At 40.3% G+C, this 72,089-nt stretch overlaps 1 pseudogene; it reads right to left on the reverse strand.

Moving 5' to 3' along the window:
- Window positions 1-20,769: 20,769 nt before the first annotated feature.
- On the reverse strand, window positions 20,770-50,472 carry LOC120365025 (CDGSH iron-sulfur domain-containing protein 1 pseudogene; annotated as a pseudogene).
- Between the last annotated feature and the right edge of the window lie 21,617 nt (window positions 50,473-72,089).

Here is a 72,089-nt window from a genome sequence, read left to right on the forward strand (position 1 = left end):
CAGGTCCTCATCAAGCTGGGAAATGGAAGGTTTTCTTCTTCTTTTCTTTCACAGTCATAGACTCATTCCTTGAGGGGAAATTTGTGGTGCATGCAAGAGGTGGGAGGCCAGAGCCAAGAAATGCAAGTAGCAAAGAGCATGATACAGCTACAATCAGGAGAGAAACAAGGTTCTAAAAGGCAGAATCAAAGTTGAACGTTTCGCGTATGGGGAATGGGCACCCAACAGTAAGATCTTGGTCCTCTAAGGCAGATAAAATGCTGAGTCTTGGGCCCCTCCCTAGGGATCAAGGCATGCTCTGGGTAGGACTTGGTAGGATTTATTTTTGAAAGCCTGATTAGGGTGTTTTAAAATTTGCATATTGGCATCTTTCTGCATACCAGGAAAACTAAGAGGATCTTGAAAGTGTTTTGATAATCACCACCCCCTTTTCCCCCTTTTGACATGGATAATTCATATCCCATTATGATGTGACTAATTCAAATATGATTATTATCCAAACAGAAATATTCTTTTACTTCCATTACTGGAAAATAACTTTCTGCTTGTCAGAGCCAAGTTAAGGAAAAGTCAGCATTGTCTGTTTCTCATAAAGCACATTCTTTCTCTGTCTCATGCCAAAATTCTGTCTCAGTTGGAAATAAAGTGGACAAATCTTCACTGTGGCTGATCTATAGCTTTATAAGAGAAGGAATGTATTATGATTCTAACTCTATCCTTGGAACTTTCTGTTTTGATTTCAGGTTACATGAGTAGAATAGTTAAAAATCAAGGAGAGTACATCTTCAGAATATGGGCATAAAATTGCAATGTTAGATAATTTTTTATGTTTGACATTAAAATGTTTTTCATAAATTAACATAAAGCAAATAAAAATCACAGAATGGCTTTTACTTTTACTTAGGAAGAGCAAGGCAAAGAAATGTTATTCACACATTATATCAGGCAAAAATGCAAATTTTCTCCCCAGCTAACACCATTAAAAATATTGCCTCTCACAAGTTTCTCTTGGCAAAAGTTAGCTTCAAATCTGCAATTTAAATATTAGGAGCCAGCCTAGGCACTACGGCTCACACCTGTAATTCCAGCACTTTGGGAGACTGAGGTGGTGGATCACTTGAGGTCAGGAGTTCAAGACCAGCCCAACATGGTGAAACCCTGTCTCTACTAAAAATACAAAAAATTAGCTGGGGGTGGTGGTGCACACCTGTAATCCCAGCTACCTGGGAGACTGAGGCAGGAGAATCACTTGAATCTGGAAGTCAGAGTTTGCAGTGAGCCAAGATCATGCCACTGCACTCCAGCCTGGGCAACAGGGCAAAACTCTGTCTCAATAAAATAAAACAAAATCCTAAAATAAATAAATATTATGAGCCAGGTATGGTAGTGCATGCCTGTAGCCCCAGCTACTTGGGAGACTGAGGTGGAAGCCTGAGGCTGAGCCCAGGACTTTGAGTTCAGCCTGGGCAATATAGCAAGACCCCATCTCTAAAACAATAATAAATAAGTATTGTGTACACAGGGCTGAAATACAGATGTTTCTATCACTAATATAGGCTGCTGTGTCTTACGTTCTGTGTTAGTAGATGCATTTGAATAGACCGTATTTGTTTTTATCTTCTTTCCCAACCTGAAATGAGCAAATGTTTCTTGGATGTTTCCTTCTCCGTTTGGTTTCCCCTTGTTACACATTTTATCAGATGGCTGAGTTTCATTTGGAAAAGAATTTTCCATAATAATAGGTCATTTGGTACTCATGACTGATGATTCCACTCCCCGCTGCCATCTACAGGAACCATGGGATGGAGTAAAAAGGCAAATGAGTCAGGCTTTGCCTGGCAGAGCCTGGAGGAGGGGGAAAGACACAGCAAACAGGGGAGGCTTGGCCTTGTAGAAGACCTGAACGAGAGCCCTAGGATAGTAAGAACTGAATGGTGTGTGTGTGTGTGTGTGTGTGTGTGTGTGTGTGTGTGTGTGTAGAGAGAGAGAGAACCTACATACACCCTCAGGAGATACTGTGTGTGTAAGTATTTTATTTTGGAGGTAGCTGCAGGTCATCCTGGCAGATGTAGAACTGTGCGGCACAACTGTGTATGGCAAAGAGGAGGACTGGGGGAAGAGAGGAGCATCACTGTGCTGAAAAATGAGATGAGGCTGAGATGCTGGGTGTGTAAGCAAAGGCCTGGTGAAGAAAACAGTGTAAAGAAGTGTCAGGGTGAAACTTCCCCTTTGTCCGCAGAAAGTTCAAATCACTCCACAAAAGGCAGATTAATTGGAGAAAGAGCATGCCAATGTATCACTAACGTTTGCGCTGTAGATGGGAACACTTCAGAATAAAGACCCAACTCTCCACTGGGGTGCAGAAGCTTATATGCCACTCAAGATGACAGAAAGAATGGGGTTTTGGTGCATGGCCAAAAACAACTTATGTTGGTAAATCGGGTTTTTGAGGCAAGACAGGTTATGGGAGGGAGAGAAGAGGAGACTTGGCTAGCAAAGGCGGTCTTGTTATGTAAAGGGTAGAAGCCCTCAGTAATATTAAGTGGTATTTTTTTTTCCAGTCCTTTAAAGATGTCAGACTCTCAGTTAATGTTTGCTGGATCTGGACCAGGGAAGATCTTTAATTTGTCACGAGGATTTCAAAGACTAGCCATGACACTATTATGTGTCTTTCTTTTGTTTTTCCCATCAATTATTTAGAATAAGAGATCTCTATTTTTTTCTTTTTAAATTTAGTAAGCTAACTTAAAGAATCCATCTTTTGGCCATTGACAATTAGAATTTCCAATGGAGTTGCTATTACTCCAATAGCAACTCAATCCAAATGCCTACTTATGGAAAGCCCAGGATGTAATTTCCGAAGTTTAGAAAAAAAGGTGCTTCCTAGAGAGGGCATAGAAGAAGCAATCCCAAAGACAATCCCCTAAAAATCTACTCCCAGTGTTACCAGAAAGGGGTATGGATCCAAACCCCAAGAAGAGGTTATTGGATCTTGCCTAAGAAAGAATTCAGGTCAAGTCTGTAAAGTGAAAGGAAGTTTATTAGAAAAGTAAAGGAATAAAAGAATGGCTATTCCATAGATAGGGCAGCCTCGAGGGCTGCTGGTTGCCCATTTTTGCGGTTATTTCTTGATTATATGCTAAACAAGGGGTGGATTATTCATGCCTCCTATTTTTAGAGCATATAGGGTAACTTTCTGACATTGCCATGGCATTTGTAAACGGTCATGGCTCTGGTTGGAGTGTAGCAGTGAGGACAACCAGAGGATATTCGTTGCCATCTTGGGTTTTGTGGGCTGGCTTCTTTACTGCAACCTGTTTTATGACCTTGTGTATTTGGTGCCAACCTCTTGTCTTATCCTGTGACTTAGAAAGCCTAGCCATCTGGGAATGCAGCCCAGCAAATCTTTGCTTTATCTTAGCTAGCCCTTATTAAAGATGGAGTTGATCTGGTTCAAATGCCTCTGACACCAGGATTAGGCTAAGACAGCAAAAGGCTCTTGTTGTGACCGGTGTTTAAAGACAGTGTTTGCCTCCAGTAACCCATAAATTTGTAGGATGATGCCAGTCACGGACCTGTGAGTCTGTGACACCCCATACGTCCTCCAGTATTTAAAGAACACTGACTGCCGATTAAAGGAAAAGTTAGTGACTTTTCTGCCACTAACCAGGCAACAAGACTTGAGATGACAAAAGCCCTGTAGGGTTGGAACATCTCAAGACAAACTATCCCAAGAGCATGATATCTTCAGAATGAAAATCTTGAGTTCCAGGTCATTTTCAGGCTGACCACCTAAGGTGATTTGAAAATCCTGTGCCCTGGATGGCAGAGACCAAGAGAGAGTGTTTCTGTTTGCTCACAGGTCAAGTTCTAGAGGACATGGACCAAGAACAGAGGGAGCCTCAACCGGTGCCCCTCTTTGTGACAGACAAAGTAAAAGGAAAGGACTATTTCTGGGAGGAAAGAGATCAGACAATATGAATATTCATACCACAAAGTACCAAATAGTACACTGGAGTCCCTGCACCAAGACTAGTCACATAAATCTTTTTCTGCCATTAATCAGAATTTTGCAGAGGAATCAGTGATTTTCACCATCCACTTGACTGGATTGCACAGAAAGAGATGCTGGGAGCCTGCCTGTAAGAAATTCTTACTCTTTTGCCCACAGATGAGGTCCTGAATTCTCTTAACTGTAGCTTCTAGAAGAGTGGAACTTTGACCCTACCAACTATGCCAAACTCTAGGAGCGAAGGGATAGGTTTGCCGAAAAAAATCAACTCACAAAAGGCAGGCTAATTGGAGAAAGGCATATTAATTTATTAATGCTAATGCTGCAGATGAGGAGACCTCAGAATGAAGACCCAACCCCCTAGTAGGGTAGAGAAGCTTGTCCACCATCTTGAGGTTACAGAGAGAATGGGGGCTTGGCGCATGGCCAAAACCAGCATATGGTAGTAAGTCAGGTTTTAGAAAGACAGGTTATAGGAGGAAGAGAAGAGACGTTGCTAGCAAAGTTGGTCTTGTTATGTCAATGACACCTCACTGGTAGCAGCCCTCAGATAGATTAAGTGGTAACTGTTTTCTTAGACCTTTCAAGATGTTGGACACTCAGTTAATCTTTGCTGGTTGTGGACAAGGGAAACCTGGCTGCATCAATGTGGCTTATCTATATTGCAAAATTTGAAACCGCCTTTGCAAAATTACAGCTGAGGAAATTACGATAGTGAAAGAAATCAGACCTAACAAACTCCATCTTGCTTCTAACCTTTAAGCTGTCCTTATTCATTACTGGGCATAGGCTGAACTAACTTTGGGAAGGAATTCAGTTCATGGTTTGACTCTAAAACAAAATTGATAACAGCCCTTTCCCAAAAAGACCCCCTTCTTGCCTGGGGTCCAGTCTGCCTTTGCAGGACTAACACATTAGCTACAGGATTAGAAATTACAGTTGAGATGTTGCACGGGATGGATTAGCTGATACCACCCATACTGGAAATCTGGCTCAACCTGTTCTGCCATCCCACCTAGGAACAGAAGACAGCAAGAAAAACTCACTTCGACCCCCTGTGATTCCATCTTCAACCTGACCAATCAGCACTTCCCACTTCCCAAGCCCCAACCCACCAAATTATCTTTAAAAACTTTGATCCCTGAATGCTCCGGGAGACATATTTGAGTAATAAGAAATTTCTGGTCTTCTGCACAGCCGGCTCTGTGTGAATTACTCTTTATCCATTGCAATTCCTGTCTTGATAACATCAGCTCTGTCTAGGCAGCGGGCAAGGTAATTGTGTTTTACTTTATTCTTTTGGTGGACCACTCTCACAGAAAGATGAATAATTGATTTCATTACCCACAGTTATCTGATAAATAATCAATCGAGTTAGTGATTTTATTTTGTAATTTATATTTAAATAAACAGGAATGGAGGGCATTCTTTCAAGAAGTTTAAAAAAAATTAGCCTTACTGGGGGGATGCTGGGAAGATGGCCGCCTAAGAACAGCTCAGGACTTCAGCTCCCAGTAAAGGTGCAGAGGGTGAGTGGACGCCGCATTTCCAGACGAACTCTTAGTGCCCACAGACCAGGAGATACCCAGGCAGAGGGGTCGCCAGCGTCGCAGTCCCAGCCGGTGCGGCTGTTTTGGCCCCTGTGGGGCTGATTCCGCCCGCGCGGCTGCTGTGACCACTCCCTGTTGCTGCGGTTCTCCATACAAAAGCCACTGGTCTGGGAGCCCTCTTAGCTGGCGAGCAGAGCCCTGAGACGGCAGAATAGCCCATTCATCTGAAATAGCGAACCAGGCCAGGAGATTCCTAGGCAAAAAATCCGCCAGGAGCCGGCGCCACAGTTCGAGCCAACTCCGTGAGTCGCAGCACGGGAGATCCCGGCGCCTTTTCAGCAGGCGACCCGAACGCGGAGTCGTTCAACTTAAAAGGAAAGACTCTGAGTCAGGGAGCCAGGTGATCAGGCTCGGTTGGTCCCACCCCTCCACCCCCAACAACAACGAAAACAAAAACAGTAATTGGAAACCCTCTGGGTTGAGCCCTCCAAACCAAGCACAGCTGAACCGGGACGGTACGGCTCGGTGGGGGAGGGGCTTCCGCCATTACTGAGACTCTCCACCACTACGGAGGCAGGCTGCCGTTGCCGAGGCAACCCGCCGTTGCCGAGGCAACCTGCCACAACAGAGAATCCACCATAACAGAGGCGGGGCCACCGTTGCCCAGACAGTTCTAACTACGCCCATATAAAAAGGACTACAGGGAAGAGCTCAGGGCAGCTGGGCGGAGCCCACAGCAGCTCAGCAAAGCCCCTGTGGGCAGGCAGTGGCTAGGCTTGCTGCTAGCTGGGCGGGTCAGACCTGAAAGAAAAATCAAAAAAGGCAGTATTGCAACGGAAACTCATAAAGCTCCAACTCCCTAGGACAGATAAACCCACAAAAATGGGAAGAAACCAGCGCAAAAAGGATGAAAACTCCCAAAACCAGAACACCTCTCCTCCTAAAAGGGATCACAACTCCTCACCAGCAAGGGAACCAGACCGGATGGAGAAGGAGGGTGATGAAATGACAGAATCAGACTTCAGAAGGTGGGTAGTAAGAAACTACAATGAGCTAAAAGAACATGTTCTAACCCAACGCAAAGAAAATAGGAACCTTGAAAAAAGACTGGACAAACTGCTGACGAGAATGGACAGCATAGAGAGGAGTATAAGTGAATTGATGGAGCTGAAAAACGCAACACGAGAACTTCGTGAAGCATGCACAAACTTCAACAGCCGAATTGACCAAGCAGAAGAAAGGATATCAGAGGTCGAAGATCAACTCAATGAAATAAAAAGAGAAGGCAAGAACAGAGAAAAAAGCACAAAAAGGAATGAACAAAATCTTCAAGAAATGTGGGACTATGTGAAAAGACCTAATCTACGTCTGATAGGTGTACCTGAATGTGATGAAGAGAATGAATCCAAGCTGGAAAATACTCTTCAGGATATTATCCAGGAAAACTTCCCCAACCTAGCAAGGCAGACCAATATTCAAATCCAGGAAATACAGAGAACACCACAAAGATACTCCTCAAGAAGAGCAACCCCAAGGCACATAATCGTCAGATTCACCAGGGTTGAAATGAAAGAGAAAATGCTAAGGGCAGCCAGAGAGAAAGGTCGGGTTACCCACAAAGGGAATCCCATAAGACTCACAGCAGATCTCTCAGCAGAAATCCTACAAGCCAGAAGAGATTGGGGGCCAATATTCAACATCCTTAAAGAAAAGAACTTTCAACCCAGAATCTCCTATCCAGCCAAACTAAGCTTCATAAGTGAAGGAAAAATAAAATCCTTTGTGAACAAGCAAGCACTCAGAGATTTCATCACCACCAAACCTGCCCTACAAGAACTCCTGAAAGAGGCTCTACACATATAAAGGAACAACCAGTACCAGCCACTCCAAAAACACACCAAATGGTAAAAGAGCATGAACACAATCAAGAATCTGCATCAACTAACCAACAAAACAGCCAGGTAGCATCAAAATGACAGTATCAAATTCACACATAACAATACTATCCCTAAATGTCAATGGACTAAATGCCCCAATCAAAAGACACAGACTGGCAAATTGGATAAAAAGCCAAAACCCATCAGTGTGCTGTATCCAGGAAACCCATCTTACATGCAAGGATACACAAAGGCTCAAAATAAAGGGATGGAGGAAGATCTACCAAGCAAATGGAGAGCAAAAAAAGGCAGGAGTTGCAATTCTCATCTCTGATAAAATAGACTTTAAAGCAACAAAGATCAAAAGAGACAAAGAAGGACATTACATAATGGTAAAAGGATCACTGCAACAAGAAGAGCTAACGATCCTAAATATATACGCACCCAATACAGGAGCACCCAGATACATAAGGCAAGTTCTTAATGACTTACAAAGAGACTTAGACTCCCACACAATAATAGTGGGAGACTTTAACACCCCATTGTCAATATTAGACAGATCATCCAGACATCAAATCAACAAGGATATCCAGGACCTGAATACAGACCTGGAACAAGCAAACCTAATAGACATTTACAGAACTCTTCACCCCAAATCCACAGAATATACATTCTTCTCAGCACCACATCACACCTACTCTAAAATTGACCACATAATTGGCAATAAATCACTCCTCAGCAAATGCAAAAGAACAGAAATCATAACAAACAGTCTCTCAGACCACAGTGCAATCGAGTTAGAACTCAGAATGCAGAAACTAACTCAGAACCGCACAGCTTCATGGAAACTGAACAACTTGCTCTTGAATGTTGACTGGATAAACAATGAAATGAAAGCAGAAATAAAGATGTTCTTCGAAACCAATGAGAACGAAGACACAACATACCAGAATCTCTGGGACACATTTAAAGCAGTCTCTAGAGGAAAATCTATAGCAATGAGTGCCCACATGAGAAGAAAGGAGAGATCGAAAATTGACACCCTATCATCAAAATTGAAAGAGCTAGAGGAGCAAGATCAAAAAAACTCAAAACCTAGCAGAAGACAGGAAATAACTAAGATCAGAGCAGAACTGAAGGAAATAGAGACACAAAAAACTCTTCAAAAAATCAATAAATCCAGGAGCTGGTTTTTTGAAAAGATCAACAAAATAGACAGACCACTAGCCAGATTAATAAAAAAGAAAAGAGAGAATAAACAAATTGATGCAATAAAAAACGATAAAGGGGATATCACCACAGATTCCACAGAAATCCAAACCATCACCAGAGATTATTACAAACAACTCTATGCACATAAACTAGTAAACCTGGAAGAAATGGATAAATTCCTGGACACCTGCATCCTTGCAAGCCTAAACCTGGAAGAGGCCGAAACCCTGAATAGACCAATAACATGGTCTGAAGTCGAGGCAGCAATAAAGAGCCTACCACCCAAAAAAAGCCCAGTTCCAGATGGGTTCACAGCTGAATTCTACCAGACATACAAAGAGGAGTTGATACCATTCCTTCTGAAACTATTCCAGACAATCCAAAAAGAGGAATCCTTCCCAAATCATTTTACGAGACCAACATCATCCTGATACCAAAACCCGGCAGAGACTCAACAAGAAAAGAAAATTTCAGGCCAATATCCATGATGAACATAGATGCAAAAATCTTCAATAAAATACTGGCAAACCGATTGCAACAGCATATCAAAAAGCTCATCCACCATGATCAAGTAGGATTCATCCCGGGGATGCAAGGCTGGTTCAACATACGCAAGTCCATAAACGTAATCCACCACATAAACAGAACCAAAGACAAAAACCACATGATTATCTCGATTGATGCAGAGAAGGCTTTTGACAAAATTCAACAACCCTTTATGCTAAAAACCCTCAATAAACTAGGTATTGATGGAACGTATCTCAAAACAATAAAAGCTATTTACGACAAACAAACAGCCAATATCATACTGAATGGGCAAAAACTGGAAGCATTCCCTTTGAAATCTGGCACTAGACAAGGATGCCCTCTCTCACCACTCCTATTCAATATAGTACTGGAAGTTCTAGCCAGAGCAATCAGGCAAGAAAAAGAAATAAAGGGTGTCAAAATTGGAAAGGAGGAAATCAAATTGTCTCTATTTGCAGATGACATGATTGTATATCTGGAAGACCCCATCATCTCAGCCCAAAATCTCCTGAAACTGATAAACAACTTCAGCAAAGTCTCAGGATACAAAATCAACGTGCAAAAATCACAAGCATTCCTATACACCAGTAATAGACTTCAAGAGAGCCAAATCAAGAACGAACTGCCATTCACAATTGCTACAAAGAGAATAAAGTACCTAGGAATACAACTAACAAGGAACGTAAAGGACCTCTTCAAGGAGAACTACAAGCCATTGCTCAACGAAATAAGAGAGGATACAAACAGATGGAGAAACATTCCATGTTCATGGTTAGGAAGAATCAACATCGTGAAAATGGCCATACTGCCCAAAGTAATTTACAGATTCAACGCTATTCCCATCAAGCTACCAATGACCTTCTTCACAGAACTGGAAAAAAACACCTTAAACTTCATATGGAACCAAAAGAGAGCCCGCATAGCCAAGTCAATTCTAAGCAAAAAGAACAAAGCAGGAGGCATCACACTATCGGACTTCAAACTATACTACAAGGCTACAGTAATCAAAACAGCATGGTACTGGTACCAAAACAGAGATATAGACCAATGGAACAGAACAGAGGCCTCAGAGGAAATACAACATACCCACAACCATCTGATCTTCGACAAACCTGACAAAAACAAGCAATGGGGAAAGGACTCCCTGTTTAATAAATGGTGTTGGGAAAACTGGCTAGCCATGTGCAGAAAGCAGAAACAGGACCCCTTCCTGACACCTTACACCAAAATTAACTCCAGATGGATTAAAGACTTAAACATCAGACCTATTACCATAAAAACCTTAGAAGAAAATCTAGGCAAAACCATTCAGGACATAGGTGTAGGCAAGGACTTCATGACCAAAACGCCAAAAGCAATGGCAACAAAAGCCAAAATAGACAAATGGGACCTAATCAAACTCCACAGCTTCTGCACAGCAAAAGAAACAGTCAGTAGAGTGAATCGGCAACCAACAGAATGGGAAAAAATTTTTGCAGCCTACCCATCTGACAAGGGGCTGATATCCAGAATTTACAAAGAACTAAAGCAGATCTACAAGAAAAAAACAAACAAGCCTATTCAAAAATGGGCGAAGGATATGAACAGATACTTTACAAAAGAAGACATACAGGAGGCCAACAAACATATGAAAAAATGCTCATCATCACTGGGCATCAGAGAAATGCAAATCAACACCACATTGAGATACCATCTCACACCAATTAGAATGGCGATCATTAAAAAATCGGGAAACAACAGATGCTGGAGAGGATGTGGAGAAATAGGAACACTTTTACACTGTTGGTGGGAATGTAAATTAATTCAACCATTGTGGAAGACAGTGTGGCGATTCCTCAAGGACCTAAAAATAGAAATCCCATTTGACCCAGCAATCCCATTACTGGGTATATATCCAAAGGATTAGAAATCATTCTACTACAAGGACACGTGCACACGAATGTTCATTGCAGCACTGTTTACAATAGCAAAGACCTGGAACCAACCCAAATGCCCAACGATGATAGACTGGATAGGGAAAATGTGGTACATATACACCATGGAATATTACGCAGCCATCAAAAACGATGAGTTCACGTCCTTTGTAGGGACATGGATGAACCTGGAAACCATCATTCTCAGCAAACTGACACAAGAGCAGAAAATCAAACACCGTATATTCTCACTCATAGGTGGGTGTTGAACAATGAGAACACATGGACACAGGGAGGGGAGCACTACACACTGGGGTCCGTTGGGGGTAATGGGGGAGGGGCGGGGGGTGGGGAGGTGGGAAGGGATAGCATGGGGAGAAATGACAGATACAGGTGAGGGGTCGGAAGGCAGCAAACCACACTGCCAAGTGTGTACCTATGCAACAATCTTGCATGTTCGTCACATGTACCCCAAAACCTAAAATGCAATAAAAAAAAATTAGCCTTACTTAAATGATGTTTAATGTAAAACAAAAACACTAAAACAATTCCAAAGTTACATCATCTACTCCACTTTTCCTCATGAGTTTGCAGCAACTGGGAACAAGGGTAAGTGATGACATGAAAAATGATGCGGAAAAACAAAGGCACAAGAATTCAGTGTAACAGATTATTTCTGTATTTGGATTTAGCCAGTTCATCTGCCCAATATTCTGACCTAAGGGTTTAAATAAAGATTTTCTCAGAGACAACTTGAGTATAGGGAAAGGGGCTTTCACACTGTAAACAGAAATAGTTTTTCCCAAAAGTCTCAATTTGGCCGTTATTTATCTGTGTGATCAAGTCATAACCTCACTGTTCCTGTTTCTCCTGTAGAATAAGGAGTTAGTAATTTAAACTGAACAATGTTGTGGTGAGGATTCAATAAAGTAATGCCTGTGAAAATGCTATGTGAAGTACAAACTATGTGTGGGAGGATGTTAAATTTTAAATGAGGGCCCCGTAGAGCTGGGAGAAGCCTAGATCATAGCATCTAGTGCCTCAATGCCCTGCAGCCTAGTCTGGGTAGACTGAGCCTCTCAGAAAAGTAGAGGATTCTGTTAGCTGCAAGGCTGATGAACAGCAACGCTGAGCAGGGGGCCAAGGGCAGTGTTCCAGGGTTGTCTCGATAAACCCAAAATGTATCTGGTATTTACTATATACCATTGTATATTCATTGTATCATTCATTCCAAAACTGAACTTATTTTTTTTCTCTAGAAATTCTGCCCATTTCGGCTTATGCATTAAGGGAATTTGGGTAGTCGTTTCAAGAAAGTTAAGGAGAAAGGAAACATTTCAATTTCCATAGTGTTGATAAAGAATTGTAGCACAAGGTGTATCATTTAGAGCTTCTTTTTTTTTGAGATAGAGTCTCCCTCTGTGGTATCCAGGCTGGAGCGCAGTGGTGTGCGATCTCAGCTCACTGAAACCTGTCTCCCAGGTTCAAGCTATCCTTGTGTCTCAGTCTCCCAATTAGCTGGGATTACAGGTTCCCATAACAATGCCAGGCTATTTTTTTTTGTATTTTTAGTAGAGACTGGATTTCACCATAATGGCCAGGCTGGTCTTGAACTCCCAATCTCAGTTGATCTGCCCACCACAGCCTCCCAAAGTGCTGTAATTACAGGCACGAGCCACCGTGCCCAGCCTAGAGCTTCATTTTAATTTGCATCGCTGTCACATGGCAATAAATGCTAGGCCTTTTCCTAGCTCCTTGCTCTAGAGGACATCTCTATGTAGTCTTTTTTAGGATCCTGTTGCACTGCTTTTGAAAGGAAATACAACTTTATGTTCTTTTTACACTCAGAAGTCTAAACGGTACTTTTTTTTTTTTTTTTTTTTTTGAGATGGAGTCTCGCTCTGTGGCCCAGGCCGAAGTGCAGAGTGCTGCACAGGGCAGAATTAACTTTATTACCACCTTGAAGTGTCAACAATGAGAGAAACAGAGGAAGACACAAATTCTGAGATGAGAGAAGCTTTTTAGATAAATACGAGGTGTTTTAAAAAGTACCCTGTCTCTTTGGTAAGTGGAGTTTCTCAACTCCTGTTCAATGATCTGTCAGAGTTAGAATGCACACGAAAGATGCATTGAGACAACTGGACTTGTCTGAGAGGAAAACAAAAATTTGTTTTTTTGGTGAATCCTTCCAAAATGGGTAAAATTGAAGCTGCTTTAAGGCACCATGTGAGGAAATTTGATTTTAGCCTTTTTTCCCTCTCAGTTGTTATTCTAGGAGACAAAGAACAAATTATATTAAAAGAGGCTGAGATTTTTAGGAGCTGCTTTTCAAAACATAGAAACCAACATTCTTTGTACTAGCTGACTTAGTTTGAATGTGTGTTTGCCTGGGGTTAGGAGACATAGGCATGGCTCTACCATCACCAGGCAGCTCTTCCTAAGGAATGATCAACCTATCAGATGTATTTTCTTCTCTTTAGTAACAAACCAACATTCCCCTTTCCGTGCACCCATTTGCTGCATTTCCATCCTACTTTGTTAAGATTGTAACTGTCTCTTGGATTCCGGGCCTTCTCACAGACCTGCCTTTCCACTGCCCAGGAGTAGCTTTGAATTCCAAAATCTAATCATAGAGCTAATGCATTCCCCAAATGTTTCTTTTCACGACTGTTTATGGAAGGACAGTGTGTTACTGGCTCTGTGCTAGCTGCTGGAATACAGCTGTGGACCAGGTGGAGAAAAATTCCTGCCCTATAGGAGCTTACACTCTGGGGAAAGGGGAATTAGCTTCCTTGATAAAATGTAAGTTGGTCTATTTATAATATATAAATATGTACATTATCTATACATAAATATAAGTCTTCTCTAGATTTCTCATCCCAACATGTGTATCTGTGCAGTTCAAACAGCTCCTACAGAGACTGGGACAGAATTCTTATTCAGAGAAGATTGCATTTACTGTGCTAGAGTGTTTTTTACTCGGAGCCAAAGAGCTCCTTCTGCTGTAGATACCTTAATCTTGTTATCAATATTATGTGAGAAGAGAGACTAAAACAAAACTTCTCACTGCCATTTCCATTTCTCTGCCTCAAGGCCTTTGTTTTAAATTCCAGAAGGTGAAAACAATTTAGAAACAAAAATGATTAATGACATGAAGGACTGATTTATGGGAAAGGATCTTAGGAGAGAAATATTTATGGGTTGACTTCAGGAGGCTCTCAGAAAGTCCTGGTGATATAGTTGGTGAAGAAGGATTAGCATGATATTAAAGCTAAAACAAAGTAGGGTAGAAGAGGACAATTAAGGACGTTTGGGAATACCTAATTATTATTATTATTATTATTATTTTTGAGGCAGAGTCTTGCTCTGTCACCCAGGCTGGAGTGCAGTAGTTTGATCTCGGCTCACTGCAACCCCTCTCTCCCAGGTCAAGCAATTTTCCTGCCTCAGCCTCCTGAGTAGCTGGGACTGCAGGTGTGCACCATCATGTCCAGCTAATTTTTGTCTTTTTAGTAGAGATGGGATTTTGCCATGTTGGCCAGGCTGGTCTTTAACTCCTGACCTCAGGTGATTGGCCCTTCACGGCCTTCCAAAGTGCTAGAATTACAGGCGTGAGCCACCACGCCCAGCCTGGGATACCTAATTCTTAACATTCGTATGATGCTTTACAGGTGAATAACAATGTTGGATATCATCGATTAAGGGCTTAGCTTGTGACAAGCACTTACACAAAAAATTATTTAACAAATATTTATTAAGTGCCTAGTATGTGCAAGAGGCTGTTCTAGTTTCTGGAGATCCAGCCTTAAACAGAAAAGACAAAAGTCCTTCCTTTATGGAGCTTGCATTTAGTTGGGGAAGGTAGAATACACAAAAAATAAATAAGTAATATATGTTATCGGGTCAAGTGGTGTTAAGTGCATGACATGAGGGTACGATTATCTGCACAGCTTGCAAAGTAATTTCACAAACATCATTAACTCATTTAACAAATATTTATTGAGCATACAACATGTACCAGCCATTGTGTTCACAACAACCGTATAGTTATTAGCATTTTAAGACCAAAATATTGAGATCTAGACTGGTTAAAAGATCTTTCCCAGTTAGTAGAACTGAAGGCACGGCATGATGGGCTACACCTGCAGTCCCAGCACTTTGGGAAGTTGAGGTGGGAGGATGGCTTGAGGCCAGGAGTTTGAGATCAGCCAGGTCAACACAGGGAGACCCTGTGACTACAATTAAAAAAAAAAAATTACAGCTGGTAAATTTCAGAGCCAGGACTCAAACCCGTATTTTCAGTTTCTAAGTATGGTCCTCTTTCTAAGGCAATAGCTGTAACTCTAAAATCTGAGCCTTGAAGATTCCTTGTTTTTTCTTTCATTCCGTCCATTGCTATAAGAATGAAATAAATATGTTTCTAGGAAAGTGTATTTCTACCTTCAGGGGCTCCTGGGCATGTGTGTGTTGCTTGGGCAATATTTTGTCTTCGATTAAATGAGTTGGATAGCTTAAAAATTCATGGTGACTTGCAAAAGATATTTAAAAAAATTTTACTTTCATAAACTTTTCTTTAAATGACTTTAAAGAAAGACATCTACTGTAATGTTCCCCTCTCTGTTTCATATTCTCTACTTACTTTTATGCCTTCAATTTCCTCTGGTCATATGAATTTTAAAATTAGGCCCTTTGACTCTTCTATAAACTGAATTTGGAGGCTCTGTCAAATCTCACTGAGACTTTGCTGGATTCTTAAAAGCTCATGGCTTTCTGAATTAATCCTTTACGTGAGAAAGCAGGGGAGATTCTTGGAAGTAATCTGAATTGACATCTATTTCTGTTGTTTTACAGCAGTTTCCCAAAGTTTGCAGTTTTAAGTAAATTTAGGACAATTGTAAAAAAGCACACAAACTTGAAAATGGTCGAACTGTAGGCCAAGGAATTCAGCCTTCTTATCCTGAATGTTTACGTACGGATTTTTCTTTAGATGTATTTTTAACAGTGTCCCCTTCACTTTTATTTTTGCCACAAGGTAAACCCATCTCCAGTAAATAGTTTTGAACTGATTTTAAACCAGGATGAATGCAGTACGAAAGCCAACAAATTACAGTTGACAGAGCATAGTTAAAAAAGACAGTTGGGTGGCTTGGGTATTTAATAATCTTTTAAAAGACACAAAAGCAATAATCTTTAAAAATACAAAAGCGACTTTTGTTCAATGTAGACATTATCCCTGTTAATATTTTGGTATGGCCTATCTTTTCAGACATGTATTCCCTCTGTAAAAAAATGGGATCATATTTTATGGGTTTCATTTCTTTTTTCTCTGCCTACTTCATTTTTATGGCTCTTTAGTAGACTGACATATTATGATTTATAAAACTATTTGTTTACTGATCATTTAAATTATTTCCCATTTTAACTCATTAATAATTTACAGTGCACATCCTTAAAGTAAAATATTTGAACACATCTGTGATTATTTTTATACCTCTGTAAACTAGTTTACAGAAATTAAATTATTGGGTGAAGTGTATATGGAGTTCTAAGGCTTTTGTTAGTTTTGTCAAATTGTCCTCAAAATTCTGTATTCCCATGAGTAATATATGGTAAATTAAAACACTGGATAAGAAACTGTTAAATGCAAACCAGGTACAGTGGCATGGTGCCTGTATTTCTAGCTACTTGAGAGGCTGAAGCAGGAGGACCACCTGAGCCCAGGAATTGGTGACCATAGTACTCTATGACCACACCTATGAATAGCCACTGCACTCTTGACTGGACAACATAGCGAGACCTAGTCTCTAAACAATAAAGTGAAACCCAGAACCACTAAATGCACAATACATAATACATAATATAAAAAAGCACAATACATAATCTCAAAAAAGAGAGTTGAGATCACATCAACCACTAAAAATATTCTGTTCCTTCATTTTGGGGAGTTTTCTATTTGAAAACCATCCCAAAGAAAGAAAGATGGAACACCATTACAATCGAGGGCTATATAGTGTACTGAATTGGAAATCTGAAAATCTGGTCCCTAGCCCTGGCTGTGCTGCTCATTTGATGTGTGTGGCTCCTCCAGCCAGTTATTCCGCCTGGGCCTGCTGTTCTTTATTTGTAGTGTGACCATACATTGTGCTCTATGTTTGTGGCACAAGAATAATAATTAGCAGCATCTTCTTTTACTCTCAAAGTGGACAATGCAGTCCATGCTTGTCCTACTTACCTCTGTGTGAGGTGTTTCCACTATTAGAATGGGCATATGCTGTTTTGCCTGCCCAGCCTCTTTCCCCTGTTGTTTTCTGTTGTGGCACCACTCTCTTCCATCATTAGTCTAAGTGTGTGCAGCTTAAGTCTCTCCCAGACACATGGCCAGTGTGGGCCAGTCAGAGCACCCCATCCTCTTGGACTCAGAGATGAATCTAAAAATAGCCATGTGACCCAAATCACGCTCCTGTGAGCTGTCCTCCTGGATTTCTGATGGGGCTAGTAGTACGCTGGCTCATATTGGTCCACAAGAGCCGATTATTAAATTTCTAGGAATTTTGCCAATCAGTTGTTAAACACAGCCATTATTAACAATTAGATTATATAATCTTACAATTAAAGTATATTAAAACAAAGGTAGTGAATACTTCAAACTTACAGCTTCCTAATTATTTTACTGTATTATATTATTACGTATGATGTTGAGTTATTTATGTGTTTTGACTCTATAAGGTGGAAATACTACAGAATAGACTACATCTCTTCCCAACTCCATGTATAGTGATGCCAAGTTGGTAGGCTGAAATAGTCCATGGTGGGAATATTTACACCATGGAAATTGGCAAATGCTATAAGCCAGACTTTTTTTTTTTTCTGGAAAGCCAATCATTAAACACTTATCTTCACATCACTGACTAAAACTAATGGGAAAGGGGCATTTGCTTTTCACTTTGTTGCTATGCTGGTAAAATATAGTCCTGGAGTAGCAGGAGGGCCATTTTGGTCATCTGGGGAGAGCTTGCCCAAGAACTGTGCTAGTGGAAGGGAAAGTAGAGCTGAGGGCTGTGAAATTACAAGATTCTTATTTTTCCTTTGGTTTTATTGAGGTATAATTGACAAATAAAAATAGAGACAAGCTTGGTGTGTTGGTTTATTCCTGTAATGTCAACATTTTGGGAGGCAGAGGCAGGAAGATTGCTTTAGCCCAGGAGTTTGAGACCAGCATGGGCAAAATAGCAAGATCCTGTTTCTACAAAAAATTAAAAATTTAGGCAAGGTGCGGTGGCTCACACCTGTAATCCCAGCACTCTGGGAGGTTGAGGCAGACAGATCATCTGAGGTCAGCAGTTCAAGATCAGCCTGTCGAACATGGTGAAACCCTGTTTCTACTAAAAATGCAAACAAACAAACAAACAAAAAACTAGCTGGGTGTGGTGGTGCACGCCTATGATCCCAGTACTCATGAGGCTGAGGCAGGAGAATTGCTTGAACCCAGGAGGCAGAGGTTGCAGTGAGCCAAGATTATGTCACTGTACTCCAGTCTAGATGACAGAGCAAGATTCCATCTCAAAAAAAAAAAAAATAAATAAATAATAAAAATTTAGTCAGAAGTGTTGGCATGCACCTGAAGTCCTAGCTACTCAGGAGGCTGAGGTGGGAGGATCACTTGAGGCTGGAAGTGGAGGCAGCAGTGAGCCAAGACTGTGCCACTGCACTTCAGCCTGAGTGACACAGCAAGACAGACCATGTCTCAAAAAACAACACACAAGACTCTTAATATGAGCATTTGGTATCTTAGTTGGATGAGAAACTGGCTTAATCTACATTAGGTTTCTATAGTTTATAAATAAAAGTCTTTTGATAATACAGACTCTGTGATCTATAAGACTCCCTTGTAGGTTCTTAATAATATCTGATTTCAAAATTAAATAAAAGGGGGAACTTCTTAGATCATATTTAAGTGTCCATAGTTACTGTCTTTGACAAGACAATAAAAAATAAAAAATATTCTATAATGAACTCACACAATTTGTCTCATTCAATCCTGCATAATGTTAGCATTAAATGTCTTATAATAAAAATTTAAGCCATAAGACAGATGAAATAAACTTATGTCGATAATTTTACTCATTTTATAAGATTTCCCCTTTTTTGAAAATAAAATATTGTGTGTAAGTTGATCCATTTTAAAACAATTTTTTAAAACCAACTTTTAATTATCCTCAGATAATGATTATTGCCTATATTCAACCACAGCACTGTGTCCAGAAAGCCCTGTTAGGATAAAGTTACTCTCCATTTTAAGGACACTGTCCTTTCTCACTTAGAAATATTGATTTTATTTTACCAGTGTGATGTCACTATGATGCACCCTGAGGTGCTGCTTCTTAATTAGTGAATGAGTCTGGAGTAGGTCCTACTGAGATATTAGGAATACTCTCCAATTTGACACAGCTGAAGTGCATATTTAACATTTTCTTCCTGGCTCACTATAGCTACGACCCATCTCACATACTGTTTGTTCAAAAGAATCAAAATCCCATCGGTGTGTTCACTTTCTGCTACTTGACTGTTGATAGCTCAGAGGTGTTAGTGGTTTAAATAGTCAACATTCACAAAAATCTTATGAGGCCAAACCTCATAACTTGCCAAGTGTTAAGATGGTTTAAATTTACCATCCCTGAAATAAAGTGTTTTTTTCTTTCTCTGACGTAAAAAGATGTTAGAGAAAGTCTGTTTTGATTTGGATGATTCCATTTAGAAGTAAACTAAACAACAAAAACCTTGATGCTGGCATTACTAGCTCTGCTAGAATTATCTTTCCATGCCAGAACTTCGGGGTTTCCTTGTCAATAGCTGGCTGCCCCCTCCTATTGCTAGTTTGCCCCTTTTTCAATAGTGAGGTGTCATCTTGCAACTATAACAGAAAAAGCTAGTTCAATTAATGTGAATGAGAACCGTGATACCCTGGAATGTAACAAGCACTTTTGGCGACTGACCTTGAGTTAATTCCCTGCACCAGTATTTGCATTTCCCAAAGTGTGTTCCAAGAACCCTAGTTAGGGAAACATTTCGTCAGTATTTCTCCGTGTGCAGATCATCTGCATCTGAACTACCTGGGTTGTTAAAGTATAGGCTCCAGGGCTGCTTCTGAGGGGCTTGGTAACATGACTTCTCAACCGTTTCTCTGAGTGATTCATATGTCCTTTGGGGAAAAAGGGGTCTACTAAATTTGTGAATTACTTTGTTTTTTCCTTTCTCTCTCTCTATCTTTTTTTTTTTGAGTCGCCCAGGCTGTAGTGCAGCGTTTCGATCCCGGCTCACTACAACCTCCGCCTCCTGAGTTCAATCGATTCTCCCACCTCAGCCTCCCAGTAGCTGGGATTACAGGCGCCCACTACCACACCCGGCTAATGCTTTTTGAATTTTTAGTAGAGACGGGTTTCACCATTTTGGCCAGGCTGGTCTCGAACGCCTGACCTCAAGTGATTTGCCCTCCTCGGCCTTCTAAGGTGCTGGGAGTACAGGCTTGAGCCACCGCGCCCATCCCCTTTTTCCTTTTTTTTTTTTTTTTTTTTGTTTAAACAAATGTGCACCGTGATGTTTCAACAAGTAAGACAAATGCCGTGAATGTGAAAGCTGCAGTTTGCAATATACCACATTTAGAAGCCCGGGGAGGTGAATTAGACAGAGGTGGTAGTCATTCTAATTAAACAATCAGGCAACTTCACAACAAGTTGATTTGCAGCATCAAAAGTGTCCATGTAAGTTTCTTTTCTCTTGATGATCAGAGGTCCCACATTGTCTACAGTCTCCTCGTTGTGTTTTGTGTGAGACCCATTGCAGAATGGGAATTTTTGGATCTCCAACAATGGCAGTACACAACTTGTTCTCCCAAATCCTCCATGTCAAAAGCATGTACTATCTTGGGGTTGTCTTTCTGGATGTAAAGGTTTATCATAGCTTTGTTTCAATGATCTTTAACATAAAATCTTTTGTAAGCTAGATAACCAATTGGAGCTGTCCCAGCAGCAATGGCAATTGCTACGGTCCATTCATCTTGTACGCTGGAACTGGAAGTCAGACTCAAGCCGCTGTCGCTTGCGAGGCGTGTGCACGCGGATACCCAGCACAGACGGGTTCGCACAGCCTGAGAGAGTCAAAGTGCCAGCGGTGTACTAAGGGCACCGACTCCGCTCTGCTCCTGCTGAAATACTTTCTTGTCTTACAGACTAAATTAGCAAATTAAAGGATCTGAAAAGTCCTGTAGTAGAGGCCTATCTCACTTTTTAAACCCAGGATTTTCTCAAATTGTTTGATTTTCCAGTTTGTTTTTGTTTTTGTTTTGAGAGATCTTTCTCTTGCCCAGGCTGGAGTGCAGTGGTGCCATCTCGGCTCTATGCAACCCGTGCCTCCCGGGTTCAAGCTTTTCTCATGTCTCAGCCTCACAAGTAGCTGGGACTGCAGGTGTGGGCTACCATGCCCAGTTAATTTTTTGAATTTTCAGTGGAGACAGAGTTTCACCATGTTGGCTTGGTCTCAAACTCCTGGCTTCAAGTGATCCGCCCACCTAGGCATCTGAAAGTGCTGGCATTATCGGTGTGAGCCCCACCGCTTCCCGCCTGAGATTGTTTGATTACAGAATTCTTTTTTTGGGAGGAGTATCTGTTATTTGATCAAATACTGTTGGGAAAGGTTACTCTAATAGTGTAATAACTGTCACAATTGCTTGTTAGCTTGAAAGTGTGTTACTGTAGCGTCTTTTTATAAGCATTAGACATAGATCTGAGTGTGAATCCTGAATTTGGCACTGTTGGTTCAGTTACCTAGCAGTCATATTCTCTTAATCCCAAGGGAGTTAGAGCGAAAGAGTGAGTTAATACCAGAAACATTGCTAGAAAAATAAACAAGCATTTCTGATACCATCATAGTATACGAAGAGCGATGTGTACGAATACTTCTGGCAATGTGTTTTGCCCAGACATTCTACCTCCTCCCTCTACACCTCCATAGATGTGGTTGCCATTTAACAATAGACTATACAGAGGGAGGAGCAAGGAGTGCTTCCAGAAACGCAGATCAAGTAGAACAATGGAAAAGAAGTAAACACACTTGAGCAGGAAATTGGAAGGAAGTGAAGTAATTCTTCGCTCTGCAGCAGAAGTTGGTGAAAGGCAACTCCAGTTTTTGCTTTCCACCGTTCTCCCATTAGGCATCAACACCACAGAGCCAGGCAGTAAAGAAATGATAACGGAGGACTGAACTTGGGGGCTTCTCTCTGGGGTGGGACTGCCTTTTGCTTGGCTCTGGAACTAGAGGGACAAAGATGGGTCCAGAGTTAAGGAAGTAGGGCACAGATTAGTTGAAGGGAGAGAGATAAGGAGACCTCTGGGTTTCCTTTCAAATCGCCTGGGCTGATTTACCACGACAGAGAAGGAGGCCAAGTCCTGGGCTCGCTCATCCTGTCCCTGACTGCACAAGACATTTACTGTCTCCGCGTTTTTCCATGCCTCGTCTCCTTTGTTCCTTTGTTCCCCTTTCTTTCCTTTTTTCCCTTTTTCTTCCTTTCCCCTTTCCTCCCTCCCTCCCTCCCTTCTTTCTTTCTTTCTTTTCTTTTCTTTCTTTTTCTTTTATTTTCTTTCTTTCTCTCTCTCTCTCTCTCTTTCTTTCTTTCTTTCTTTCTTTCTCTCTCTCTTTTCTCTCTTTCCTTCCTTTCCTTTCTCTCTCCATTACCTATGCTAGAGTGCAGTGCCCTGAACATGGCTCACTGCAGCCTCTACTTCTGGGGCTCAAGTGATTCTTCTGCCTCAGCTTCCCTAGTAGCTGGTACCACAGGCGCACACCACCACACCTAGCTAATTTTTTTTTTTTTTGCTTATAGAGACAAGTCTTTGCCATCTTGCCCAGACTTGTCTGGAACTCCTGGGCTCAGGTCATCCTGCTACCTTGGCATCCCAAAGTACTGGGATTACAGGCATGGGCCACTGCGTCTGGCCTGCCTCCTTTGTTTCAAATGCCTTTACCTTGTTTTCTCTTACTACGTGCCAATGGAACTTTGCTTATTTTGCTAGCTTAACCCCATAATGTTATATTAATGGTATGCAGTGAGATTGGGAGCTTTTTGAAGGACGGAGATACTTATTTATGTTGAGTATCTTGCACTAGGCTCAGCTTCTAGCATGAAACAGCTTTTCAAACAATGTTTGTGGTAGTCAGGGAGATCAGAAATCTCAACAAGATGCCTCTGAATAATCTTCAGAGCACTCATCTAGAGTTCGGTGGTATAGAATTTTAGAGCTGGAGGCTGCCTATAGACCCTCGTCATTTTACAAATAGGGCAGTGATAGTTCACACGAGAGGCAAGTGGTGAACTAAGACTCAGACCTCCTCGTTTTCAGTCCTGTGTTCTTTTGATTCCCCCAAGGTGGTTTGTATAATTAAAAAAAAACTACAGTACCCAATGCTGCATAACCTTTTATAAATTGTAGCATAAAGCAACATTTCATTTAATATTTGCATCAGTGAAAAATGTGGAGACATTGAGCTGGAAAATGATTTAAGGAGGATGTTCTGCCCCGACGTAGAATTTGTTCCATTTCTGCTTTTGCTCCTTGAATTTTTGCATCTCATTGTGTGTCTTTCTAATTCTTGGCTTAGCTTGGAAGCTGCAGTTAAAAAATGCTGGGTGAGAAGCTATTCTCCTGGCACTTTCAACTTTATTGGAAAGAGAAGGTCTCATAAATCACATAAGGGAACTGGGGCCTGTAGGACTGCTTAGTTGCCAAGTGAATTCTGATTGATTGCTTTGGAAAATATGTACATTTTCCAGGAGCTTATCTGAAATGAAATAAAGATTCATACTTTCTCAGACTGAGCTCCTGCTCCACCAAATTTCAGTCATAATCTGGTCATTTTAATCCAGTGAAAGGGTTTAAGTGAACAGCGTAAGCATCAGAAGTGTAGTAAAAAAATGCGAACAATAAAGCACAAATGTTATTTCAAATGGAGAAAGGTTTGGAACAACAAAAATGTTCCTAACTAAACAAAATATTAGAACCAGATTTAGGTTCTATGTCTTGTGTTGACTTAAACTTCTTTCTAATAATGGTCAGTTGTATCAGAGTGGAGAAATTATTGAGAAAACCATGTTATCAGATGCAGTTATCACTTTCATATCAGGAAGCAGTGTGAATTAGCATTTCAGGAGAACTGAAATTGTATGTGTCCACAGACAGCAAAATTCAATGGGAGGAAAACCTTTGGAGCTTAATCCTTCAAGGTCACAGAATCTGTGAAAATCTATGAAATCTGTGAAAATCTATGAAAGCTCCCCATAAAAATTCACATACACGTGAAAGCTTTCAGACCCATGATGCCCATGGGCGCTGGGATCCTACGTTAAGTACCTCTTATTTAGCTATTTTCCCTAGAATTTCTGGTTTCTTGATGTGGCAGATCTGCTGGGCTGGCACCTGGAACTTCCAACCCCTTCGCACACATGCCCTGTAGGGCCAGGTTGTAGCAAAAAGAAAAAAAAAAGAAAGAGAAAGAAGGATAGAACATCTGCTGTGAGGCTGATTCAGTTTTACTCAGGGTGAGGAGAAGTGCCCTTAATCCCCTACAGATTTCCTTTACTTTGTTGTTGTGTAGAAGGATCATCTGGTGGAGATTTTAAATTTTCTCACCACTTAGTTATACTTTCATTTATAGTACGTCTGAAAGGAAAATGCAAACTTTTCATTGGACTGACTTGGTAACTTGGTTCAGTGGTAGGCTAGGTTCAAAACTGCTCCATTGCCATTTAACAGAGGATTACAGTTTACGTGGGTAGCGAGTTCTGCTTTATTGTGGAGATACACAGTTTAACAGATTTTTCTAGTCTTTATTTATAACCATTTTATCTGAATTCATCTCTAGTGAACTATGGAAGCCTTCTTTTTGTATTATTAGCCCAGTGAACATGATGATGCATTCCTGAACAGACATGGGAAAGGCAGGTGGATAATAACAGTCTACAGTGCTTTTTGTTTATCCAAAAACCTACCATCCCCAGGAGGTTGACATATCATCCCATATTTAATCTGCCATCCATACTTTATGTAAAAATAATAATAATAATGATAATGATAATCATTTACACTTATATAGTCACTTTCATCTAGGGTATCTCAAAGCTTTACAAACACTAATTAATTCTCCTGGTCTCCCTGTGAACTAGGCAAGGCCCATTTTACAGGTGAGGCAATTGAGGCACAGATAGGATGAATGACTTCCTCAAGGCCCTTGGGTACTGAATGACAGAGAGCCCTGTAATTCTAGTGTCTAGAGCCAGCTGCATCTTCTGGGTGAGTGAGTGGGAGGGACCACACCAGAACAGGTCTTCTAGGACTTAGTTACCTAAACCCTAGTAGTACATAGAAACTCTGGGAGAGTTTCCAAAGTATATGCTTTTTCATCCCCAGCACAAACAGGCACAGCCTGTGAGTGGTTGCCTTTGAGGTCTAAGCAGTAGAGGTGGAGTTAAAGTTGGCTGTCATATGTCTTTGGATAGGAAGGAAAGTAAGAGCGTGGGCAGAGGATTGCATTTTAAGTGCATGCCACTGAATCAGAGTGGATTCAGACTTTTGACTTGTTTAATTCCGTTCCACTGTATGAACCATTTGATATGTACATAACAAGGATAAAATGATTAAAGAGAGTCCAGTATGTAACTGGCAACGTACCTAATGCAAACTAGCTTCTCACTGTTTTCAGTCTTTTTAGTTTTAGAGAATTCCTTGAAATTCTCCCAAATGAGTGGTGCTGAATTCTAGGGAAGATGATGCTTAATGAGTGCTTCTCTCTCTCTCTCTCTCTCTCTCTCTCTCTAATTGTGAGAAGAAATAGACAAATGAGGGCTTATCAAATGTTAATATGCATACCAGTCACCTAGGGATCTGTGAAAATACAGATTGTGGCTCAGTAATTCTGGAGTGGGGCCCAAGATTGTGCTTCCAGGTGACGTCCATGCTAAGGGTCCCTATAGCATGCTCTCAATAGCAAGACCCTACACTACTGGTTATAATTCTGATGAGCTTATTCCCACAACATACTGCTCTGGAGGAACCTTCAATCAATTGGAGTGAGGCTTGGGCTTAGAGGACCAAGGCCTGATTTGGAAAAGTGCTTCTACTCCTTCTTATCTAAGAGGTTTGGGACCCCAAATGTTTCAGAACCTTAGTTTCCATTAAATGAAGATCATTAATTGCTCCTTTGCAGGTTTGTTATGTAGATGAATAAAATAACCCAGTTGGAAGTGTCTGGCACATGCTAGCTGGGTGTGGTGGCTCATGCCTGTAATTCTAGCACTTTGAGAGGCCAAGGCGGGCTGATTACTTGAGGTCAGGAGTTCAAAACCATCCGGGCCAACATGGTGAAACCCCATCTTTACTAAAATACAAAAAAATTAACTGAGCATGGTGGCAGATACCTGTAATTCTAGGTACTTGGGAGGCAGAGGCAGGAGAATCACTTGAGCCCAGGAAGTTGCAGTGAGCCGAGATCTTGCCACTGCACTCCAGCCTGGGCAACAGAGTGAGACTCCGTCTCAAAAAAAAAAAAAAAAAAAAAAAAAAAAAAAAAAAATGTCTGGCACATGCTGTAACTTCACAAGTGATTCATTCTCTGGGCTCCCCAATTTACCCTGTCTGGTTACGTTTCCTAACAAATACTTTATAGTTTTCCCTCTATATCTGCTTAACCAATAACTACATTTTATGTATCTTGGCTTTTTCCTATTATTTTACTTCTAGATTCTTTCTCTTAAACATGTATAAGCCAGAATCAAATGTCAATATGTGTGTCAATATCGGAATGCTTTTCTTGAGCTGATTTCTTGTCTTGTTAACTGTTATAACATTCCTCTGCCTTCGTGGGTTCTAATTTGATCTAGGCCATGCAACGGAAGTGAGATTGTCTGGTATTCATTTAGTAAATAAGTATTTATTGAACACCTACTATGCTATGTCCTTATGCCCTGGGTATACCACTGAGAATAAGACAGACACTTTTTGGTTTTCCATATTGATTTTGTTTCCTCTGTTGACCTCTGAGCCACAGTGAAGTCTTGCTTTAATTCTCCATTTATTGATGAAGACTTTCATTTTCTTCTGGTTTCATTTTTGTCTCTTCCTCTTGCCCACGCTTATCCTTTAGATCTTTTTCCTTTGAACCTATCAGACTGACTAGGAAATTCTTTCCTAAAGAGTCTTTACAAAACTCATTTTGTGTGAAATGATTCTGATTTTTAATAAAAAGCAACATTGAAAGTTAAGCTTAGTATATGCATAGGAAAAAATGCAATAATATACACCTCACTGTTAACATTGGAACCGGTAAGAGGAAACTTTCACCTTTATCTTTATGTACTTTTGCATTTTGGGAGAAAAAAACCTCCCTCTTATAGTCAGCAAGTTATATTCTGTAACATAGAAAAGAAAATGAGAAAAAGTATGGGCCAGGCATGGTGGCTCACACCTGTATTCCCAACCCTTTGGGAGGCTGAGGTGGGCAGATCACCTGAGGTCAGGAGTTTGAGATCAGTCTGGCCAACGTGGTAAAACCCTGTCTCTACCACACACACACACACACACAAAACTACAAAAATTAGCTGGGCATGGTGGCATGCACCTGTAATCTCAGCTACTTGGGAGGCTGAGGCAAGAGAATCGCTTGAACTTGGGAGGAGGAGGTTGCAGTGAGCTAAGACTCCAGCCTGGGTGACAGAGCGAGACTCCATCTCAAAAAAAAAAAAAAAAAAAAAAAAAAAGAAGATAGAAGTTAATGGACAACCAAAGGAAGGATGAAGAAAAGTGAAAATGAAACTTAAAATCTTCAAATTTTCTCACATTCCCACCTGTAGTTTTATGTCTCAATTGCTGGATCTGTTAGGTTTCAAATCACTGGTGTGGAAACCCATCTTCCTGGGATTACGCAGCGTCAAGAACACTGTTGGCATGAAGGCAATACTAATAGTAAAGCAAGTAGAGCCATTTTTACAAGAGACAGCACTACCCAGATGGATTTTGATAAGGTTTGTATGTACCGCAAGAGGTCATAATTAACCACATCAAAGAAGGAGTGGCTTCTTAAGCAAATGGACTTTATCTTGCCATCTGCCAAAAAATGTACCAAATGCCCTTACTTTGCTAAAAAATATCTGCAGTTTTGGAACCAAATCTTCATAACTTTGAACTGATGAACATGATTGAAGAAATGGTTTTATTACTTAGACATTTGACCTCTCAGTCGTATTTGGCACCTTGCTTCTCTTATGTCCTCACTTGGACACATCATCTACAATTTACATAAACGAGAAAGTATTGGGTCATGGCTTAATTGGGAAGAGAGAGGAGTTATCTGATAAAAACAGAGCTGGAAGAATTTAATTTTTCTAGCTCATAGTCAATTTTCATCCTATCAGCTGGCATATTGGAGTGAGTAGTTGTTAGAGAATTGAACGTAGGCAAAACTGTGTTAGCATTTATGTAGGACTCAACCTGGTTTCAGACTGGAATCCTCTGGTGAGGTTTTTGCAGATTGAGCTTGATTTAATTGGCCAACTTTGGAATTAATTAAAAAAAAAAAAAAAAACAACAAGCACAAACACCTCTCCAGGTGTCTCTAATGTGTAGCCAGGAGAGTTACTTTTGGGACCGAGCCAGCCTTATAAGAGGTCTTTGGACTGCACAGCTTTTAATTAGAGACCATATGGTTCTCTGAAGGAAAAATAGATACTGTTCAAATGTATTCTTCCCTGTGATTTTTGTTTTCAGGTACATTTGAAAAATAATCATAGATGTACATGAATAGATTGGAATAGCCCAAGAATATACTGAACATTTATAATTGTGTTTCAGCCTGGGTACTGTTACTTTACATGCATAAAGCTCTAATATATTTCTCTGTAATTAAGACTTATTTCTTAAAAATTATTTAATGAAGCATTTCATCTTTTATTTCTGCAATACTTATTAAATTATCAATCTTTTTCAAATGCAGAATAAAAATTTGCTTGTCCTTGACTGTAAGTTTTTGGCTAACACTGGAGTTTCACTGGGAGCATCTTTCTTAGATTCTTTGCCTGCCTCTCCTTACTGGCGGTGCCACACTTGTTAGACACACCTCTATTGTTTTTCTTAGATCTAATAAAGGCGTTGGAGGATATTCTTGCTGTTTTGTGGTTTTTACTCTATTTTTTTCATTTCCAACATTACTTGGGGATATTTTTGTCTATGCTGTTCCCTACTCCACCCCTTTTCAGGGAGTTCTGGGCACAGCATTTTAGAATATAGAGATAAACCAGAATGTGCCTCATCATGCAAAATCCACATGTCAAAAGATCTGAAAAACATGTTGGGTGATGAGCATTTGAAGGGAATGAAGGCAATTGTACAAAGAAACTATGATGTGAAATTATATCGTAAATCATAACTTCCTTAATACATTTTCTTTCGTAATAAAATGAATTGTCCTTTTTAATGAAAGAAAACCCAGATCCTCCAAGGCCCTAACCCTGTTCCTTGATATGCAACTTCCTTTAGGTCAGGAATGATACTCATCATTCACCTGTGTTGCCAGTACCTCTGTCCTATTCATGATCAATAGGAGTAATAATTGATCAAAGCATTCTTTCCTGCTTGAATCTGGATGTGGCTTCAGGCAGTCACTACTAATTGATTGGTATTGGTGTTAAAGATGACATTATGTGTAATCCCTACCATAAAGGTCTCTTGCTAATTATTGCTGCCAGGAGGTTAATTCTGTCCTTTAACACCAAGGGGTCTTCATGATCTATATTTAAATAAGTTTCCTGCAATACCCAGACAACAATTGAGACAAGATCAGAATATTTATTAAGACTCTAATTAAGTCTAAGTCACTAACAATGTGGAAACAGAATAATATAAAACTAGATAGTGTTGCCTGTTCTTCTCTAACCCATCCTTAGCCTGGGATCCTCTAGCAGGATACCTCTTTGTATGTCTTCTGGTTTTCCTCCATGAGAAAGAGAGAATTTTAAACTCTGAAGCCTTTGGAACAGCTCAGAATCTTCAGGACTTAAAAATATAGGATCTAAATTTTTAAGTCCTGAAGATTCTGAGCTATTCCAAAGAAAATGAGGCCCCAAGAGAGAGGAATTGTTCTATTTGTTGCTTTCTGAATTCTAGGTGAACTGCCTGATATTTCTGAGGACTGGCAACAGAATGTTTATATGACATGTCTTTAAGAGAGACCACACTTAACTACAATTCTACTATTACCTCAAAATACCAACATTCCTTCAGCAGAGCCATGCTTTTCAAGGTTATAAATGTTGTCTTCAGATAATAGACTAGCTACCATGGAGAAGAAGGTGTGAGTTTATCACATATTGCTTCCAAGGGTCAATTAGACCAGTGGGTAGAAATCAGAGGGGGGCCAGGCCTGAGATTAAAAAGGATATGTTTTCTATTAATAAGACATGCCCTAATGTTATTAAGCTGCCTTAAGTTAGAGAGTGCTCCTAGTCACTGGGAAGGTTTAGACAATCTGGATCGCCCTGTGCCAGAGATGGAGTTGAATGGACTCCCTTCTTAGATGGAAAATTGAACTAAATCTCCCTTCTAGGGGGAGACTCTTTGATACGTTAGGTATAGCTAACCTACACGGTACAGCAGGAGTATTTGTAAGGAAGTAATCTATAAACCATTTGAACTTTTTAATCCTGACAGCTGCTGGCCAATTCAGGACAGAGTATAGGTGATGACGCTGCATCTGTAACTTCTGAGTGGGAAGATCTTTGAGTGGGAATTGAAAAGACAAGGTGATGAAAAAATAATTGTGATAATACATACTGTTCCAGGTTTTAAGCGAGTACAACCTAGCTGCATTATAATATAAAACTGTACAACTTAAAAAACACACATACGCAATCTATAATTACAAGTTTATGTGTACAACAGAGTCCATTTCTAAAAGAAGTTTTGTACATAATTTTGATCTTCAAATTGTAAGATGGAATATTATGTAACTAGCATACGCTGCTATAGAAAATATATAATGTTGTGGGGAGATATTCACACAGTACTGAAGAAAAGCAGATCATAAAAATAACATGTGAAGAATGATTCTACTTTTGATAGGTGAAAAGTATACATTTACATTTTTAAAGATAGATGAAAGATGCTTTGAATTTTGTAAGTAAAAGAAGACTGGAAGGACGTACCTCAAACAGTTAATAATGTATATTACATGCCCAGCTAATTTTTTGTATTTTTAGTAGAGACAGGGTTTCACCATGTTGGCCAGGATGGTCTCGATCTCTTGACCTCGTGATCCACCTGCCTCAGCCTCCCAGTAATCCCAGCTACTCAGGAGGCTGAGGCAGGAGAATTGCCTGAACCCAGGAGGCAGAGGTTGCGGTGAGCCGAGATCGCACCATTGCACTCCAGCCTGGGTATCAAGAGCGAAACTCTGTCTCAAAAAAAAAAAAAAAAAAAAAAAAAGTATTTTACGGGAGAGTAGAATGAAGGGTGACTTCTGTTTCTATTTTAAATGTTTTTTAAAATTTCCAAAGTTCTTAAAATAAGCAGGCATTAGTGATATCTTAGTTTTATATTTCTGCCATAACGAATTATGACAAACTTAATAGCTTAAAAAGCATGAATCTATTATCTTATGATTCCATAGGTTAAGAGTCCAGTGCGAATTTCACTGGGTTAAAATCAAAGTGTTCGTTGGGTAAAATAGAGTTCCGCATTCCTTTCTGGAGGCATTAGGGGCGAAGCAATTTCCTCACCATTGTCTGCTTGCAGAAGCTGCCCGCATTGCTTGGCTTATGGCCCCCTTCCTTCACCCGCAAAGGCTGCGAAGTTGTATCTCTCTGACCATTCTTTCATAGAAGTATCTCCTCTGGCTAGGTTCAACTAGAAAAGGTTTTCTGCTTTTGGCATTCTCTTGGTTAGTTTGAGTTTACCTAAATAATCCAAGATAATCTCCCCATCTCAAGGCCCTTATCCTTAATCACATTTGCAAAATTCGTTTTGTCAGGTAAGGTAACACATTCACAGGATTCAGGGATTAGGACGTGAATATTTTGGTGGGGGATGCATTGTTTTGCTTACCACATGGGGTCAGGGAAAAAAAAAAAACATTTTGTAAAAATGTATTGAATCCCTCCTGAACTCTTCTTTCTTTCTTTCTTTTTTTTTCTTTTGAGTTGGAGTCTCACACTGTTGCCTGGGCTGGAATGCAGTGGCGTGATCTCAGCTCACTGCAACCTCTGCCTCCCGGGTTCAAGCAATTCTCCTGCCTCAGCCTCCTGAGTAGCTGGGATTACAGGCACCCACTATCGCACCTGGCTAATTTTTTGCATTTTTCATAGAGATAGGGTTTCACTATGCTGGCCAGGTTGGTGTTGAATTCCCGACCTCGTCATCTGCCTGCCTCAGCCTCACAAAGTGCTGGGATTACAGGTGTCAGCCACCGAACCCGTCCTTGAACTCATTCCGTTTTTTTTTTTTTTTTTTTTTTTCTTGAGGCGGAGTTTCACTCTTGTTACCCAGGCTGGAGTGCAATGGTGCGATCTCGGCTCACCGCAACCTCCGCCTCCTGGGCTCAGGCAATTCTCCTGCCTCAGCCTCCTGAGTAGCTGGGATTACAGGCATGCGCCACCACGCTCAGCTAGTTTTTTTTTTTTTTTTTTTTTGTATTTTTAGTAGAGACGGGGTTTCACCATGTTGACCAGGATGGTCTCGATCTTTCGACCTCGTGATCCACCCGCCTAGGCCTCCCAAAGTGCTGGGATTACAGGCTTGAGCCACCGCGCCCCGCTGAACTCATTCTTTCTAATAGAAACAAAGTCATACATAGGCCATGTTCCAGGCTAGTCATCAGAGCCTGTGTGACCCATGATAGAGGGGACTTTACTCTTTTCAGTAAACTTGTTCAAACTTGTTAGTGCTCCTACACATCAGTACCTGAAAGAATGAACAATGACAAGTTCAAATGGTTTATAGATTACCTCCGTACAAATACACCCATGGTACTGTGTAGATTCACTATAGGTAACTTACCAAAGATTCTCCCTCTGAAAGGGAGATTCAGTTCAATTTTTCATCTAAGAACGGAGTCCATTCCACTCCATCTCTGGTACAGGGCGATCCAGACTTCGTCTAAATCTTCTCAGTGACTGGGAGCACTCTATATAACATAAGGTAACTGAATAACATTAGGGCATCTTTCATTAGTCGAAAATATATCCTGTTAAGCTCACGCCCGGCCCCACTTTAATTTCTACCCACTGGTCTAGCTGACTGTATCAGGAGAATACATTCAGAGTTCCGAAGTGGATGCCGGGAACACAACCCTCCCCGTTTTTTCTAAGCCTCTGCTTTCCTCTCTTCTTTCTCCCTTACACTTACATTTCCTCTCCCTTCTCATGTTAAAAAATAGTGAGTGACTCCCATGGCTTGTGGCATGAGTTCAAGCAGGATGGAGGTAGGAGGTGAGGAATAGCCGAGGAATTAGATAAGTTTGTGGGAAAGTCGGTGTGGGACCTCTCTTTTGGTGTAAATCTCTGAGGGTATCGTGGGAGGCTCCTGGTTCCCTCCTTTAGTTTTCCCAGTGGCCCAAAATGATTGACTTACCTGCTTCTTTTTAACTCTTTCCACTAGTGTCATTAAAGGCTTCCGTCATGTTAAAAGAAAATCCTTAGCCAAATCAAATTTAATGGAGTTTATTTGGACAAAGAATGATTTACCACTTGGGCAGCCTCCTGAGCCCAGGTAGACTCAGAGACTCCAGTGAGTGGGGTGAGCCGCAGGGTGGAAGATTTATGGGTGAAAAAGGAAAGTGACATATAGAAAACGGAAGTGAGGTACAGAAACAGCCCGATTGGTTACAGCTTGGCATTTGCCTTATTTGAACATAGTTTGAACAGTTGGCATCCTTTGATTGGCTAAAACTCAGTGACTGGCATAAGAGGAGGCCACAGTCTACTGACACATCCAGATAAGTTATAGTTCACTATGTACAGAGAAACCTTTACACGGAACTTAAAATATGTAGGGAGGCACCTTTAGGCTAAACTTGGCTTAAGAGTTCTTACTTGCTCACCCTGGAACAAAACAGTTGTTTATACAAGCCAGAGCCCTTCTGGAATTTTCTGAGGGCTTTTTCTATCCAGCAACTGGGGACAGAAATCTCTCACATGCTCCCTTCTACTTGTACACTGGTTCTGTAGCCCCTGGGTGCTAGGGAGGAGCGTTGTGCAGAAAGGGCAGCAGGCTCTGAAGCCGAGGCATGGAGAAAGGCCGGCAGGAGGCTTCGCTGTCCAGCCAGGTAGCAGCCAGTGTGAGGGAGAAGGTCTGCTTTTCTCCTGTGGGGTGAGCTTCCTCCAGCCTAGGCCAGCACAGTCCCAGTCCAGGTGGGTGGATCCCAATCAGCAGAGCAAGTCTGTCTCCTCACCATGTTCAAAACATGGCGAGTATATTTGTTCTGAGCTTGCTCCGTAGTTAGTTGACAAGGTGTCTGAGAAGGCTTTTCAAGGACAAGCCTAAGTTGCCCTCTTTTTTGGTATTTAGTGGGGAATCTTGCCCCTGGCTGGGGACTAGGGCTTGCCGCCTAATGATTGTAAGCCAGAAATAAAATCCTAACTCTCCAATTGACTAAACTGAAAAGACCCCCTCTTCACCAAGGGGACCCCAGAGAAACTCGAGAAATGAAATTTCTGGTCATGAGAGGAAGGGAGGCCAGACACACCTCGTTGTACTCTTTTGAAGTTTAGGTTAAAACAGAGATCACACTGGCAAGACAGAATCTTTGTGGCAATGGGAGACCTAACTACAAAGAAAATCTAAGGCCATGCGAGGCAGGGGTTAAGTCACATTCTACAAAGCACACAATCTCCTCTCCCCATTTTTTTTGAGGCAGAGTCTCCGTTTGTCACTCAGGCTGGAGTACAGTGGCCTGATGGCAGTTCACTGCAGCCTCAACTGCTTGGGCTCCAGTGATCCTCCCATTTCAGCTTCCTGAGTAGCTGTGACTACAGGCGTGTACCACCATGCCAGGCTACTTTTGTATTTCTTGTAGAGTCAGGGTTTTGCTATGTTGCCCAGGCTGGTCTCAAACTCCTGAGCTCAGGTAATCTGCCCACCTCGGCCTCCCAAAGTGCTGGGATTACAGGTGTGAGCCTCCACGCCTAGCCTTGTGTTGATTTATTAATTGATCCATAATTCCTGTCTGCCTAACACGCGTAAAACCAAACTGCAACTGGGTCACCTCAGACACACTTGCTCAGGACGTCTTGACACTGTTCCCTGGGCCATGGTCACTCATACTGGTTTACAGTAAGCCTCTTTACAATATTTTAAAGTTTGGTTTTTCCATTAGCAATGATGAAGAGGATGACATGTGGCTTCCACGTGTGAGTGCTTAGCATGTTTTAGACTGTGGGCTGAGTGCCTACCTGAATCTAGTTAAATCTTCATGATGATATTATGACTTAAGAACTATTTTATCATTATTATGTGACAGTGATTTTAAAATAACACAGAAAATATATAAAGCTATACAGTAAGTTAATGATATATGTAAGCCATGCAAAAATTATTGATAATAAAATACACTGAATAGAGCAATGAAGTCATAGAAAGGGCTTAGCTATGGCTGTGCTAAGCCTTGGAAAAACACAGGTGGAATAAAATCTAGAGGCCTCTCTCCCTCTTTCCCCCCATCTGCTCTCTTTGGATGGACCATGCTGCAGTCACTCTGGTGCTCTTTCTACCCCTAAAACACACCCAGCCTGTTAGGGGCTGAATAGTGCCCTTTTCAGCTCCCTAAAGTCATATGTCCAAGTGATCACCCCCAGTACCTCAGAATGCCACTGTATTTGGAGATGGGGCCTCTACAGAGATAATTAAGGTAAAATGAGGTCATTGAGGTGGGCCCTAATCCAATATGACACATATCCAATACTACTGTGATATTATGATGTATATACATTTTGGGTTTTGTTTGTGATTCCAGGTTCTCAGCTCCTATAAGCCTTGTTATTTCCTAAGTGACTAGAGCAGTAAGAATATCTTTTGTTAATTTATTTGGGCTTTTGTTCTGGGTTCTTGAAGCACCCTAGGAACAACTTCAGAGCAGTGAAGGAGAAAGTTTTTTTTGTTGTTGTTATTTGTAACAAATCCTTTTCAACCACACCTGAGCTGATGTGAATGAGGAGATTTTTGGAAACTCAGAGTGGCCACGTGATGGGGTTCTTATTGCCAGGGGAACTAGTCACGGGGTCAGGGGAACTAGCCCTGTGCTCAGTGCCAGACTCCAACCACCCAACCACCAGGGAGGGGAGAGGGGAGAGAGGCTGAGGGTTAAGCTGCTTACCAATGGCTGATTGATTTAATTAATCATATCTGTGTAACAAAGCTTTCATTAAAAACCCGAAAGAACTAGGTTGGAAGAGCTTGCTGTTAGCTGAGCATGCGGGAAGATGAACAAGAACACGTCCACAGGCTGGGAGGGTGGCACACCCCAGCTCCACCCAGACAGACGCTCCTGAGCTCATGACCCTTCCAGACCTTGCCCTCTGCTTCTCTTCATCTGGCTATTTGTAACCTTTAAAATATCCTGTGTAATAAACCAAGTAAGTGTTTCCCTGAATTCTGTGACCTGCACTAGCAGCTGGTGGGAACCCTGGTTTATACTTGGCGAATCAGAAGCATGGGCAAAATAACCTGGGGCTTGCAATTGTCTTCAGAAGTTGGGGGCCGCCTTGTGCGACTGAGTCCTCAACCTTTGTGGTCTGATGCTGTCTCCGGGTAGACAATGTCAGAATTGAGTTGAGTTAGAGAACACCCTGCTGTTGTCCTCTGCACAATGGCTTGCTTGCTGATGGGAGAAATCCGCACACATGTGGTGTCACAAGCGTGTTGTGATAGTATAGAGGAAAATGGTTTGCTTTTCCACCCACAGACACATACAGAGGGAAAATGAGGTGAAGACACAAGGAAAAGACAACTGTCTACAAGTCGAAGAGAGAGACCTTAAAAGAAATCAGCCTGCCATCTTGATCTTGGACTTTAAGCCTCCAGAACGGTGAGAAGATACATTCTGTTGTTTAAGTCACCCCGTTTGTGGTGTTGGTTATAGTAGCCCCAGCAAAATAATACAAAGCCTTTTTCTGTACTGGGAACTTTGTGCTCTGCATTTTCTGGTTGGAAATCTTTGCTCCCACGCTCAATTCAAATATTTCTCCCTCACAGGGGCTGTCCTCACCAGTCAACTAAAATCACAGTCAACTTCTTATCAGCAACCCCTAGCACAGGAGTCTGTTCTGTGTTTTTTATACTTCTATTAGCACCTGATATTATTTATTTGTGTTACTGTTTATTTTCTCTTCCCTGATCCCTTCTAGAAGGGTAAATGCCTTAAAGGTAGTCTCTGGTTCATTTTTATGAAATAAACTTTTGTCAGTTCAGAGCCAGGGTCTGGTGACTAAAGAAAAAAAAAAAAAGAAATAACCTTTAATAGAAGGAATAGTTCTGATCCCCCAAGCCACTGTGCAAGGTCCATGACATTTTGGTATCTGCTATGGGCAATCATAGACCATCATCAGTCTTTCATTATTCTCTTGCTCCGAGTTCAGGTTTTTAAAACATTCATTTTCATTAAATCATTTGATTTTTTATAGGAGACTTGGCTTTTTTCCAATACGCCCTGCAAATGCTGGTCTGTTTTACTTACATTAAATTAAACCTAAAGCTGCCTCTTTCCATGTTTTAAGTTCAGTCTAGAAGTTTCTCCATATGTAGTGAACCATCACCTAACTGGATGTGTCAAAAGACTATAACCTACTCTTGCAACAACCACCGAGTTTTGGCCAATCTAAGGTGATCAACTGTTTAAACCATGTTCAAATAAGGCACATACTGAGATGTAACCAATCCAGTGATTTCAGTACCTGACTTCCGTTTTCCATACCTAGCTTTGCTTTTTCTGTCAACAAATCCTTTGTGACCATGTGTGGGAGTTGATCTGAACCTATCTGGTTTTGGGGCTGCCTGACTGGTGAATTTTTCTTTGAATTGAACTCAGTTAAATTGTTTGTTCTTTTAACACCTGTGAGCAACAAGGCTGCATCTTAAGTGAGGCCCCCTCACCCGAGTCCACACTTCCGCGAGCTCTTCTGCATTTGTGTTTGCTTTGGTTTGTGTGTTCTCCTTAAGGAGTCAGCATTCTGCTTATCATAGTACTGAGAGGGGAGTAATAAACCTCGTCTGGCAGGAAAAGCAGCTCTGCTTGGAGACAGAACTGAAAATAGATTTCCCCACTGGGCAGAAATACAGATGCATGAAATCTCTTGTGCATCCCATTCGATACTCCTGGCAGCAATAATTCTGGGATCTTATTATTTGAATGCTTCTTGCCCATTGTGATGAGGAATACATATCCACACACTAATGTACATATAAACCGTAGAATATTAGAAATGGCAGAAATTCCGTTTATTGTGTAAGTGAAACCCAATTTTTCCAGTCATTTACTAGTCAGGAGAGCTGGTCTCACAATTTTATATGGAAATACTGTATTTGAAGATATATGATCTTCATAATTTTGTTTCTGATATGGGTGAACAGCAATCTGAGAGCTACCAGATTAAATAAAGAACCATAATAATCTTTTTTATTCCTGGGAAGAGAAATGAGGCTGATTTGAAAAAGAACATATCAACTTGTTAATGTTTCAAAAAATATCTCATTAGAAGTAAACACAATTTCGTGAACATTCCAGTGGTGCTTCATTTAGCTAATATTATTACTGCCTCATGGAAACGGGAACACTCAGCTGTGTGATGGGTTGTTTTTCACACTTATCTGTGTCACAGGATTTTTCAACTGCTGAAACAGGGTAGAAAATATCCAATTTTACTCTTTTTTTTCTTTGTGGTTAAAAGGAAGCTGAAGGAAAAGTGAGGACAAAATATTGACTTTACAAATGGAAACTTAAAATGACAACAACACAGATCAAACTCAAAACACTTCAAGGGTGCTGATTGGCTCTTTAGAATTTTTCTGGGATTATTGTTCCTTTAAAATTATCGAGTGAACCGGGAGCTCTTCTCGATGACTAGTAGTTTCGGATTGACAGCTGTCATTTCTCTTTAGCAGATAAAGAGGCACTTTCTTTCTTTTAGTTGTTAGCTGCTAAGGCAGTTTAGTGAGCCCTGGAGAACCAGGTCAGGGTGGGCACATAGACTGCTGGCCGATTTACACTCCAATGGCACAAAATCAAACCGCAGTTTTGGACTTGGGTCTAACGGCAAAGGCAAGATCGAACATTGGAGCACTGATTAAAGTCAAACCTCCCAGTTTCAAGAGGTTTATTCATTTTTTAAAGGCCTATTAGTAATTGAATGAGTTTACAGTTCTGAGTAACTGTATGTATGGTCTATAGCAAACAACCTGAACAGCTGTTCTAAATGAGTTCTTTATATTCAGCCTCTAGAAACTTGTAATTACATTTGAGGCAGGACATGTGATACCAGAAGATATAAAGCTATTTAGCTCCAACTGCCACTTGAATTCAAGGAAGGCAGTTCAGTAAGAAGAGCGGAACACACCAGAAAATCACTGCCATTAATCATCTCTTAAAGTAGAACTGAAGAAAGCTTTTCTTTAAAAACAAATAGATTTACTCTTTTTTCATTAGTCCTGGGCTTTAAAAATAAATTGTGATGAGGCTGCATTTTCAGCAGCAATTGACCTTTTCTGTCTTACATTTTCTATCTTGCTAGATGATGTTAGGAAATTACAGGCATAAATACTGTTATAGCATTTCTCTTTAAAAGTGGAGGCTCAAGAAGAAAGTTAAGAAACACTCTGATTTTCAACAACCATGAAATTGAGTGTGGGTTACTCCAAGAATTTCTCCCCATCTCTAGCTACAAAAGCATGCTCTCTCTAGGAGAACATGTGTATGCCTACTGAAATGGTTAGATATTTGAATATAAATAATCTTTAAATAAACAGACCATGTTTTAAATGTTGCCTATGTTAGCAAAAATGGACAGATTTGAAACCGCTGTTTCCAGATAGATTGACCAAAATCTAACAGTTACTGATAGTTTTACCAAACTGAAAAATCTTTATCAATTTTCTGACTCTTTCCATCATTAATTTATTCATTATTGAAAAAAGTATTTACTGCGCCATATTTGGTTCTACAACTAATGACAGTGAGCTTTAGGAGCTTGAAGTTTTTTATTCATTTTTAGCAATATATATTCCATTTATCTTAACATTCTTGAGATCTGTCTTCTGATTCTTTAGATTAGAAATAGGTCTAACCAAATTTCTTTTTCTTTTCTTTCTCTCTCTTTCTTTTCTTTTTTTTTTTTTTTGAGATGGGGTCTCACTCTATTGTCCAGGCTGCAGTGCAGGTACAATCTTGGCTCACTGTAACCTTTACCTCTCAGGTTCAAGCCATTCTCCTGCCTCGGCCTCCTAAGTAGCTGGGATTACAGTTGTCTGCTACCACATCTGGCTAATTTTAGTAGTTTTAGTAGAGATGGGGTTTCACCATGTTGGCCAAGCTGGTCTGGAACTCCTGACCTCAAGCTATCTGCCCATCTTAGCCTCCCAAAGTGTTGGGATTGCCACCATGCCCAGCAGTTCTAACCTAATTTCTTTCTGACTTTTGTTCTCTTGGGCCATGCCAATTACAGGTCAAGCCAACCCTTCCCTTAATAGCCTGGGACACTGGTTGGCATGAGTCAGAGCTGGAGAGCCACACGAAGACAGTGCCTGCTGCCCACACGGGGCACAGCCACACGCTGTTTTCCAAGATGCACCTTGTTAGCTTGTTTCTGATGAGGTATGTCATTCTCCTCATTTTCTACAATTTCATACTTTTGCACTTTTAATCATTTTTTAAGACCCAGCTCAAATCATTTTTCTTCATTAAAGCTTCATTAATCTACCTTCTTCATTTTCCTGTAAAATTTCCATTTATTTGTATTTTTCTTTCAGTACACGGCTAGAAGTGATTACATCTATGGAGGTCAGATTTTTTTCCTCTTGTGTTCATACTAGATCAAAAGTTCTTTGACAATAATATTGTTTCTCATTTTCTAGTAGCCTCTGCTGTCTTTCAAACATAAGGTGCCTCATAAATATTTGTTGACAAAGTTGGGAGGAATTGGATACAATATTATTGATATATATCTAGATATGGATTTTGTTTTTGCCTTTATTTTTTCATCGATTCCTGAATGTAGTAAAAAAAATGAACAAACCCATATCAGGACTATATTTACAGTCAACGAGTCCTTGAATTAGAGTGAAACAACTGAGGCTGGTATTTAGCTCTTTATGTGAAATTTGTGGCACTAATTTTCCCAGTGGCAGTTGGGGAAGTCACCAACACAGACATAACGTCATTGCAAACCAGGAGGCCAAGCATAGCTGTGGGAAAGAAAGCCATGTTCAAAGGGAAATATCCAAAATAATAGAATGGAGGGTCTAGAAAATCACCACCATGAATGCTGTTTTTGTGGTCTCATTTTCCCCAAGGTTGCTCTGGTATGAAAGTCCTTCTTTAAGGAGATAACATAAAAAGAAATGTGGTGGCAAAAAAAAAAAAAAAAAAAAAAAGCTCACTCTTATAATGGTCTTGTATGTTCTTTGGCTATTTCAATGTAATGTTTATCTAATAAATAGCATTTCAGTGTTAAACAGTAGAGCTGTGTCTCCACTCCTGTGCCAGAAGGCTGGACCTCCTTCAGGTCTTGCCATGCTCTTACTGCTGAAAAAAGTTCTGTTTTAATGAAAAGAGATACTATGTGCCCAGAGCCAGTACCAGTGATGCCTGCTTAACATTTTCATGCTTCTGCATAGTGCAGAAATCTACAGAGTCACAAGTTCGTGTGTGTGTGTGATTACTATATGTATGTATAGTAAACGTGCATGCATACATAAAAAAATAATTTCAATAAAAACTGACAATAAACAGCACCCAGATAAGCAGACAATACTTTTTGGAGATAGAATTCTATGTAACTGCTTCCTGTACTAAACAGTTTATCAAAGAAAGGCATTGTTCGAAAGGAAATATCCTTTGTGTATGAAGATAAATGTAATAAGGATTATTGTATATAATGGCCTTTGTATAATAACTTAATAATTGTTTTGATGTCCGTGTTAAAACAAAGGTAGGAAAAAAGAAGACTAATGTGTGTGGTAGTGAAATTTTAAAGAAAGATGCTAATTCCAGAACAGAGAAAATGAAACCTATGTCCAATTACTTACCTCAACTCTTAGCACATTTTTATTTGCTTATTTACATATTTTTTTAAAAAATAAAAGATACAAGGCCTTACTATATTACCCAGCCTGGTCTAGAACTCAAGCAATCTTCTTGATTTGGCCTCACAAAGTGCTGGGATTACAGGCATGAGCCATTGTGGCCAGCCTGGTCAACATATTTAGAATGTATTGGAGTCATTTTTGAGATTGGATTTCGGAAATGTAGTTGGTCTCTGAACTTTGCTATTTTCAAGAGGTGGAGAATGTTTCTTGAGAATAGTAAAATGAATTTTTAGCATGGGAGAGTGAGGACATGGCAGGGAGAAGGTAGGTCGAGGGGAGACAGATTAAAGAGAAAAAAATGTAGTCCAGGAAAAATTGTCCCAACTATTGAGAGAAATATATGACACTGCCCTGTTCATTTAATCCACTTCTGTCAAGTCAGGAGGAAGTGTGTGTGTGGTTCTAAGGCAATGCTCCTACTCTGACAAGGTATGAGAATTTGGTTTATGGACCAACGAGTTTCACGCTGGAAAATGGGAAAGAGAAACTTGAAAGGGATTTGGTTGAGGTGTTGTCATCATCGGTCTGACCTCCTTCATAAACTTTGCATGTTCATTCATCCATTCCATTCATTTGGAAAACGATTAAGCTCCTTCTGGGAGCACAGGAAGGATCACTACACTGAGATAATAGGCCCTGTCCCTGAGGAACGGAAAATCAGTCAGGTTTAAATTATGAGATCCATTATGCAGAGTTCATATGCTCTGCAACTTGGGCTGATTTTAATGTTGAACAAAGACACGGTGTTTATGGGCAATGAATTGTGTTGCGCGACTGCCTTGTCCCTTCTTGGGGAACTGTCCTCACTGGTGGCCTTTGTCACTTCCGCTGATTTCCTTAGGGCTTTCTTACTTGGGAACTTCCCTGGGTCCAGTCTTCTGTCTGTCCTTTCAGGGAATGTAGCTGCCTTGTGTGCTGTTCTCCCAGAATTCTGAGTTTACTTTACCTGAAAAATCTCTTGGTAAAGTGTTAATAGATTCTTTATTCTTGTTAGCATATTTATATGGAATAGCACAATGAAGACACCTGCTTTAAGCCTGGGGAAGTGCTCTAATGCTAACAATTTCAAGTCAAAGCAGGCTAAGGGGTGGTGGTGGGGAGTCACTGGGACCCCTCAAATGGTAATCATACTCCATGGCTGCTGTCTGTATCCAGAGGGATGGTGGTGGATATATCAATCTGGTTCCAAGGACAACCAGAGAGATTGTCGTTTGTGCTGAGATGCACCTACTTCTGCAGTTCCAGTTCTTTCCCTTGGCTGTCACTCCTCAGAAATGAGGGAAGCCCTGGAAAACTTTCACCTATGATCTCTTCAAATATTAGTTTTCTGCTGTTTCCACCACTTAGTGTGTTTCTTTTTGATTATTTAAATTCACAAACAGTAAAATTGATTTGTTATCCTAGGAGTTGTGTTTGTTTTGTTTTTTTTTTTTTTGGCTATAGAGTCTCCCTCTGTTGCCCAGGATGGAGGGCAGTGGCTCAATCTCAGCTCACTGCAACCTCCGCCTCCCAGGTTCTAAGCAATTCTCCTGCCTCAGTCTCCCAAGTAGCTGGGATTACAGGCATGCACCACCACACCCAGCTAATTTTGTATTATATATATATTATATATAATACATATATATTACATGTATATAATACATATATATATATATATATATATATTTAGTAAAGACTATATATATATATATATAAATATATATGGGGTTTCACCATGTTGGCCAGGCTGGTCTCAAACTCCTGACCTCAGGTGATCCACCCACCTTGGCCTCCCAAAGTGCTGGGATTACAAGCATGAGCCAGCCTATCCTATGTGTTTTAACACTTGCAGAGATTTGTGTAACCACCACCACATTCAGGATACAGAATAATTCCATCACTCTCTAGGTCAATCCTCTTCTCTCACAGATAATCCTTGGTAAGTAATGATCTGTTCTTTGTTGCTATAGTTGTATACATATTTTTGAAAGTGTTGTATTAATGGAATCATACAGTATACACCTTTCTGAGACTGGCTTCTTTCATTCAGCCTAATGCCTTTGAGATTCATCCAAGTTGTTGCCCGTATCAGTGGTTCGCTCCTTTTTATTGCTGAGTAGCTTTCCATTGAATGACTATTTATTCATTTACTGATTGAAGAACACTTGGATTGCCTCCCATTTTTGGTGATTATGAATAGTGGTATACCCATTTTTCTACAAGCATGTTTTCATTTATCTTGGGTAAATGCCTAAGAGTAGGAAAGCTGGGTCATATGGTAAATATGTCAAATAATACAAAATAAAAACAATTTTAAGAGACTTCCAAACCATTTTTTGTTGCTCCAGAATAAATCATGCCATAGAAACGAATCTTTTAGTGCCTCTGAGCTCACCCATCTAAAAGCAGAGCAAAGAGTATTGGTTCTTCCAAGAAGCAGCCATTGATTATTTGTCTGACTCAATGTTTATTCCTACTCACTGCTGAGAGAAACCACCATCTGGGAGGCAAGCACTTTGGGTTTTTACCTGCAGAAGTGGGCTGGGCTGGCTTCGGGTTGAGTCAAGGATGTGTGTTACTTAGAGGTAGCTTAGGTCAGGCCACCGTCTGGGTCCACAAAATCAAGCAAAGCTTGGAGTGAATTATACAACAGCAGTAGGAGGCTGTTGTGCCTTCTGCCTAAGCCCAAAGGAAGAAGACACACCTGGGGTTTTGCAGCAGAACACGCGGATTGATACCTGAGCACATTAAGCATTCAGCAAGAACAGTGCCTGAATATTGTTTTCTAAATAGTATCATCAAAATGTAAGCAGATACTGTGACCATCCTATAGCACTTCTGTTGTTGGTTGTCTTTTCTCCTGATGGGTCTCAGTGCCCTGAAACAATTCCTTCAACCTGAACTGCTGGGAATTCAGATTAGCTAGCATCAAACCAACCTTTTAATGGAATCTATTGGCAATTGCACACAGCAAGAGGTTAAGCAAAGCTTAGGAAAAGCTTTTTACTAATCACAGAAAAAGATGCACTTTATTTATATTTTAACATATCCCACTGTGTTAAACCCAGTGAAATGAATTAGAGATTAGCTTTCTAAAATATACACACATTTCAGGTAATTTTGGTAGCACTTAAAAAAAAGTTTGTCTGATTTAACTTCTATGACACCACAACTTTAAACCACTCCTAGAACAACTATAAAATAGAAAAATTGATATATGTAAAAAAAACATGGATTAGGGATCGTATCAGACAAACTTATAATTACAAGCAGAATTATGGTAGAAGAAAAGTAGCAGTTGGAGAGCCTCAGAAGGCTTTTGGGCTTGTTTTGGATGATCACCAGAAAGTTTCATTTCTCAGGCAAATGTTCCGTCTCTGGAGTTGGAAAACTGGACTTGAGCTCTTATGAGAACAGGTAATTCCTCGTGGTTTGTTCTGATGACCAATATGTCCAGAGTAGCTTCTTTTGGGTGTTTAGCATTTCTGCTAGAGCCCCTTTCAGAGATCAGAAATTTAGACAACAATGAAAAGCAGACAAACAACAATAACATGGTAATGGTAACTCATATGGTTGTGTGAAGTCTTGTTAGTCCCCCCATTCTTTCAAAATGTCTAGACTGAACCACAGTGAACCTCAGGCTAAATTTCCTAAAGTTTCTCCCTATGTCTTATTCCACTGCTTTCACAGAAGGCACCAAGGCTAAGTTCTCATTTTTCTTTTTTTTCAAATGACCAAGAGTACAAATAGTAAGTTTGTGGTCACCTGGTTTGAAATGCCCCGTCTTTCCTCTGAAGGCCAGCTATCCTTGTATCCTATATTTAGGTATCACATCTGTGGTATTTAACCATCAAGACTCTCAGGCTAGGCGTGGTGGCTCACGTCTGTAATCTCAACACTTTGGGAGGCCCAGGCCAGTGGATTACCTGAGTTCGGGAGTTCAAGACCAGGCTGGCCAACATGGCAAAACCTGGTCTCTTCTAAAAATAAAAAAAATTAGCTTGGTGTGGTAGTGTGCACCTGCAATTCCAGCTACTTGGGAGGCTGAGGTGGGAGGATCACTTGAACCTGGGAGGCAGAAGTTGCAGTGAGCTGAAATCACACCACTGTACTCCAACCTGATTGACAGAGAGAGACCCTGTCCACACACACACACACACACACACACACGTGCACACACACACACACACACACTCTCTCTCTCTCTCTCCTCTCTCTGTTGAAAGAGTGAATTCACTCATACATTCAACAAATATAACAAATATTTAGTGAGCACCTAATCTGTGCCAAATACTATTCTAGGCACAGAGGTGATCAGCACTGGGCATGCAAATAATTCTGCCCTCAAAGGACTTACATTCTGGTGAAGGAGAGCATCAGAGCCGTCTTGACTGACATACAACATTTCACATTCAAATGATTATTTTGTTCCAACGCAGAATATTCTGCCTCAGGTGCTATTTCAGCCATATAGATATAAGTGAGGTGTGATAAAGGGTATACCTTTGTTTTTCTGCTTACCATGTAGATATCATTCTAAATAAAGCAGTGCTAACATTGCAGCGTCCTATCCGATAACTACGGTTACCTGCATCTGAATGCTTTTGTAAATTTTATAATATCTTCAGGTCTATGTGACTTTTGAAATATTCAAAATTGATGTGGATTACTCATTGAAATTTGAAATGGTAATTTTTAGTCACCAAGTAGGAATGAAAAATGAAAATGATTGCTTCAAGATTCTGCAAGATACTTTGCTATAATTATATACCAGGCTTAATAATGGTCAAGTCTGACACACACATTCCAATATTCTGTTGGAACTAATTTAGGTAAAATATTTGTGGGTCTTTTCTTTCTTTTCTTCTCTCTGTATTTATAATTCAAATGAATCAAAGGAGCCTGATTGCTAACTGGAGAATTCACCGGGTTACTTTTTTTTTTTCTTTTCTTTTTCTGGTTAAAGCTGCATAGCCACAATTTATTGTTACTTGTTACCTATCTCCGTCCTCAGCATTACCTGGTGATCTATCACACCTCACTTATATCTGTATGGCTGAAATAGCACCTGAGGCAGAATATTCTGGTGATCAAGTTGCACTGAGAGATGCTATTTTTGTATAATGCCACAGGACATATACATAGAAGTTTTTCACATCTGACATTCTGTAACAAAAAGGCATTAGAACTAGTTCCAAATGAATCTTTTTCTAAAGAACTCATCTTTTATATGTACCAGCTGTCTTGTACAGTTGAACAATTACAATTCGTAGAGGTCACTGTGTGTCCCATTTACCATATAAATAGCAGTGTGATAGTCTGGAACAGTTCGATTTCGTATTTTCCTTATATGCCTTCTTTCTGATGTAAAAGCATTAAGGAATTTTGACATAATGATAAGCTGCTATTTAAAGTCCCCACTTGTGAGGATTGGAATGCAATGCATTCAGAAGAAATTTACAAGCTATGCATTCATAGGAGGTTAGAGCCAACAACGCTGAGCATTGTTTGAAGGCAGGAAACCATTTACATTTCAAATCTCTGTGACCTTGATTACTTTGACCATGGAGGTGATTATCAGAAAAATTTAATAAGATTTTAAAAATTCTTATACATTCTTACAGAAAGCAAAATATCTTCGTGATAACTAAATACGTTTAATTGCTATCCTGATGTTTTGTTTTTGTAATGCCAAACAGCTGGATGTTAAGAAACATTGGATAATCATGTTTTTAAAGTTTTTTTTTTTTTTTTTAATGTGGATGTATGTTTGCCATAATGTGGTCATAGTTACATAGTCAACATCAGAACAAGGCTGTTTTTTAGTTTTATATCTTAATAATAATACACAATCTCATAATACTAATGCAAAAGTATATCTGGAAAAGATTTCATTGCCATGTAGAATTCTTCCTGATTTCTGAAGAAATTACATCCAGTTGTATAGGAATGTTTATAAGAATAATACAAGGACAAGTGATCATTATCCAATTAAATAGACATTTTGCAGGAGAGGACCTAGCAAAGCCAGAGTTACACATTGAGATGGAACTGAAGAAAGCTTAATTTCAACTCAAGAAACTGGAGAATAGGCCAGACATGGTGACTCATGCCTGTAATACCAGCACTTTGGGAGGCCGAGGTGGGCGGATCAGCTGAGGTCAGGAGTTCAAGACCAGCCTGGCCAACATGGCAAAACCCAATCTCTACTGAAAATACAAAAATTAGCTGGGCATGGTGGTGGGCACCTGTAATTCAGGCTACTCAGGAAGCTGAGGCAGGGGAATCATTTGAACACGAGAAGCAGAGGTTGCAGTGAGCCGAGATTGTGTCATTGAACTCCAGCCTGGGTGACAAAAGAGACTCCATTTCAATAAAGAAAAGAATAAAGAAACTAAAGAATGAACTGAAGAGTTAATTTATAGGATAACTTTGTCATCTAAAGTGAGCAAAACAATCTCTTGTGGCACTTGGAATACTTGGTAATAATTGACACATAGGCTGAAATTGCCACTAAGTGAAACTGCTTCAACAATTAATATTCTAATAATATATTGACTGGATTACATAAATAATAATTATATTAAATAGAAAATGTACATTATATTAAATATAAAAATAAGTAGAAAAATATTATAATAAATGTTAACCTCCCTAGAATAATTGTTATGGAAGTAAAAATGTATTTGATCTAAAGATATACTGAAAAAATAGAATTGAATAGAAATTTGAAGCAATTAGAAGAAGATATAAGAATTATATCAGAAGATGTCGGGTATATAAAAAGATCTATCTATCTGTGTATCTATATAAAGTGAGACTACACACAAACACACACACACACACACACACACACACACACACACACACACACATTTATATTTGAAGACAGGGTCTTGCTCTGTCACCCAGGCTGGAGCACTGTGGTGCCATCACAGCTCACTGCAACCTCAGCCTCTCAAGACTCAAGTGATCCTCCAGCCCAGCTAATTAAAAAAAAAATTTCATTTTAAAGCAAGTACTCGAAGTGATTACTCACATCAGCTGAGTCTGGGAAGTACTGGGATGTGAAGGCTGGAATGATAAGGGAGGCTCTGTACTTGGATTGTATTCAGAAGGCAGTATGTTTTACTCAAGAATTCCCACCTCTCTGGTCAATAAGCAAACGATTCCTAAATTGTCTTTGGCTGTATGCCTTTGGCTCTTCCGTCACATTCTTTTAGACATTTGGGAATCCTGGCCACTCAGGTAAATGTGACACAAGGCCAGTCCTCCCCATGTTGAACAGCTGTGACACTGTGGAGCCCGAGCGTGGCTCTACACAGCCCAGGTGGAACAGGCAGGTGACACTAACAGCTTCTCCTTTACTGAATTGAGCCATATTCTCTGTGGCATGTTGAAATAGCCCTCTGAAGGCAATAAAATGGCTTTCTATGGCTCATTCCCTCCTTTGTGCTTGCCCCACTGACAAGACTGAGCTTTGTATCGAGTGAGGGGAATGTCAGTCTGGCCCGGCCTCTTCCGTCTCTGTTATTTTAGAAGTGAAAGCTCACCGGCTATTAGGGAATGGATGAACAAAATGAAAAAGCACCGGTGCTAGATCCAACTCTTTTAATTTTTATTAACAAATGCTCTCTTGTCTGCATCGTGAAATTCATACCATGCTCTTCATTAAAAAGATGTTTTTGGCCGGGTGTGGTGGTTCATGTCTGTAATCCTAGCGCTTTGGGAGGCCGAGGCAGGCAGATTGCTTAAGCTCAGGAGTTCGAGACCAGCCTGGGCAACACAGACAAACCCCGTCTCTACTAAAATACAAAAGAAATTATCCAGGTGTGGCGGTGTGTGCCTGGAGTCCCAGCTACTCAGGAGGCTGAGGGGGGAAAATTGCTCCTTCCGAACCTCTTTGCTTTTCACAGTTGCCCGTGAACTCCATCGTCTCACTTCCAGCTTCTCCTTCCTTGACTCCTTGGTTGTGCTGCTCTGTGCCCAGTTGTCCAGCTTCATTCTTCCTGTCTCCATGTTTCCCTCAACATCTCTGCCTCTTTTCATCCTGCTCCTGGCTGCCCTTGGTCTGCTTAAAATCACAGTAATATCACTGATCTCTGCTTTGAGGCAGATTGGAAGAGTGGTTGGGATCAGAAATTAAGAAGAAAGGTGGTCATGAGCATTGGTTCTTGGGCTCCACTGCCTGGTTTCAAGTTCACACTGTGTGGTCTTTGTAAGTGCCTCTCTGTGCTTCATCTTCATCTTTCAAAGGGGCCTGCTAGCAGTACGCAAGTTGTAGGGCTACTGTGAGCACTGAATATGCTAGGATACGTCAAGCACTTAGAACAGGGCCTGGCATGTAAATACCCTGTGAGTGTTCATTGTCATTTCTCTTTTTATTTGGTCTGCGTGTCCTGCAACTGCTTCCTTTTTCATTCACACTGGATATGTCTGCACATGTTAAAATATTATTTCTTAAGATGAAAAACTTTAATGTTAAAGTTTTGTTAAATGTTAAAGTTAAAATAAAAACTTTGATTTCTATGGGGTGTAAGCTGGTGTGCAACAGAGAAGCAGCAAGCTCCCTTTCCACTGCATGTCTGCTCAAATAAATGGTCCATTTTTGTGAGCAGAAAGTTCAAAGCCAAAGTTTGGTTGAGTCAAGTAATTCCTCCTTGCTAATGTACACTGAGAAACGGCGAGCTGTTCTTTTATCTTTTCCTTATTGGTCTCTGGCTATATTCACTGACCTAAACTGACAGTTTGTGTTATGCTCATGGACTGGAGATTGAAATCGCCGAAGAAAAGGAAGAAGGAATTGAAAGAAGAGACTAGAAGGGAGGCATCTTACAAATTGTAAAAGATGAATATTAGTACCTTGTTTTAAAACAATAAATGGATCTCCATATAGAAAGAACCTGTCATCATTTAGACTGAGTAAAAGATCTGTAAATTGTCGTGGATCAGATTCACCTGGAGGATTCTAACCTCAGGCTTCTCACAAGCTCAGAGTTGCATTTTAAACAAACTCCCAGGTGATGCCGTGATATAGTTTGGCTGTTTCCCCATGGAAATCTCATTCTGAATTGTAATCCCCATAATCCCCACGTGTCATGAGAGGGACCTGATGGGAGGGAATTGAATCATGGGGACGGTTTTCCCCCATGCTGTTCTCGTGATAGTGAGTGAGTTCTCACGAGATCTGAAGGTTTTATAAGCATCTGGCATTTCCCCTGTTGGTGTTCATTCTCTCTCCTGGTGCCCTGTGAGGAGGTGTCTTCCACGGTGATTATTAGTTTCCTGAGGCTTCCCCAGCCATGTGCAACTGTGAGTCAATTGAACTTCTTTTCTTTGTAAATTACTCTGTCTTCAGCATTTCTTCATAGCAGTAAGAGAATGGGTAATACATGCTGCTATATTCCTGGCACCATACTTTGAGAAACACTGCTAGAGACTTTTCTTCCTGTCTCTTCATAACACTTATTCTTTGCTTTTTGTTCATTAAGAAAATAGTATCTCCCTTAATAAAAGCTTTTGCTTCTTCCTGCTCTAAAATAATTTCATTTTTCATTGGAGTTAATGCTGTTTGTTGTACTTTCTTTCCTATTACCTTTATTTGTAACGTTGTCCTGATTCACGTACAATGAATTCCTCTCTTCTCCCTGAGCCCTCATCCCCAGCTCTGCCTGCCCCAGTCCCCAGCACACCCGAACCCCTGCTTCTTACATGCACACTCTGCCCAAATCACCAATACATACTGAAATAGAGACTGTCTACCAGGTTAGAGTATGGAACAGAGGTTGAGCTGAAGAAAAATATCATGAAGAGTTTTCCAGGAGTGTGTTCAGCCAGGAGGGACAGAGGAAAACAGGATCAGAAGCTCAAATGCTGAGTGACAGACATGGTGATGTGTGGAGCTGAGTGTTAGCATGAGGACCATAATAGACACTTACTACTTTTGCCTTCCTGTGCTCCATTCTCTTTTTTTTTGGTGGAACATCTGACTTTAAGGAACTTTTTTTCTTTTATATTTTGTAGGTTTAATAATTCGAGGCCCCCTAGTTTCCCAGCCTCAGGCATGGGCTCTAGGCTTTTCAGTCAGAGTAGCTCATGCTCTGGTCGGGGTGACTTGTAGCTGCCTGGACATGTGGCCCCAGGGGGGCTATTTGGAGTCCTTCTTTGAAGCCTGAGATGGAGGGAAAAGGCCACTCTCCTTTGGAGAGTTCAAAAGCTAAGATGATGTACATTAGGGTTGCTGGGGACTACATTAGTTTCCATTTGGAGAAAGCATTCCTGAAGATGAAGCCAGGACTAAAGAAACCAGGATAGGGAGAGGGGTGGAGAGGAAGATGAGGGCATTCAGTTATTTGAATCCCTGAATCTAGCTATGCAGGAAGCCAAACTACCGTTGGAGTTTTCAGTTATGTGAGACAATTAAGACTCCTTTTTGCTAAAACTACGTAAATTGGGTTTCTGTCATTTGCAATAAAAAAAAAAGTCCAGAAGACCATTAAAAGTGTTTGATATATGGGATACCCATATCATGTCCCCTTGGTTTTTCCTTTGAAAGCTCCCTCACCTCCCTGCTCTCAAGTGTATGGACAGTGATACTTGGCTTGGCCGGTCTCTGACTTCCATCTTCTAGGCTGTAGTAATTGGTTTGGGGCTGGAGCACAAGGTGTACTCCAGGTCTGAGAGACTCATTTCTGGATTTTTTGTAGAAAGTGTTGGAAATGTGAAGCTATTTTTTTTTCCCTGAAATTGCAATGCTAGAGGACATTAGCCTGGAGCTGTTGGGGTGATTATATAGGAAGGGCTTGTGTGAAAGCAAAGCCCACAGAGCACATTTAGATGTAGGGAGATCAAGGCTGATGACATCAAGATTCAGAACAGCTGAAGTTAAGAGGTTCAAGAAGCTTAAAAAACACATTACAGAGAATTGTTAATCAGCTGCAGGGTGCACATGTTTAGAATCTCGGTAAATCATGGTCAACTTAAACAGATTTCCTCAATTGGCTTTGTGTTCCAAGAGATTTTAGTTGTAGTGTTAGCCTGAGTTTTTTCTTTTGCTCCATTATATATAGGGATAAAAACAATTTTTAGTGAAAATTATGATAGAATCAGAATTTCAGTACTGAAAGAGACTTTAGTTTATCTAGCCTTGTGATTTCCAAGTTATGGGCTGTATCATTTTACAAGTGGTCCCTAAATTCATAGTTGTCACAAACATCACTCTGCAGATGACAAAAATGCATATATCTGGCACAATACGTGGCTTATCATTTTTCAAACGAATGCAGGTGCTGCTATGATTGTTAGAATTCATTTAACATTTGGACAGAAAGCCCAGTAGCCATTTATCAATTAGTAAAGCCATTTTCTCAATCAGTAGAAATGTTTACTACCAACCTTTTAGTAGGGGAAGTGTCTGAAAACTGTGTTGATGTTAACACATTTCACATAACTAAAAGGATTTTAAAACATATTCCTGGCCCAAAATGTTGATTTGTAATCAGTGAAGAAACTAAGAGGTCAGATGACCTGTCTGAACATTTGTAGTGGTTCTGTGCTACTTTTGTCATGGTGCAAGGCTGTGGAAAGGTGGCTGCCCATAGGGCACAGTACCTACATGGTACATGGTGAAGTCTTGTTGGGTCGTCACATCTCCACCACCTGTAATCCTCACCACCATCCTTTTGTATCCCTTCCCCTGGCCTGCTGCAGTCCTGTCATGTGACTCTCAGTGTTTAGAAAAAGGTCTGCTTTTCTCATCCGTGGGGTTTGGCACATGTGATTGCCTGTCTAGAATGCTCTCTGCCCTATTCCTTTGCTTGAGTTAATGCCTCCTCTGTCCTCACCTCTCAGCTCAAGAGTCACTTCATCAGAGGAGGCCCACCCCGATGACAGTCGTCACAGCCCCTGTCCAAGGCAAGTCCTTTTGTCTGTCTGTCTCCTGCAGACAGCGTTGCTTTCCTTGGTCGTGCTTATCTTGGTGTGGAACTCTGCTTTTGTGCTGGCATTTGACAAGATCCGATTTCCCCACCAGGGTGAAAGTGTTCTGAGAGCTGAGACAGTGTCGAATTTTGTACATAATTGTCTTCCTGGTGCCAGGCATGTAATAAATGTGTTGCACAGTTGATGCAGGCTTCTAAGGTGCCTTAAATTTCGGCTCTTTGTGCTCCTCTTCCTCTTATGCCAGATTTCACATTCTCATGCTTCATTTTTACCTCTTCTGTCCCTGTAACTAGTCTTGGAACTCTTCAAGGGCAGAAACTGTATTGTATTTATCTTTATATCTATGTATCTATTTTTATCTAAAATGTGAAGAGAAGACCCACCTGCAAGCTTGTGACATAACCAGAAAACTATGTCCTATATACAGCCCTCCTAAAAATAGTCCAGCACATGCTTTGGTATAATCTGACTCAGAAGCTTTATGTAGCAGAATTTCAGGAGTATGCTTGTCTTTATACACTCATTAAAACCCCTGAATTGAGTTAGTCTTTTAAATGTGTATTTAAGCCACTGCTATGATAAGATGAATATATTACCCCGGGTTTAACAAGACACAGAGGCTCCATGAGCTGGGAGCATTCCGTTGCTTCACAAACACCCCTTTTCTATTTAACCTCAAGTAAAAGCTGAAGGGTTGAAGGACGTGTGGCCTGGGAAGACCACCCAAGAATAATGCCATATTTACTGTAATGTATAAGCACAAACTTTTAGGGCTATACGCCATGGGTTTGAACCTTAGCTTTGCTACTAACTAGCTGTGTGGCCTTAGCAGGACTCTCTTTCTCTGAGTTTTATTTTCTTTGCAGCTAAGTGGAGAGAATAATAATACCTGGTTTATAGGGCTACAGGGGGCATCGTGGAAAGCATGCATGTGAAATGCTCTGCATAGGCCAGACTTGAGGGCTCAAGACCATAACCACTGCTTCCCCTCCCTCGGTGGGAGGCAGGTGGCTGGGTGGAGCTTGAGGTGAAGGAACATCCTGGATAAGACAATGCTGCCTCTTCTTTCTCTGCAGCTAGAGTAGTAAATGGGAGAGGATTAAAAAGGTCCCCAGGAATAGAGAACAAACCCGTCCAAGCCATGATCAACCATTTGTTCTTTGGGGCAAGGAGTGGGGATGGGGGTTGGGGTATGAGTGACTTGAAGATAAGAGTGGGACATCTGACATTGGTTATAACGTTAAGTTTGTTTCAGTGAGGATAAAATATCAGGCTAAGTATGGTGGCTTATGCCTCTAATCTCAGCACTTGGGGAGGCTGAGGTGGGAGGATTGCTTGAGCCCAGGAGTTTGAGATCAGCCTGGACAACAAGGTAAAAACCTATCTCTCCAAAAAAAATACAAAAATGAACTGGCCGTGGTAGTGCATGCCTGTAGTTCCAGCTACATGGGAGACAGGCTGAGGGTGTGAGGATCACCAGAGCTCAGGAAATAAAGGCTACAGTGAGCTAAGACCGCACCACTGCACTCTAGTCTGGGCAACAGAGGGAGACTCTGTTTTAAAAAAGAAGAAAAAAGAATAAAATATCAAAAGACCTTGAGGAAGGAAGACAAAACAGATACGCTTAAGATACAGCTCAATGGCAGATCCCGGGATAAAACATTAAGTGTCTTTGAGCTTCCTGGCAGCTGAGGACTATGATGGCATTTTCATTGCAGATTTTAAGCGACTTTTTTTTTTTTGCATGATGCCTTATTTACATGCTGATTTCCCCTAAAACCTGATGTCAAATAGTTGTTTTTTAAATGAAAGGATTTAGATTAGATTATGGACTAATGTGTTATAAAGTGCAACACAAATGTAAAGAATAATCATTAAAGCATTCTAACTCCAATGGACTGTCTTCTCCTTAGTTCCTTCTAATGCACTCTCCGGAACTGACCAGACGGTTATTCCTAAAACAGAACCTGATCAGGTGTTTTCTTTGCTTATAGTCTCTCTGTCCTCCGTACTTACAGCAGTAATTGTGATTTTCTTTATATTCTTAAGTTTTTGTTAAATGGTTTTAAAAAAAATCACACAGGATTAAAAACAGCAAATCTTTTCTTTACTCTTTCCTTCCCAAGTTCTGTTCCTCAGAGCGGAGTTTATAAAACTACCTCAGTGTTGAGTGCGCATAACACTCGATTGCATTGGAAGGGTTTCTAGGACTTAAAAAATTATTTTAAAAATGTAACCGTATCATAACCACTTACAGCAAGTTGGGAAATAACCAGAAAAAGAAAAGCTATGCCTTTGCTTATATTGCCCTAATGGTACCATAGTTTAACCATTATCATATTGTTGGCTGGACCTCAAATTATATAATTATTGCCTTAATTTGGGGCCACTTAAATTATTTCCAATTCTTGTTCCTATAATCTATGGAAAACATTTTTTCAAAATTAAGTTTATATTAAAATATAAACACATATTTCAAAATTGTTTCCTTAGGATTGATAGTCCAAATGGTAAAATCTGGGCCAAATAGTACAAATACTTTTACGGATCATGAAACTCATCACTAAACTATCTTTAAAAATGATTTGCCCATATCCAGTGCTTCCAGAAATGTATTCAAGTACCCTTTTCACTTCATCCTTGCTATTCCTTTTTTGATTTTTGACTAAATAATGTCTCTTTATTTTGAAATCTAAATCTTCAAACAATTCTCAAGTATTGTTCTTGGTGGGAAACATTAAGACATAAAATTTGAAACTCTACTTGTAAACTTAGATTTTTTTTTCTTTTCTTTTTTGAGATAAAGTCTCACTCCGTCACCTAGGCTGGAGTGCGGTGGCCCTATCTTGGCTCACTGCAACCTCTGCCTCCTAGGCTCAAGTGATCCTCCTACTTCAGCCTCTCAAGTAGCTGGGGCCACAGGCACATACCACCATGCCCAGCTAACTTTTTTTTTTGTATTTTTTGTAGAGATGGAGTTTCACCATTTTGTCCAGGCTGAAACTTAGATTTCTTTTAAGGTTTAAAATACTGAAACTTTATTGTTTTCAAACTCTTAATTATCAAATTATCAGATATGATGAGTTTTAGCATTATTTTCTCATACATATATCATTTCTACCTTGTTTTATTGCCTGCAGCTTGTTGCTATGGGAAAAGGTGTGGCAAATCACATGCCGTTCTATGTTGGCCAAGAAAATATCTCCACCTCTGTAGCTGTCTGGCACATCTTGACAGAATATATGGTACAGTTTAGAAGTGTTTCAAAGGCTTCTTGCTCTAAAATTTGGGGAAAAAACTATCTGTTGCTTGCATATATAAGCATAAAATGATTCACTTGATATTAATGCCTTTATGTTCTTTGATTGACTAGGGTATATGAGAGAACTAAAAGGAAGGAACCCTCATTTAAAGGCAAATAAAGACTTGATACTTTTCTTCTGTGTTCACTGGATAAGATTTATACTATGGTAATCAGAAATTCCAAACTGGCTCTCAGGCATTGTATCTACATGATGCCAACTTTTATAAGTGAACTGTAAATTTTTCTCTCAAACCATCGCTTCATGCTATTTTTCACCCAGGCAAGTAAGCAGATTGATTTCAGGAACCAGAGGTTGCATGGATGGCTGGTCCAATTGATCCGTCTGTCCTAATGGATCATTGTGTAACAGGGTGGAAAAACAGGAAACTTGATTTAGGCACCATTTTGATCAGAGATTGAAGTCAAATGGTGTGAGTGCTCAGGTCATTATGATTCCTCTAGTTAACTCCATCCTGTAGAGTGGGGAGCTCTCTTGATCTCACCTCAGTCATGCTCATGATAAATAGAATTGTTTTTCAGGGGGTCAGTATTTGGTAGTTTTGAGAGAAGGTTCAGTTTTACTAGGCAAATGTTATCAAGGCAATAGTTTTATTCTGATAACTTCCATGTAACTTTTGAAGAGGAAGAACATACCTGGTTTTCTCAAGAGTGAAAAACTATTTTCAGCAAACAATTTGGTGTGGAAAAAGTGTACTTTAATTTTATAGATGTTTGTGTCTGTCCAATTCTGGCTTTCAGTTTCTCAGAACCGTCATCCATCCTACCCACCCTATCCCAGAATTTGTGTGATCCCTAGCAAAACACAGAAGTCCTTTCCCCACTCAGGAGAGGGGTTTGGGAAACACATTTTACTGTGTGTTATTCCCCAAATAGTTGTTTCATACCATTCTTCAGAGGCAAATAAATGAGCTGTGCTAAGGAATCAAACAGTTTCATGGGTGTTCAGAGAAAATAGATCCATCTGCCTTAACGGATAATTGTGTAACAGAGTTACACAACAACAACAACAACAACAAAACACACTTAGCCTTGAAGCTTTGGGGCTGCAGTGCCTGGAGATCAGCCCCAGATCTTTCCTGTTCAATGACAATAAATGTGTCATGGTATCCTGAACCAATGCTCATCTTGGGAGGAATTCAAGGTTAGGGGTAGGATGTGGAGGTAACAGAGGGAGAACCTGCTGTTTGGTATTTTTCTGCTAAAATTGTAGTCTTAGCCTTTCAGTTATTTTCTTTCTTGTTTTAGCCTTTCCTTAACATTCCCTCAATCCCCCACCCCTACTTTCTGTACTTGCAGAATGAATGTGCTTCCTCCAACCACAATCTCCGTATCCCCTGAATCTCTTATGGAGAGGAAGAGCCCAGCTATGTGCCCTGCCATGTTGCCTTATCCATAATAATCAAGCCTCTTGGAGCTGGGCATCTTTTCACAGCGCCTTAGCTTTGTTTTCATCTGACTTTTGCACTTAGAGATTTATTATGCCCTGGGTGGGACTATTTCCTTAGCTCAGAAGCCTTGAGGTGGGTCACAGAGCTTTGTCACTCTTCCTCATGAGGGCCATACCTCTGCCACAATAGTTTTTTCTGCTGCTGCTGCTTTTTCACAGGGTTGTTCTCTTGTCCCTTTCCCCATGCTGGGCAATCAGTTCTGTGCTGTGGTTGGCTTAGCTGCCTTTTTTTGGAAGGTATTTTTTTACATTTGCTTCAGTAGTTTGCATTCTGGGGCAGGGTATACCTTCTCTGTGGTCTACATGTACGTAAATAGCGATATCAGGGTGATATAATAAATGATGTGAAAATGCACATTTGCAAAACAAAGCCAATATAAATATGGATCATGCTGTTGACTTTTCTTAATGAGAACAAAATTTTGTAGCAACAGGGAATAGAAATGTAAATTTAGTTTTTGGTGATTCATTACATAATAGGAAACATTCCAGTTTGACATTGGTAAATAAAGTAAAAGTACAATTTACTTATTCATCTATTTAGTCAACATATATTATTTGAGCATCTACTATGAGTCAGATTTCACACTAAGTAATGAAGACACAAAGAGGAATGAAACAGTTACCAACCACCTTGGGAAATCTGACAGTCTAAGGGAAGAGACACATACAAATAGAGGTCACTTGAAAACAATGTGATATTCTAGAAACAGGATATACACAGAGGATTAAGGGAGTATAAATAAATGAATAATTGAATGAGTGAATGAACTTTTCTTTTTCCTTTAATCTAACGGAAAACAAGTAGTTCAATGGCTACTTAGTGGATATAGAGGGTTGAAAATGAATCTGCACTTAAAAAAATCACACTCCTCCTGTAAAGGCTGGGTTTGCATGCTGTCTCCTGAAACTGGGCAGGTGTTTTCACTATATTCTCAACCGTGTGTGATGAAAGTGATCCTGTGTGAATTCCATAGTGAAGACATAAAAGGTGATGCTGATCCTGCCTTGCCAGAGCCCAAAGCACCATGCTGTGAGGAAGCCCAAGGTAGCCTGTGTAAGGTCACTGTGTGGAAAGCCCTGAGCATATCTGAAGAGAGCTGCCTGGCACCCCCATCTGCTCCAACTCACCTACTGTCCCAGCTCCAGCTGCTACCTGACATCAACCATGTGAGAGACCCTAAGCCAGAATGACCTGGTAGAACCTTGTTTTTTGTTTTTGTTTTTGTTTTTTTTGAGATGAAGTCTCATTCTGTCACCCAAGTTAGAGTGCAGTATTGCCACATCTCAGTTCACTGCAACCTCCGCCTCCTGTATTCAACTGATTCTCCTGCCTTAGCCTCCTGAGTAGCTGGGACTATAGGCATGCACCACCACACCTGGCTAATTTTTAAATTTTTAGTTGAGATGGAGTTTCACTGTGTTGTCCAGGCTGGCCTTGAACTCCTGACCTCAAGTAATCTGTCTACCTGGCCTCCCAAGGTCCTGGGATTACTAAGCCACTGAACCCCATCCTGGTAGAGTCTTTCTCAGACTCCTGACCCACAGAAACAACAAGAGCATAAAATGTTTGTTTTTGTTTCAAGACCTTACATCAGGCGTCCCCAAACTACGGCCCACGAGCCGCATATGGCCCCCTGAGGCCATTTATCCGGCCCCCCGCTGCACTTCAGGAAGGGGCACCTCTTTCATTGGTGGTCAGTGAGAGGAGCACAGTATGTGGCGGCCCTCCAACGATCTGAGGGACAGTGAACTGGCCCCCTGTGTAAAAAGTTTGGGGACGCCTGCCTTACGTACTGGGTTGATTTGATACATATCAGTAGAAAAATGGGACAGAATGTTACTTTATAGTGGGGTGCTGCTACAACAAAAGATGAAAATAGGTAGCATTAATCTGGGGTGGGCATCAGGGAGATGCTGGAAGAGCCTTGAAGATACTGTCAGCAGAAGGCTGCTGGGCCCTGAGGATCTGTTGTAAAGGTTTAAAGGAAGGTGAAAAAAACTTTATTGAAAGCCGGAAGAAAGAAGGCCTCTGTCAGGTGGTGGTAGAAAGTTTAGCCAAATTGTTACCTGTAGTGTGGAAAAGAGAAAGTGTACCCAATGAGTTGATGGATCAGTCTGAGAAAATTTGCAGGCAGAATGTGGAAAGGCCAACCGGTTTCTTTTAGACGCCATGCTCAGACACAAACAGATAAGCCAAAAATGCAACTGTTCAGTTTTCAATAAAAACATAAAGGAAATAGTAAGATGTCAAGACTGTTCTTGAAAATAAAAAGTTTTTCTTGTTCTTACTTTTACCAGAAAACAAAAATTCTCAAATTAAGTACTAGGTTCAGGGCAGAGGTCAAATCCAGGGTGGTCTTGTACAATCCTTTGTTAAGACCTTAGATGTTAGGTGGTGCCTCATATCCTTTCAAACAGATGAAAATGTTCTAAGAATCTGAAGGGCGTGTATCATAGATCCTCTGTGTCAAACAACAGGATTTTTAAGACTTTTTTTTGTTTGTTTTTTTAAGACTTAGGTTTTTTTTTTTTTTTTTTTTTTTTTTTTTTTTTTTTTTTGAGACAGTGTCTTGCTCCCTTTCCCATGCTGGAGTGCAATGGCTTGCTCTTGGCTCAAGGGATGCAACCTCCACATCCCAGGCTCACCGGATCCTCCCATGTCAGCCTCCCAAGTAGTTGGGACCACACATGTAAGCCATGATGCCTAACTGATTTTTGTATTATTTTGGCAGAGATAGGGTTTCAACATGTTGCCTAGGTGAGTCTCAAACTCCTGGGCTCAAGCAATCCTCCCACTATGGCCTCCCAAAGTGCTGGGATTATAGGCATGAGCCACCGTGCCAGATCAGGACTTTTAAGATTCTTGAGGGAATTTTCCGACAGCAACCTTACAGAGAGCCCAAGGTAAAGAAGGCTTACTTTAAAGACTTTTGTAAAACTTGCATTTAATGGACTAGATTACAAATTAATATACAAAAATGTCACAAAAATTTTTTTAAAAGAATTGTATCAACTTGAACTGAAAAGGACAGACAGAGCAAAATGAAAAGAGGCTTTTGTTTCCTAGAATGAACGTGGGCAGGATCCTGAAATATCTGCTTAGCTGCATTTCCAGTGCTAGGTCATAAATGGCAATACAACTTCTGCCTTGTTTGCTGGAACATTTGCAAGGCAGCACTGTTTTGGGAGGTAAGCAGTCTGTCTGCCCTAAGGGCACCATGCTGTGAAGAAGTCCAGTTGGTCTACCTGGAAAGATTGTGTAAAGAAGCACTGCCACTGCATGCTGAGAGAGGGAGAGAGACATCGATCCCTGGCTAACCCCTAGCTTCTCTAGACCTCCATTTTTTTCCTGCTCTGGCCACCATCTGACTGGGTGAGAAGTCTCAAGCCAGACCTACCCAACAGAGCCCTTCTCAAATTCCTGACTCACAGGAACTGTGAATCATACTAAAGTAATACTTGTTTTAAGTCATTAAATTTTGGGGTGATTTGTTATATATAGTTCTAGAAAACCAGAGCACTGGCCATGTAAATCTGAACAGTATGTAACTTTTTATGCTTCCAAATGGGAAAATAAACATTCATTTATTTAGTCTTTGATTTATGTCAGATACCTTGCAAGCAACTTACCGAATGAATGATTGGATGAATGAACATCTCCATTTTTGAGGTGGGAAGATTCAAAGGTGAGCCATAGATGATTTATGTAACTCGTCTAAGGATACAAGGCAAGCAAATGTCACGAGTGGACTTGAATCATCCTGAAGCCATTAAAGTTCCATTCATTCAACACTTGTTTTATTGTGTGGTAACTATGTGCCAGGCAGTGTGCTAGGCTTTGGGGCCATGGTGTTAAACAAGATATTCACTGTTTCTGCCCTAACTGCTACTATTCTAGTGGAAACTGTCAATAAACAAGAAGTAAGCATACATTTTGACCAACGTGGAGAAGAAATATAAGAGTGCCATGATGGATTACAGGAGAAGCTGCTTCTTTTAAAGAAGGCGTTTGAGAACGTTCTCTCCAAGGAGGAGACATCTGAGCTTGGAGACCCGTCTCCAAAGAGGAGACAACTTGAAGGTTGAGAAATAGCTATGTGAAGAGGGACACAGCATTTTTTTGAGATTAGATGATGTGTGTATTTTTTACACAGTACTAAAGCATGTTAATTCTCTTTACAGAACCTCAGATGAGTGGGACTAGCAGTGAAAAAGCTTTGCGTGAGTAGCCTGAGAGTTGAGGACGTTCTTGAATTTTGCAAATTCAGTCCTCTCTGGCCTGATCTTAGTCCTGGCTCTGAACATAGACTTACAAATTTTAGACTTGTTGCATTATTGCCTATCACATTTAAGACCCAGCTAATAAAAGGATCATCATAGACATAGGCACACACAGATGCACATACATAGGAAAAAGCCAAAGGATTGATCAAAATTAAGTGTTTAAAATATTCATGTAACGACTGGGAATTTGATGATAAGTAGCAAGGGAGCTGGCTCTTAGCTTTCAGCACAGGACTTGCTGAGATACAAGTGTGGGGTTGCACAGTGGGGTAGGCAGCTTATTGAGCCCATAATGTTTTAGTACCTGTTGGGGGAATGAACTAAATCAGCTCCAAATGGGCAACAGGCAGCAGAATCGTGTGTGTGTGTGTGTGTGTGTGTGTGTGTGTGTGTGTGTGTGTGTGTGTGAGAGAAGAGAGGAAGGCAGTGTTCAGCCAATGAATGCTGTTTCAGCAGGGTTCAATTGGGAAAATTTAATAGTCACAAAGTCCACTTCTGTAACAAAAGTATTTGTTTTGCTCAAATTCTTAGAAACTCTCTGAGATTCAAAGAATATGAACTACTGCACTTGGATTCAGAATGTATTATGGCCGCATTGAACCAAGAATTCCCCTTCATTAGTAAAATCATGTTGCCCTTGCAGGTTCTAAATCATTCCTGGGACAATGCAGACATTAGTGGAGGTGAAACTATGTGACTTGCAGACATGGCTGGGGAGACGGGGCCAAGCAGCAGACCTGAAATAAATTCTGGGCTTTGGAAAGAGATACTGTGTCTGCTCACTTCATGTGTTATCTTCTAAGGATTCTTTTGGTATAAGCAGTTTTGCTTATCCTGCCATTGTTCACTTTGCTCTCACTTTCTTTGAGGGATTATTTTTCCAGAGGAAAATGTGGTTCAAGGTCATTCTAATTCCCTACATTTATTACTGTTGGGTTATTGATGCCTTTCTACTCTGATTATGCATGCCCTTCTTAAGGTTTTTCTCTTTAAGAACTTTATAACTTTTCTTCTTTTCACACACTTCTTGTTACTGGCATCAATGTACCCTAATTGGGCCCTGGGCTCAGAGGAGAGGAAAAAAGCATGGATTCTACTCATCTGAAAAGCTCAGTTTAACACAGGTTTATTTTCATTTATTATTTTTGTGTAGAGACAGAATCTTGCTGTGTTGTCTGGGCTGGTCTTGAATTCCTGGCCTCAGGCCAGCCTCCCTCCTCCCAAAGTGCTAGGAGCCACCACGCCTGGCCTAACACAAGTCTATTGAGTAACTATTTGAGTTGGGCACTGTCTCCTGGGTGCTAGGGATCTAGAGTTTAGTGAGTCCCTGGAAGAACTCACAATCTAGTTTAATTCCCTATTTGTATAACCATGTACAGCAAATAGGTAACTACGACACTAGTTTATAAACATGAAAGAAAGTAGACAGCATGTGCTGGAGGTGGGCAGCTCAACTGAAATGACGTAGAGCATTATTCTGCAGGACACTTCAGAGTTTGAGTCCAGATAAGGAGATTTATTAGCTTATTAGCTTCTTAGTGTTTTATTCATTCAGTCATCAAATATTTATCGAGTTCCTCTCATGTGCCAGAAATATGCTAGGTAGGTGCAGCAATACAAAATGAAAAAGAAGGATCCCTGCCTTTAGAGAGGGCACGATAGCTGTGAAAACAAATTCTGGAATGTTTTCAAATGCTATAATAGAAATCTCCACATGGTATGGGAGAACAGTTCCTTCGTGGGGATGCTTCAGGAAAAATGTCAGAAGTAATGTGAGGATTCCAAGACAAGTGACTGTTTACCAGGCTCTTATTAAAAAGAATACATGGGAGAAAGAATATTCCAGACTGAGGATGCACAGAGACCAGGAAGCTTGGAACCACCTGGCACATTTTGGGGAACTGCAAGACATCCAGCCTGGTTGGAGCTTTGGTTGCTTTCGGGCGGGACCTGGCTTAGGGGGAGAGAATCTGAAGAGCCGGTAGGCAGGGTATTCCTAGAGGACCACAGGCTGGCAGAAAGCAGAGACGCAGGCAGGGTATTTAGGGAACCACAGTGATGTGGCCTGTCTGAGGCACAGGAAAGAGCAGGAACTGGAGAGGCAGGGAAAGACCAGAACAGGAAGGGCTTTGTAGTCTAAAGCAAATGGAGTTTTTTGTCATTGATGGGAAGCCATGGATGGATATTAAGACATAATCGTTTTAAATTTTTTATTTCTAAAAAATTAAGACAGTAAAATTTGCTTTTATTGGTGTATAGTTCTGCCAGTTTTGACAAATGCATAAAGCCATATTGCAACCCCTTTAGACAAAGGTACAGTAGTTCCATCATCCCAAAAAGAGTCTCCCAGGCTCTCTCTTTGAAGTCAGCTTTCCTCTATCCCAGGTAACCAGTGATCTGTTTTCTGGTCTTGTGACTTTACCTTTTTTAAAATGTTGTAGGAACGCAATAATATATAGCTTTTAAATTCTGATAATTCACTTTGCATAATAATATTTCACTTAGCATAATATATTTAACACTGATCCGTTTAGTATCTATACCAGTAGTCTCTCCCCTTTTATTACTGAGTGGCATTCCATGGCATGGATATACTATAGGCTTTTAATCAATTCAGCAATCAGGACATTTGGTTTACTTTCACTTTTTGGTGAATAGGAAGACAGCTGCTATTAACATTCAGGTACAGGCTTTTTATGAACATAACTTTTTTTATTACCTTTGGGTAAATATCTAGGAGTGGAATCACTAGGTCTTTGGAGAGTGTGTATATATATATATATATATATATATATATATATATATATATATATATTTAATAAGAATCTGCCAGACTGTTTTCCAAAGGTACTTGTACCCTTTTCCAATCCTATTAGCAACATATGAGAGTTCCAGTTACTCGGTATTTTTGTCAGCACTTGATATTGTCAGTTTAAAAAAATGAGCCATTCTAATAGATAGGGAATGATAGCTATTATCACTGTTGTTTTACTTTGTGTGTGTGTGTGTTTTTTTTTTTGCCATGTGACAACTGATGTTGAACACGGTGTGTGTGTGTGTGTGTGTGTGTGTGTGTGTTTGCCATCCATATATCTTTGTTGGTGAAGTGTGTGTTCAAATCTATTGCCCAATTTATTTTTTCTTTCTGAGTTATAGGAGTTCTTTATATATTCTGCATAGAAGTCCTTTATCTAATATGTTTTTTACAAATATTTTCTTCCAGTCTGTGGTTTGTCTTTTTATTCGCTCAACAGTGTCTTGCAAAAGCTTTTCGTGTTGATGAGTCCAGTTTATAACTTTTTTCTTTTGTGGTCCAGCTTTGGGTATATTTTCCTTTTCCTCTTCTTTCTCTCTTTCTTTCTCTCTCTCTCTCTCTCTTTTTTTTTTTTTTTTCTGAGGCAGAGTCTGTCTCTGTCTCCCAGGCTGGAGTGCAGTGGAGTGATCTCAGCTCACCGCAACCCCTGGGTATATGTTCTAAGAAATCTTCACCTAAGCAAGGCTGTAAATATTTTCTTCTAAATGTTCTGTTCTTTTTTTTTTTTTTTTTAAAAATATTATACTTTAAGTTTCAGGATATTATAATTTAGGTTCAGAGCTACATATGCAGAACATGCAGGTTTGTTACACAGGTATATGTGTACCATGGTGGTTTGCTGCACCCATCAACCCATCATCTACATTAGGTATTTCTCTGAATGCTGTTTCTCCCCTAGCCCCCACACCCCCTGACAGGCCCTGGTGTGTGATGTTTCCCTCCCTGTGTCCATGTGTTCTCATTGTTCAACTCCCACTTATGAGTGAGAACATGTGGTGTTTGGTTTTCTGTTTCTTTGTTAGTTTTCTGAGAATGATGGTTTCCAGCTTCATCCATGTCCCTGCAAAGGGCATGAACTCATCATTTTTTTGGCTGCATAGTGTTCTGTGGTACATATGAGCCACATGATGGTAAGTTTTTTGTCATATGTTTGCTGACTGCATAAATGTCGTCTTTTGAGAAGTGTCTTTTCATATCCTTCACCCACTTTTTGATGGGGTTGTTTCTTTCTTGTAAATTTGTTATTTGTAGATTCTAGATATTAGCCCTTTCTCTGAGGGAGAGATTGCAAACATTTTCTCCCATTCTGTAGGTTGCCTGTGCACTCTGATGGTAGTTCCTTTTGCTGCGCAGAAGCTCTTAAGTTTAGTTAGATCACATTTGTCTATTTTGGCTTTTGTTGCCATTGCTTCTGGTGTTTTAGTCATGAAGTTCTTGCCCATGCCTATGTCCTGAATGGTATTGTCTAGGTTTTCTTCTAGGGTTTCTATGGTTTTAGGTCTTGCATTTAAGTCTTTAATTCATCTTGAGCTAATTTTTGTATAAGGTGTAAGGAAGGGATCCAGTTTTGGCTTTCTGCATATGGCTAGCCAGTTTTCCCAACATCATTTATTAAATAATCCTTTCCCTACTGCTTGTTTCTGTCAGGTTTGTCAATGATCAGATGGTTGTAGATGTGTGGCATTATTTCTGAGGTCCCTGTTCTGTTCCATTGGTCTATATATCTGTTTTGGTACCAGTACCATGCTGTTTTGGTTACTGTAGCTTTGTAGTATAGTTTGAAGTCACATAGTGTGATGCCTCCAGTGTTTTTCTTTTTGCTTAGGATTGTCTTGCTGTACAGGCTCTTTTTTGGTTCCACATGAAATTTAACTTTTTTCTAATTCTGTGAAGAAAGTAAGTGGTAGCTTGATGGGGATAGGATTGAATCTATAAATTACTTTGGTCAGTATGGCCATTTTCATGATATTGATTCTTCTATCCATGAGCACGAAATGTTTTTCCATTTGTTTGTGTCCTCTCCTATTTCCTTGAGCAGTGGTTTGTAGGTTTCCTTGAAGAGGCCCTTCACATCCCTTGCAACTTGTATTCCTAGGTTTTTAATTCTTTTTGTAGCAATTGTAAATGGGAGTTCACTAATGATTTGGTTCTCTGTATATTATTGGTGTATTGTATAGGAATGCCTGTGATTTATGCACATTGATTTTGTGTCCTGAGACTTTGCTGAAGTTGCTTATTAGCTTAAAGAGATTTTGGGCTAAGACAATGGGGTTTTCTAAGTGTACAATCATGTCATCTGCATACAGAGACAATTTGCCTTCCTCTCTTTCTATTTGAATATACTTTATTTCCTTCTCTTACCTGATTGCCCTGACCAGAACTTCCAATCCTATGTTGAATAGGAGTGGTGTGAGAGGGCATCCTTGTCTTGTGCCAGTTTTCAAAGTGAATGCTTCTAGCTTTTGCTCATTCAGTATGATATTGCCTGTGGGTTTGTCATAAATAGCTCTTATTATTTTAAGATATGTGCCATCAATACTTAGTTTATTGAGAGTTTTTAGCAGGAAGGGCTGTTGGATTTTGTTGAAGGGTCTTTCTGCATCTATTGAGATAATCATGTGGATTTTGCCATTGGTTCTGTTTATGTGATGGACTATGTTTCTCAATTTGCATATGTTGAATCAGACTTGCATGCCAGGGATGAAGCCCACTTGATCATGGTGGATAAGCTTTTTGATGTGCTGCTGGATTTGGTTTGCCAATGTTTTATTGAGGATTTTTGCATCTATGTTCATCAGGGATATTGGCCTGAAATTTTTTTGTTTTGTTGTATCTCTGCCAGGTTTTGGTATCAGGATGATGTTGGCCTTATAACATGAGTTATAGAAGAGTTTTTCTTTTTCTATTGTTTGGAAGAGTTTCAGAAGGAATGGTACCAGCTACTCTTTGTAACTCTGGTAGAATTTGGCAATGAATCCGTCTGGTCATAGACTTTTATGGTTGGTAAGCTATTAATTACTGCCTCAATTTCAGACCTTGTTATTGGTCTATTCAGGAATTTGACTTCTTCCTGGCTTAGACTTGGGAGGGTGTATGTTTCCAGGAATTTATCCATTTGTTCTAGAGTTTCTAGTTTATTTGTGTAGAGCTGTTTATTATATTCCGATAGTTTTTATTTCTGTGGGATTGGTGGTGATATCCCCTTTATCATTTTTTATTGTGTCTGTTTGAGTCTTCTCTCTTTTCTTCTTTATTAGTCTTGCGAGCATTCTGTCTATTTTGTTGATATTCAAAAAACCAGCTCCTGGATCCATTGATATTTTTTTGAAGGTTTTTTTGGGTTTCTATCTCCTTCACTTCTGCTCTGATCTTAGTTATTTCTTGTCTTCTGTTAGCTTTTTAATTTATTTGCTCATGTTTCTCTAATTTTTAAAATTATGATGTTAGGGAATCAATTTTAGATCTTTTCTGCTTTCTCTTGTTGGCATTTAGTGCTATAAATTTCTCTCTACACACTGTTTTGGCTGTGTCCCAGAGACTGTGGTACATTTTGTCTTTGTTCCTATTGGTTTCAAATAACTTATTTATTGCTCTCTTTATTTTGTTATTTACCCAGCAGTCATTCAGGAACAGGTTATTTCGTTTCCATGTAGTTGTGTGGTTTTCAGTGAATTTCTTAATTCTAAGTTCTAGTTTGATTGCACTGTGGACTGAGAGACTGTTACGATTTTTGTTCTTTTGGATTTGTTGAGGAGTGTATTTGTTGACCAAATACTTCCAATTATGTGGTCAATTTTAGAATAAGTGCTATGTGGTGCTGAGAAGAATGTATATTCTGTTGATTTGGGGTGGAGAGTTCTGTAGATGCCTATTAGGTCTGCTTGGTCCAGAGCTGAGTTCACATCCTGGATATCCTTGTTAATTTTCTGTCTCATTGATCTGTCTAGTACGGTCGGGTTTTAAAATCTCCTATTACTGTGTGGGAGTCTAAGTTTCTTTGTGTGTCTCTAAGAACTTGCTTTATAAATCTGGGTGCTCCTGTATTGGATGCTTATGTATTTAGGATAGTTAGCTCTTTCCATTGCATTGATTGATCCCTTTACCATGATGTAGTGGCTTTCTTTGTCTTTTTTGATCTTTGTTGGTTTAAAGTCTGTTTTATCAGACTAGGATTGCAACCCCTGCTTTTTTTCTTTTTTCCATTTGCTCGTTAAGTATTCCCTCATCCCTTTATTTTGAGCCTGCGTGTGTCTCATTTAGAAATTTGTGTATAGTTTAGGTTTTGCATTTGGTTCTGTGATCCATTTTGGGTTAATTTTTGGATAAGGTGAGAGGTATGGGTCAAGGTTCATTTCTTTTCACTTAAGGTTGTGTTTTAGAAAGCTAGCAACAATGTCGAGAGGGGATGGGAGTGACAAGAAAAAGACAAAGTTGAATGTTTCTCAATTTATCTCTTGTTCTAGGACTTTATGCATGAGTAGATAAATGGAAAAATCATTTCCAACACAGTGATCATTGGCATTTATGAACCAATTACATTAGTTTGGCCAATATGAATGGTAAAATATTTTTAAAATATATAACAGCCTGTTGGATGTGTGACTCAGTGATTTGGCTGTATGGACATAACTTGAACCCTACTTTTGACCTAAATTTACTCCCTCATTTATCACTTGGGAGTTATGAGGAATTTAAAGGAAAAATGTTTTCTCTTTTGTGTTCTGTGATGATTGTACATCTGAGTGAGATAATTAGTCTTATGCTTTGCTAATACTCCTGATGGTGTCATGATATTAAAGGAAGATGAATTTACTTTGACTAATGAGTAAGAAAAAAATCTGTTTTAGGAAAATCCAGGTGTGGCTTATGAAAAATGAAATTCCAGAGACTCCTCGTTTATCTTGTAGACAGCAAAAATAATAAGCAAATGGAACTGAGGCAGGCGAATAGGGTCTAGAGCAGGTGTCCTCAAACTTTTTACACAGGGGGTCAGTTCACTGTCCCTCAGACCGTTGTAGGGCCGCCACATACTGTGCTCCTCTCACTGACCACTAATGAAAGAAGAGGTGCCCCTTCCTGAAGTGCGGAGGGGGGCCGGATAAATGGCCTCAGGGGGCCGCATGCTGCCTGTGGGCCATAGTTTGGGGATGCCTGGTCTAGAGTCAGAGAACCTAAGGCCATTTCATTCTGACTTCCTAGAACTAAATTGAATGGAAAACCCTAACTTTCCACACCTAAGTAACAAAAGGACCAGAGACTACTCCCTTTGCAAACCCCCATCTTTTCTGCCTGGCAGATGGGGAAATTAAAAGTACCCCTGATTGGTTGCTTTTTGCATAGGAGTGTAACTTTGTAACTTCACTTCAGCCTTTGAATTGTTGCAGACAGCAACCAATTAGACTGATTGCTGGCCGAGTCTTAATTTGCATGCAAGTGCAACTTTGCAACTTCACTTTAGCCTCTGATCGGGGCCACTGCTTCATTTACATGAGGTGAACACAAAGTGGCCAATGGGAAATCTCTAGGGGGTATTTGGACCTGAGAAGATTCTGTATGCCGGACTTTGAGCTGCTGCTGCTGCTGCTGCTGCCAGCTCCCACACTGTGGAGTGCACTATCACTTTAAATAAATCTCTGCTTTTGTTGCATCATTCTTTCCTTGCTCTATGTGTTTTGTCTCGTTCTTTGTTCAAAACCCCAAGAACCTGGAGAACTTGCAGTCAAGACCCTTTACTGGTAACAGAATGTCCTTTCCTCTGTCCATTCTAAACTTCATTTTCAGTGAATAGTCTGTGCTATTTTTGAATTTTAATTTAAACTAAT

Source organism: Saimiri boliviensis, chromosome 7, assembly GCF_048565385.1.
Source record: "Saimiri boliviensis isolate mSaiBol1 chromosome 7, mSaiBol1.pri, whole genome shotgun sequence".
Classification (NCBI taxonomy): Eukaryota; Metazoa; Chordata; class Mammalia; order Primates; family Cebidae; genus Saimiri; species Saimiri boliviensis.